General features: G+C 44.3%; 1 protein-coding gene across 1 annotated transcript; it reads right to left on the reverse strand.

Moving 5' to 3' along the window:
* Window positions 1-11,123: 11,123 nt before the first annotated feature.
* LOC122643482 (serine carboxypeptidase-like 35) lies at window positions 11,124-47,589 on the reverse strand. The gene is made up of 7 exons (XM_043837100.1): window positions 47,240-47,589; window positions 15,598-15,705; window positions 14,160-14,437; window positions 13,784-14,059; window positions 13,595-13,634; window positions 11,417-11,490; window positions 11,124-11,264 (listed from the first exon to the last, which is right to left on the reverse strand). Exons 1-7 carry the CDS (start codon window positions 47,526-47,528, stop codon window positions 11,124-11,126), a joined length of 1,206 nt encoding a protein of 401 aa, XP_043693035.1. The 5' UTR covers window positions 47,529-47,589.
* Window positions 47,590-72,089: the final 24,500 nt, after the last annotated feature.

Here is a 72,089-nt window from a genome sequence, read left to right on the forward strand (position 1 = left end):
TGATTAACAGACTGTTGTTCTGCCCCTGGCTTGAACTTTCTTGCTTCTAGTAGATCCTGGATGGCATGCCCGAGTGCAATGCATTCATCAGTAGGATGCCCCTTTTGGGTGTGACAGTCACAGTAGTGATCTGGGTCATACCAAGAAGGTGGAAGATCTCTGATTGGTGGTGGTTGAACCATGCCCAAAAGCCCTAGTTTCTTCAAACTAGTGTATGCCATGGACCTCAAATCAGTGAACTCACATTGACTTGAATTTACCATATTCACCTCCGGATTTTGGTTCTGATTTTGCATCGTGTGATTGTCCTGGCCATTTGCATCTCTAAACGATTTGTCTTCAATGCACTTCCATATGGGTATGAGTGCTTCGAAAGTCGTGAGGTGTTGACAGTAGAGACAATCATGATATTCTCCATACAGATTCTCTAAGATCATCTCCACCTATTTTGCTTCTGTCAGGCGGCTCCATATCTTTGCGGCCTTTTCTCTAAACCCCATAATGAAATCGGAGAACCCTTCATTTGGCCCTTACCTTAGTGTCTCCAACTCTCGTCGTGTGATATCTACCTCAGTGTTGTAAGAATACTACTTGGTGAACTCCACCACTACCGACCAGTTTTGAGTTTGAGTCTGGTCTAACTAGGTGAGCCACCTCAGAGCTGATCCATTTAATGAGTAAAGGAAAGCTTCACCCATTTGATTTTCAGTAAGATCCCATGACTTGGCCACAGTAATGAAGATTTTCAGGTGGGCTTTCGGGTCCCCGTCTCGTCGAACTTGTCAAGCTTCCATTTGATGTCTTCCGGTATCCTTCCCATCGGGAAGAAGACTAAATCATCTTCTGATTTTGCTACTACTTTCCCTTGCAGAGCAATCTCCAGTTTTTCAACTTTCTCCCTCATCTGTTTCTCTCTTTCAGTCTCAAGGGGATTCTGTGGGGGTGTTGAGGACCACAACTTCTTCTTCCTCTATCGCCACCTTGGGTTATACTTTGGGTATTGGCGTCACCCTAGGTTCTCTAGGGATTTGTGCATTGTCTCCTCGAGATTGACTCTGCATCTCCTGAACCATCTGTGTGACTAGCTGCCTCATCTCAGTCATTTCTTTTCGCATGTTGACCATTTCTTGATTCAGTACTTCAATTGACAGGCTAACATTTGACAGATCCATGGTGCCCACACTGGGTGATGACCTTACTAGACTCTGTCTGAGTGGAGGGATGGAAGTACTTAAGACCTCTGTAGATCAAATTGGACCAACTCGAGTTAACCCATTATCATGATAGACCCACACGAGTAACAGGAATATTTCTTGTCTTAGATTGTGCCTGTAAGGGCAAAAGATTGTTTTAGGATTTCGTGTGACAAACAAATTATCAATTTTTTTTATTTTTTTCTTTATGTATATATATACATATCCATGTTCTGATTTACACAGCAAATATGCAAACATATACATACAAACAGTGGTTGGGTGGCGTGACGATCCATTCCTGACCTCTTCGCTCCATTTCTGGCCATATATCCTCTCTTGTTCGAAGTCTCCAGAGATCGTATTAGGATCGTCAAGAAGGGGGCTTTTCTGAGGATCTCCCGACAGTCTATCTTCAGTTATTGTAGAGTACCTTCCATTTTGTGATAACCAGAGCTCCATTATTGACATAATGTACTAGGTGGTGTACCATTTTTCGAGGGACTATCGAGACTACATTTTTTTGATACACCATTCTGGATGATTGCATCACTTTCATCGAGGGACTATCGAGGGACAAATGGAGCCCTTCCCCATGACAAGTAAAATACATTAAGGAGGATATACTGCCAGGAACCTTGTTTTCGGCCCCAAAGGGTTGCTACGTTAGTTTGTGGCGTATCCTAATCATATATGGTCTAATTTTCTCTACATGATGCATGCAATGGGTGGGCTGATAGGATAGCAAAAGGTCACCCTTGACAGCACCTATATACCTATCGCTCGTGGTCGCGAATCATCAATACGTGGTGCTTTTAAAATACGTAGAGAGTAGGTCACACAATCTTAGACTAATCAAACTAGTGCCCCTTTTGGGTAGCAAAGTACCCCATGGCACACTAGTGAACACCCTTGTCAGTACGATCTCAGAGTAATCAAACTAGTGCCCTTTTTGAGTAGCGAAGTACCCCACGGCACACTAGCGAATACCCTTATCAATGATTCTAAACTCGTGCAGTAAATATCAATGGCTGTGGCTTTGCCGCGAACTACCCATATCTACATATGGGGTCCAACGACTAACCAAGGGGCTGTGTGTTTCTATGTAGTATTGTGTGTGCATGATAGTGGTGGCGGAAGCGGGTATCATCCAATCTCAGAGTACTTAGTATGATGTGCCCCACCTCCCTGGGGGTAGAGGCACAATAGGGAGTACCCTTGTCGTTTGACTTCACTTCGAACACGCATGATGCAGTTAGTACACAAAATGGGTTAGCCAAACATGTCATCGAACAATAATGCAGAAGGAAGAATATTCTTGCGTTCAACGATAGCATCTAGTATTGAAAGCTTGACCATCTCTTCCCCAGCAGAGTCGCCACTGTGAGGATCTGTTCCTTTCCAGGAACCACGCGTGAAGGGGGTTTAGTGTCCCCCCCCCCCCCGCGCACTTGGCTCGGAATGGGTTTAGGGTTATGCTCCTCAGTTGGAGAGAGAGAAGGAATGCATCTTCTCAAATGCTTATGATTTATCAGGGGATGGGGGTCATATAATTAAATGAAATGAAGTCGCCACCTAGGATTAAGGCCTAGGATCCATTGGTGTAACCCTGTGAAGGGCTATGGGACTTTGTTTGGTCTGGTCAGAGATTTGGGGTAAGTGGTCAGGTTACGAGAGTGGGAAGGTGTTAGGCACCCACCTCGCCCGGCAAAACCGATCTTTCTACTAGATGCTAGTTTTTGAATATTCTTCATTCATAAATGTCCTATTCCCACATGCACGGCTAGAATGATGCGAAAACTGTTTAATTAAATTAATTACTGTACACTATGCAGTTATAATTTAAAAGTCTACATTGCTACGGAATTAAAGTGCGATGAAAGAATTAAATACATGTACGTGTTTAAACCAATGCAGTTATACGGGATGAATCGCGTCCCCCAACTCAGGTGGAGGCAAAAGACTGGCTTTGTCCTTTGTCGAACAGAGTAACGACGTCAGACAGTAGTTACCTGGATATCAGGAAGAATAACGGCATTAGAAAATTATTTGGGGAGTCCTTACCCGGATGTCGGGCAGCGTAACGGCGTACAGGTGTCGGGTGCTGAGACCTCGGACAGAAAAACGATGTCGGAGAGCTTCGGAAACCAAGTGTCTTCAAATATCGGGCAGAGTAATGGCGCACGTGCGTCGGATACTAAGACCTCGGACAAAATAGCGACGTCGAAAAATGCTTCAAAAACTGGGGACTAGGACATTGGGCAAGGTGACTAGGCCATGGGAGGCTTCGGGGTTTTGGACAGAACCGGGTTAGGAAAGGTGGGTCCGGAGGACCTGGACTCCAAACAGAGGGATGAGGCTCAAAGGCTCGAAATCAGATAGGGGTAGGGCCCCGAAACTAGGAAAAAGGAAAAAAATTGGAAAACTGGAACTCTGGGGGTCCCCACTCTCCTCAACTTGAGACCTTATTGAAATAAGGGGTGGGGGCTATTTATAGGCAAAAATCCGTCTAGTGGCACCGCAGGGGGTTTTGGAGGTGGCGTTGGACGAAAAAAACTCATTTTGGGTACCCTGGCGGCACCACGGCTCGAGGCGCGGTGCTGTCGCACGGCATCGCGGAGGGGGAGATTTCCCTGGCTGTGCTGCTACCACATGGCGCTACGATCGGGCAGCATTGCGGTCGAGCGCGGTGCTGCCGAGCGGTGCCACGATTGGGCGGCGCCCTGGCCGAGTGCAGTGCTGTCGGGAGGTGTCGCGGTCGGGCCCGAAGCCATTGGGTCAAGGCTTTAAGCGTGGGCGTCATGGGGGGTCATTCCGAGGAGACCACGGGTGGTAACAAAATGGAACAGGGGGTGTCTGAGTTACCCCGAAGGAAAGGAGTATTTAAAGGGCATTGCTACTCATTCACATTTGTTTGTCGTCATCGTTGGGGGTGGCAAAATTCGACGTCTATAATTACCAAGGTCAAGTGCTATAACTATCAGAAGATAGGACACTTCGCTCATGATTGCGTTGAAGCTAAGAAGGTATCATTTCTATCCCTCTTTCCATGTACTTTTGTCTGTACACATGTTTTGGTTGCCCAAACCCAATCTGACGAGATTGTGGATACAGGAGAAACAAGAGACATAGTGCGTGATCGAGGGGGTTCACAGATCATAGAAAGATTCTAGATGGCACCCAGAATATCTACATGGGGAATTGCATGAGTGAAGCAGCTCGAGGAGTTGGTACCTATTAGCTCGCGTTACACTGGGCGTATCTTGCTTCTTCATGATGTGCTATACGCACAAAAAATGCAGTATAATTTATTTTCTGTTACTGCACTTTGACTTTTTAGGTTATTCATTTATTTTTTATGGTGATACATTTCAGATACGTTTGGATGGTAGTTATTTTGGACAATGTTTTTTTAAGGATAGTTTTATTAAAGTAGATTTGATAACTCTTGTGGTTGCTTCTTCATCTTTTGTGATTAATACTGATATTAGTTCGGAATCAATTGCATGTCATGCTAGTCTAGGACGCATAGATCGAAATAGGATGGGACGATTAATTAGAGAAGGCCTTCTTGGTCCACTCGCTAAAATCAACCTACCGACATGTGAGCCCTGTTTAGCTGGTAAGGCCCACCAGAAGCCTTTTAGAAAGGCGATCCGAGCAACCCAGACCCTAGAGCCTGTCCATTCGGACATCCGTGGACCAATTAATGTGAAGGCACGTCATGGTGCTTCTCATTTCCTTACCTTCATAGACGATTATTCGCGATATGGCTATGTCTTCTTGATCGTTCACCGCTATAAAGCATTAGATTGCTTCAAACACTTTGTAGCAGAGGTCGAAAATCAACAAGGTAAGAGTTTAAAAACTCTACACAATAACCGAGGATGCGAATATCTGTTAGATCAGTTTAAAGAACTATGTGAGAAAAAAGGAATCACCAGGCAATTAACTATTCCTTACACTCCATTGCAAAATGGTATAGCAGAGGAAAGGAATAGGACACTTCTAGACATGGTTAGATCGATGATGGTGCAAGCCAACCTCCCAATATCTTTCTGGGAGGATGCTCTTTTGACCGTTGCCTACATCCTTAATCGCGTGCCATCACAGTCGGTTTCTCTCACTCCCTATAAATTATGGAAATACGCAAAGCCCACTTTAGGGCATGTGCGACCATGGGGATGTGCAGGATGTGTTCACCGTACCTCCCATAAGTTTGGAAAACTTAGCCCTAGAGCTAAAAAGAATATCATTATAAGATATTCCGATAGCTCAAAAGGCTATGTAATGTACGGTGGGCATCAAGATGGAGGAATGACCAAGATTGAGTCCCGCGATGTTGATTTTCTTGAGACCGATTTCCCTAGTATTAGTGACACTAGCAGAGATCTTGATCTCTTTGAGATAGAGACTGATGAAAACGTCTCACCTACTCTTGGCGAAGGTGAGAAATTAATGACTCATCATGCGATTGCCAAAGAGGGAAAGAGTGATCATCAGCCCAGTGGGAGTGCACCACTTAATGACAGCGCACAACCCCAAGGTCAAGATCCCTTTACGTGCAGGAGTGCATGAGGATACATTCTCGTCGTCATTTTGAGATTGAAGGGGACGCCCTTATCTGTGTTCCCACGGATGAGGATGAGCCGGCCTTAATAAGTGAGACACTCTCCTCTCCAACTAAGGAAATGTGGCAAGCTGCTATAGAAGATGAGTTGAGTTCTATGAGTAAGAACCAAGTCTGGGAGTTAGTTAACCATCCGCCTGGACGCAAAGCCATTGGGAACAAATGGGTCCTAAAGGTCAAGCGCAAGGCAGATGGTTCAATTGACAAATATAAAATACGCCTTATGGCTAAGTGATATACCTAAAGAGAGGGTGCAGACTATGATGAGACATTCTCCCCTGTGGTGAGAATGGCCTCAATTTGCCTCATTCTAGCCATTGTCGCAAAATTGGATTTGGAACTCTATCAAATGGACGTTAAAACTGCTTTTCTCAATGTAGAATTGGACGAAAAGATCTTTATGGCTCAACCAGTGGGTTTTGAGATGAAGGGACAAGAGCGCAAAGTATGTCGTCTCAAACGTTCCATTTATGGCCTTAAGCAATCGTCCAGGTAGTCGTACATTAGATTTCATCATGTCATAACCTCTTTAGGTTTTGAAATGATTGAAGAGGACCATTGCGTGTATGTTAGATGGTCTAAGGAAGGTTTCCCCTTATCCTATCTTTATATGTTGATGACATCTTACTGGATGGGAATGACATTGAGTTGATTGTCACCACTAAAGAGTGGTTGTCCTCTACTTTTGAGATGAAGGACATGGGTGAGGCCAAATTTATGTTGAGCGTGAATGTGTTGGGCATGAAGATTGTGAGAGACCGCACTAGGAGACTTCTTAGTTTATCTCAAGAGACTTACATAAAGAAAGTCCTGGAGCAATTCCATATGAACAACTCAAAACTCCCAATGGACAAGGCATGCACTTTGAGCCTAGACCAGTGCCCTAAGACTAATGAAGAGAGAAACCAAATGTCAAAATACCCAATGCGGCAGCAGTATGTAGTCTAATGTATGCGATGATGTGCACGCATCCAGATATATGCTTTGATGTTGGCATGGTTAGCCGTTACCAGAGTAACCCAGGACCAGTTCACTGGTAGGCAGTAAAGAGAATCCTTCAATACCTACGTGGAACTACAAACCTCTTGCTCATCTTCAGTGGTTCAGGTTTGAGACTGAGAGGCTATAGTGATGCTGTTTGGCTAGTGATCGAGATGAGCGCAAATCCACTTCAAGGTATGCATTTGTCCTAGAAGGCAGATCTGTTACTTGGAGTAGGAAGAAACAGACCTGCATCGCCATACCTACGATGGAGTCGGAGTATGTCGCATGTTCAACAGCAGTTCAGGAGGTCGTTTGGCTTAGAAGGTTCTTGCAGAGACTTAGTGTTTCTGCTTACTCAAATGACGTTGTGCTTATACATTGTGACAGCACGACAACACTTGCATTTGTGAAGGACCCCAAGTTTCATGGTAGAGCCAAACACATTGATATACGGTATCACTACATTCAAGATATGGTCGCGTAAGGTGAAGTTATTCTGCAGCATATCTCCACTGGCAATATGTTGGCTGATCCTTTGACGAAGCCGATTGCCAGAGATGTTTTCCTAGTTCATGTTAGGAACCTGCTACTCAGGCAAATTTGATGTGTATTTTTCAAAACACTTTTTATCGATGGGCATTTATTTGTATTACTCTTACATTTATTAATGCGTATATATTTGTTTGAGTAATGTTCATTATTGTAAAGATGTCACCAGGCATTGAATTGACCTACTGACACGGGTGATTTACCTCGACACTTGAGGGTAGCAAGTGAGATGAACCCATGAGTATATGTGCTTGACGGCGCCTTAGTCAGAGCTAAGATGAGACCTTATTTGTTCCAACTTGGAAGATACCACACTTTTAAGTAGCCTGTAAAAAATTGGATGTGAGATTCCAGGCATGACCATGGGGGTGACTGTGCTAGGAACTCAGGTTAGGCGCTTGAAGTAGCGACTAGACTAATATCTGTATGGCGTTTATTTTTCTACGAGTGACATGCCCACCTCAGTGGGAGTTGCGTCATAGCATCTATATCATACTAAATGTGTTTATACCGACCGATTGTGAGAGTAATTGAATGGATCCCTACTTCGTCATTGTGTGAGCCACGTGGATTATATTAATCCCACAGTACCCTTATTACCTGAGACAATGTCATGAAGAGGACATCCAATGACGCTAGTTTGACGTTCTCCTAAGGATCATGGATGATGCGGTCTAGCAGGAAACGATTGGGGAAAGCTGGTTGAAAATAATTAGATTGACATGAGGGACTCGGGGAAAATCATCTGACATTACACCTTTGTTTTGTGACTCATTGCCCAGGCGACTTGTTGTATTTGTGATCGACGTAGTCATGAGTACATTGCATAGAAAGGGTTAGCACTGCTCATCATGAGGGATCGAGAGTGCTAGATCTGGTGTAATTAGATCGTTTGAGGTATTTCGAGATTGTTTGTGAGTGATGTACTATGTTGGTTAGATGGAAGCTTGATATAGTACTCCTACCCTGTATTATCTCAATAGGTCGCACGACCCATTTCCTGTATGAAGAGTTACACAGTTGAGAGAGAGACTTGGATGCATAGTTAACGAGTGGGAGATGTAAATCGAACATGGGCCAGGCCTAGTCCAAGCCGGCCACAAGGGGCAAGTTGGACCCGACCACCCGCAACACATGGAGAGAACCAACCATTTAAGTGGCTGGGTCTCTTCCCCCCCTCTTAGATCGATTCGCGATGGGAGTCTAAATAGGGGCACGGGTCTTAGGATTTTGGCTTTAAATAGAAATCTTGTAAGCCTAAGATCAAATCATCTGAGAAACCATATTCTTCCTCTCTCCAGTGTTTTGTGTTCTTTGTGGGATTCCATCTCTTCCTAGGGATTTGTGGTGTGGAGTTCTTTGTGAGAAGCCTATCATGATCGTGGAGATTCGCTCGTGTGCTCGTAACCATAATCTTGGTTTTTTATCCTTCTTCTGCTGCAATTTCGTACACATTCAAGTATGATCCAAAGTCGAGTTTATTTGGATCTAGTATATGTGATCTAACAAATAACTAAAATCATGTCTTAATAGGATTAGACATGATTTTAGGGTTTGGTTGGTGATTGGCTCAAATATGGAAAGCCATATCTCCTCTTATATCTTAAAATTTGTTTGATAACAAGATAATATTCATTTCATTCTCATTGTTTTCTCTCTCAGAGATTTTTGTCATCGAACTCTCATTCTCCCCTAGTGTGAGTGAGAAATACTAAGATTTTAGAAAAATCGTACTGAGAGATGGCAGCGACATTGATAGGAATGGGTTGCTACTGTGTTGGGAAGAACATTTCGTGGAAGGGCTAAAGTCACATGGAGGTCCTATGATAGTGGGGCTCAAGGTAACTTTTGTCTCCCCTTCTTGTTGATTAAATTGTTGAAAGGCCAACCCTACTGGTAAGATGGTCCACATCTGTTCCTAATAATGGTATCAAAGCCTCCCCTACTAGTAGGGCTGTAAATGGATAACCAAAAATCCAGATTCGATCCGCATCTGTATCCGTTGAGGGGCATCCGTATTCGATTAGAGATATCCGGAAAAAAATCCGAATACTACGATAAAAATCCGAATCCGAATACTTAATTATAAAAAATTAAGTAAATAACAATCTTGAGGGTTTTTGAAGATTCAACAAGTTCTAGAATATGAGGAAAGGAGAATCATGATCTAAAACTATGGATTGAGAGTGAATTGCATCCACTAAGGGGAGGAAGGTTCGGGTTACACAAGGCAGAGGTGTAAACAGATGCTCGAAAATCCAAATTCGATCCGCATCCGAATCCATCCGAATCCATTTAGAGGTATCCGTATTCGACTAGGAAATATCCGAATCCGATTAAATCTGATTCGTATCTGGGCCGAATCCAATCCGTTTATAGGCCTTACCGGTGGGAGCTTTCAATTTTTTTTTAATTGGTGTATGCATATATTTTGACCCTCATTTTCATAAAAAATCAAAAACTAATTTTTGGGTTCTTAGTTAGACATCACAGCACAATAGGCCAACCAAAGGCAACTTGTCATGCCTGGAGTAGGCCTCGTGCCAGACAGCTCACTCACAAGCCAGCCCGTGCATCACACCATGCTCCTACACTATCGCACACCTAGTGCATCCTTCTGTCACCATTCTTCATGACCTTGTAGGCCTACCCTCCCCTTCTCTTCTTCTCCTTTTCGGGTTTTGTAGCACCTGTGGCTCTAGGTGCTTTGCACCCGTGGCCCGTGGTGGGGCATCCTTGTCCATCACTGGCGCAAGCTTTCCTGTCGGTAGTAGGTCATCAGATGACCTAGAATTCAAAAAAATAAAGAAATAAAGAAATAAAAACCCAAAAGAGTTGCAGTTTGTTCATGGTGGTTAGTTGTTGAAGAAGAAAAAGATGCTAGGCTTTTAGAAACCTTAGTGAAAAGTCATTTTTGCCCTTAAGTTTGTTCTTTTTTACGCTTTTTGTTTAAACATGGTCCATGGACTTTGGCCCATTTTAAAACTAATTGTTTGATAACTTCTTGGGCTTCGAATGGTTTTATTAAACCAAATAGGATTTTTAACTTTAGGGGCGCTGCTCTCTGTGCCACAACGCAGGCGCAGGCTGTGCCCAGCACATGTGGGTGGGCGTAATGACCAGCCTACCCCTTGCACAGGCTGCCCATGTGCCTGGGCGCAGCCTGCGCTGCGGCACAGAGAACATTCTCCCTTAACTTTAACACATTGTTTTAAAATAGAGTTGGATTCTATCAAAATTGTTTTGGGACTAAAGTGCTTTGAGACCAATGGGGTTAAATGGTGATTTGGGAGTGTGTTGCTCTATGGGCCTTGAATGTTGTTTTGTACATAGAGCCTAAATGAGCTAGTAACTTAAATGTTAAGCAAACATTAGGGTATTGTTTGGGGCATAAGGAATTATATTCACATGATATATTCATATATTATGAGATAAATGTGTGAGTTAAAATAATATGTGTGTTTATAAATTTATTTTTCATAAATAAATGTGGGTTTATAAATTTTTTTTTCTCACATAAATAGAATTAAATGATCTATTTTATTCATTGTTTCATAGTTATGAGAAATAAAATGAACCATGTGGATGGCATATGTGTGAATTTTCTCTCTCTCTCTCTCTCTCTCTCTCTCGCCCCTATTCAAATAAAGAATATAATACAATAAAGGGTGTGACTAGGACGACACGTGTCATCCTAACCACTACCAGGATCACAGATGCAATGTCCCAATACATAGTCTCCAACTAATATTAACAACGAAGTAATATCAGAGTGCGAAAGATGAAATATTACATTTTAAAAGATCAGAAATACAGGCAGAAGCATTTGCCATAATAGTCACTTCATGTTCAACTATTGGGTGATAGACATAGTTCATAGTTTTTGTCTTAAGCTGACCATGAGGTAACTACACAAAATATAATATATAACAGACAAAGTTATTATAAGAGCACAAGGCCCCAAAACAAAACAAGATAAGAGGGGACCAAGTCCCAGCCATCAGTGTGCCCCAAAGGCACAATCATCACAAGAACATCCATCGCAGTGCTCCTCAGTCACCGCCTCTGGATCCTCAATACTGATATCATCATAATCCGAGGATTGAACATCAAGACCAGTAAAGTAACCATCACCTATAGCAACATCTAAAAAGAGGTGTGCACAAGGGATTAGCTCCATAGAGCTAGTGAGAGAGAAAAGGGGATGCACAAACACACACAGTCACAAATAGTCCATGATGCATATAAATGATAGTAAATGTTCCACCTAACATACAATGTATGTCAATAGGTATATGCTACTATAACAACTCGGGAGACACTGTGGGTCACTTAACACATCACCACAGGCAAGCCTCAATTGTTACCATGGGGCTAGCGCCGGTCATAGCCTCATACCACCCAGAGGTAGACCCCGATAACCAATGACTATCCCTGGCCTAGCCTCTCTCACACTCCACAGGTGGCAAGTGCCCTGATTACCCAACACCCAGTAGCATAGGGAACGAAAACCTAATCCCAATTATACTACATGCAGTCCTATCGCCTCAAGAGGTATTCCGGGTGCATCAACGTCCCATACCATCTAGCACCCGGGTACCAGCAAGACACGACACATATAATTTTACGTCATGGCATGTAATAGAAATTTACATAATTCTGAGGTTTAGATGTCGGTACTTCCCGGCATTGTAACTCGATACTAGCATGGATACAATTTTACATCAACATCACGTCAACCAAGTAAGAGATAAAATGAAATTATGAATCATGCTTGATATGATGCAAATAGAATGAATATTATACGTTTAATAATATAAACAGGTCCAAACAATCACTCAAAAGCCACTCAACTTGTCAAATTCCTGATTGTTTTTCGATTTTTCGGGTCGCAATCGAACCTTGATACTACTCTTCGCACCTGGGGCTATAACCTATGTTAATGGAACCATTAGAATATGTTAAATACTGTTTTAGAAGGGTTTAGAGTCCTATGGTTACCTTGGTATAGGTTGGATTCAGATCTAAACACAAAGATGTGTTGTCAGCATCTCTGGGCCTTACATTAGGCCTTTGGGGAAACACCTAGTGAATCACCCAGAGAGCAAAATACAGCAACAAAGGGGGGTTTCTTTCTGGGATCTCTTTGTTCTATATCACAACAACCTTGGGGAGCAATGACAATGGTTTTACCCATGGTTGACTCATGCTTTGGTCCCATGTTCCTTCCTTGGATCATGGCCATTGGGTCTCATTGGTGCTCCCATGGTAAGGATGAAAGCAAGGTTTCATGGGGGTAGGGTTCATGATGGTTTTCATGTTTAAATACTTTTTTGGGGCCTTTGGTGAAGTTCCATCAGGATTGGATTGAATTTGGTCACAAAACAGCTACTGGGCCTTTCATTGGGCATTTGGTGAATCGCCCAGTGCATCTCCTAGCTTGTACAACACTTTCAATAATTTCAAATATTTCTCTACAAAATATTGGGATGATGCTCAGTGGTTAGTAATGGATATATTTAGGTCTCTAGGATGGGTTTACATGATTTCAATCATGGTGTCCCATTTTGGGTAATGGTTTTGATTAAAGCAACTATGGTTCATTCTCTGTAAGGCTATAATCTGCTTCATAGCATTCTTAATCATATAAATCAATGTGTTATTAGTTAATCCAAACCAATATAGGCTGATAAGTTAACAGCATTGGGGGAACCAGGAGAAGAGAGACTTGAAAGAAGTCCATAACAAAGAAAACAAGTCTACTTAAAGAAGCTGAATATGAAGACCCCAAGACGATACAATGTGTTGATTCTTTTCACAATCCCCTAGATATGATCTCAAAGTCAGTAGAAGTCCAAATTTGGTTGAAGGAGCTGAAAGGAACCAGATTTATCAAACAAGTTGAGATTGGTCTAATGGGTTATCTAAACCTAACCAGAAGCAAATCTTTAACAATAACAACAAACTCAGTCTTATCCCAACTTAATGGGGTCGGGTACATGGATCCAAACAACACAACTAAGGGAAACTGAGTTCTACCCAAGAAAAGGGAAAGAAAAGATGGGAAAAATGCCAAATGAAAGATGGAAATAGAATAGAAAAAGAAAGATGAAAGAGATACAACCCAACACGAAACATAGGGTTTAAGTTAGCACTTATCAAGCCAGACAATACATGAGAGGGCTATGGGTTGGGCTGAAATTGTGTTTTTTTTTAGTTGCTACTCTTCATGATCTACCTTTGCCACCCCTTAGGTTGAGCTTTGCCACAGTAGAATTCTAACATATGCAAAACAGAGTTATAGCCTCATTTAGTCATCTTAGTTAAACAATCTAAAAAGAATTATTAGGGAACTCATTTTTTTTTCAAATTGATCTTTGAACACCCCCCCCCCCCAAAAAAAAAAGTTCCCAAGTAATAAACTCACATTTTTACTGAATAATCGAGCACCAGCCACCAACTTTCGGGTGATTTCGCCGGACCAGAGGCAAACTGGTGTGTAGAGGCTGTAAATGTCAATATCTGAGTAAGCTTGAAAGAAGCTCCTGATGTATGTATTGCAAAGGCTACTTCCTTTATTACTCTTGAAGTCACATTCCTTGAGTATGTTATGATATAGCTGATCTGAAATAATTGCATGACTCCAAGCAAATTCGATGAAGCCTATTTGATCTGTTTCATCATTAATTACAGCATTCCCTATCTGAAATTTCCATGCAACAATTAAGTGATATTATCCATCTGATAATTATAAAGAAATTAATGTCACTAATTAGGATTTTTTTAATTTTTTTTTAACTTACCATGAAACCCTTTAGGTTAATTACTGAGTCTTTGCTTGCTTTCTTGTTACTTTCATAAATGAGTTCTGCAAGTTGGGGAACATAATGGCCAGCATAGCTTTCTCCAGCTATGTAGAATTCATGGGATTTGAAACTTGGGAATCTCTTGAACCATCCCAGTAGGAAGGCATATGAATCCTTAACTGTAACTCCATCTCCTAATGCCTCTAAATCTTCAGTTTTGTTTGTGTATGAGAAACCAACACCTACTGGAGCCTTTACAGACAGAAGATTTGCAACTGACAAATTACACCAAGAGTAATATGTATTAATAATAAACAAAAAAAAAAAAAAAGGGAATGCCTTTTCATATTACTTTGGATCTTTGAAATCAAAATTGCTGTGAACTGAATCAGATTTAGTTGAAACAGTTCACATGGATAATTAAGAGACCAACTCTTTCACATCAAGTTCTTGCAACCATTAAGATCTCCATTACATGCATGATACTAGTAACCAATTATCATTTGGAATGCAATAAAAAGAAAAGGACGTACCCAGTGCGTGAGGATCCTGCCACTGCGAGGAGGGTCATAATGTTCACAGCATTAATGGTATACAAAAAAAAAAGGGTGTACCAGTGCATGAGGCTTCCGCCACTGCTGGGAGGGTCATAATGTATGCAATCTTATTTGGCATACAAAAAAAGGGCATACCAGTGCACGAGGCTCCTACCATTACGGGGAAGGTCATAATGTACACAGACTTACCCCCGCTTCGCAGAGAGGTTGTTTCCCAACTCGAACCCCCAACGACCCCTAGGTCGTAGTGGAGCAACCTTACTGTTGTGACGAGGTCATTTGGTATATAAAATACCACCTAAAACAAAACCTAATTCTAATCTATTAATACTCATGTATTGCTTGTAGTATCTCTAAGAGGGTTTTGAGCTGGGTAAGGAGGCCTTTTGGGTTGGGGATTTTTATAAATAATATCAATTTTATTGCAAAGAAAATGAGAAGAAATGGCTTTCTGCAAAGCTTTGGCTTGATCCTTGGCATCCTGTTGGGATTTTGATTCTTTAATTTGGGTCTGACAGGTTGCTCTTGGGTAGACTATTATATGTGATGGTAGTTGGCACTCTAGTCATCATCTCCAAGTAGGTACTTTTCTATGTTATATAGTCTTTAGTTCTTGTTTGATAAATTTCTGACCTACCCAAGAGAAATAAATTACTAAATTAGACTAAAATTTACAATTTACTGTTTGGAGCAAAAATGGTGCTACTAGAACCCCTATTCTTTGCTCATAATATTGCACTCCACCTTTGACACTTGGAAACCAAGCAAAAAGGCAAAAAAAAAGAGCTCTACCCAAAGAAATTATTAATCTGATATCTAAAAAGAATAGTTAAAGCAAGGCAGTAAAGGAAAAGAAAATGTTGAAAGTTAGGTTTTACCTTTGTTCCAGGAAAACTTATTGAGTACAAGGTCAGATTGATTTTTTCGTATCAAGAATGGTCCCAACTCCTGAGCAGCACCATAAGCAACAGATGAACAACCCGGTCCTGCATTCCCATCTCATGTCATTTTCAAAAGCCCACTTCTTTTTATTAATTTCAAATATGAAAGAGAAATAACAAATAATTTTCTACACCCATAAAGAAAATTTGAATTAATTGATAATTTGTTTACCCCTATACCTCAGTTAGAAGCCTTTTTATCTACCTTTGCCTCATTTGTTAGCTAGGTGGGTTTATAATTTGATTATTTGATGACTATATGGAAAGGGGAATTTTTTTTTAACTCATCTCAACCCTATAGTCCATCATGTATAGAGTTTTTTCTTTCAGTTTTTAATAATCGTGTCCATTAAATATAGTTGACAATTTGAACAATTTTTCAAAACATCATTTTGATATGTGGTTATGTCAGATAGGATTGATATTCTATGTGAATGATGATTTAGACAACAGGTCCACAAAGTTCAAATACCAACAAATTAATACTATGATATGTTAGAAAAACCAAGACAAAAAAAAAGGTTTTATCCCTACCATTAAGTATTTTATTTTAATTTCCAAAAAGTATTTATTGATTATGAAGATTTAAATTAATTTTTGTCATTATCTAATTTTAAACATATTATTAGATAATGAAAAATCTAATGGTTCATGTACTCACACCATTCTACAAGTCTAAGGCCCCTATAACTTCCTTTATGTTATGTGTTTGAAAGGATCAAGACTCACTATTTTGTGGATCCCATCTAAGAAATTAGATTAAAAACAAGAAGCCTTAACTTAGACCCTTTTTCCTTTTTCAATTTTTTTTTTTTTTTTTTTTTTTTTTTGCGGGGTGGGGGTGGGGGAGGGGGGTGTTAAGGGTTCTATTTACTTCCAAGTAAAAACTACATAAAAGGAAAATTATTAGGTAAAATCAGTATAAACTACTACTTTTCTAACTATTTTGCACCACTTACTTTAAATGGCAGCCATGAAAACACTTCATTCCAAACTCAGTACCCTAAAAACTATACTTGGTTGTCCATAAATATAAAGTTGAGACACTTTCAAATCAAACACAAAAAGAAGGTAACCCACAACTGGCCAACTCAAAAATCAATCTTCTATTCATGAAACTCACTTTTCTTGTGTTTTCCATAAAAAAATCTATCAACTTCAGAACAACCCAACATAGCCTCCTCACCAATAAATAGAACAGAAAATTAGGAGGAGATGTTTGGATAGGAAGAAAGCTCTGCCCTTGTTTAAGATATGAACCTTATTTTCTTAGGTTTTTTATGATAAAGCCAAACAAGCTAAGCTGGAAAGAGAAACAAAAAGTTACATGCATGGATTTCAGACATGTGAAATGGTGGATCCCATACTCCCATGCATCTTTTGAGTGGTAAGGCCATCCTTGTGTTTGCTATTTCTTTGGTTGGTTGTCTACCCAAACAGACAAATTGGAGAAAAAGTCGTCAACAACCGACAAAGGAGGATAAGCTTTTCCCACCTCATTTTCTTTTCGGAAAGTGATCCTTTCCCTCTCTTTTTTCTTTTGTTTTCCAATTTTTCCCTTTTGTCTTATCGAAAATTTAAATTTTCAATGGACCCAATTGATATTTCATGGAAGGATGATATTCTTAAAACTATCTTCTTGAAATAAGCATATACATCTTTGAAAACAAATAAGATTAGATATTGAAGATAATTAGTAAATTTAGATTTGGTAAGAATTTTTTTCGACCAAAAAAAAAATATTTGGTAAGAATTTTGGATAACAAGGGGTTTTGTTCTTGCAAGTTTTATGAACGTACAAGTAAATAGAAGAAAAATATAATTTATTTAAAAAAAGAGAGAAAAGACAGATGAAAAACTTTTTTAGTTAGAAATTAGAGAAAATAAAATAATAATAATAATAAAAAAATGTGGACCTCGGCACAATAGTAAGGTTGTTACTGATAAAGCTGCGTACATTATGACCCTCCCCAAACCCAAAAATAGAAAATACTAATGACAATAAGAGGGAAAATCAATATAAAATATTATTATTATTAAGGAAAGAGAACGCCAACCAGCCGTGCAGAGTGCACCGCCCCCACACCTTGACACAAAGGCACACAAAATGACTGCTACATCCCTTGGAACCCCAGAAATGATCAGGGGTGTGGCGATCATTTAGCACACCCCTGTGTCAAGGAGCAGAGACGGCGTGTGAGGTGCAACTAGGTGGCGTTCATTCTCTTTTATTATAATTATTATTAGAATTTATTACTCAGACCTTCCCTATGCTATGCCTTAATTATAGTCTACACCCCTTGATTCACAACAATTACACTTATCCCTATTCTGTGTGATTAAATTACTCAAACCGCCTCCTAGATTTTACCCTATTTTTAATCACCTCTCCTGTATTTTCAACAATTATAGGAAAGTGATTGATAGTTAAGGGAGGGGAATATAATTGTTGTAAATTTAGGGGTATTAAATGTAATTAAAGCATAATATAAGGGAGGTCTAAATAATTTACTCTTATTATTATTATTTTATCATAAAAAAAAGAGCAATAGTAGAAGGAATGCAGTTTTACCTTATCTAAAACCCACCCCTTCTTGTGAGTCTTGTGACTTCTTCACTTTGTTTGTTTGGATATGGGGTTAACCATTTTGCCAGCAAATACTTTACAAGGAGGAAAAAAAAAATTAAAAAAACAAAGAATCAAAGTGGGTGGCCAATTAGCTAGATAGAGCCTCGAGGGTCCTCCAGATGTTTTTCATATAATAAATGAAGTGAGGCGCAGATGGCCATTGGAAGATGATATCTTCTCTCCATAATGATCTCAAGACCCAAGCAGGGAAAGACCAATTGGTCCCCCCACCCCCACTACTTTACAGAAAAATACAGAAAAAAAGAGAAAAGGATAGGGAGAGTGAGAGATACCTTGATTTGTCGCTTCTTCCAACACTGCATTTTCATAAAAGACACCTCTGCCCCTGGAAGTGCTAGCGTAGACCACATTCTTCGATAGAAAAACTAGGGAATGTTTTCTAGGTGGAACGCAGAGGTCACGCCACGCATGCCAACCAATGAGAGCTCCATGCGGTGACACAAAAGGAGGCAAAATTTCCGCCATATATATGGGGGGCATGGCGATCATTCCGGCCCCTGTTGTGCGTGGGCATGGCCTGTCCGTCCCACCCAAAAAACATTCTCCTGAAAAACTATTTCCTATTTTCTATTTTCCTATTTCTAAAATCCTTTTTTTTTTCTTACACAAATATGGTACGTAAACATTTTGTGTTCTTTTTTGTTTTTTTATAAAAAAATGTATTGATCGATGAATGAAACATGATCAATACATCAAGACTTAAACTTACTAGGACAACCAACTAGCCCAGTTGGTTTAAGGAATTGGTATCGGATCAGCAGGTTAGATGATCAATTTGTATTGGTATCAATAGAGGTCAATATCGATTCTTAATCAGTCTCATATCAATGGATCAATACGGACCAAGGGTAAAAAAATCTAATTTTAAGAATGTTGCGGGTGAAAACCTCCGATGCCCGGTTCTCCCACGGATGAGCCTGCAAAAATCAAGCGATGAGCACAAGAGAGCCGGTGTGGCTCCGGCCTAAGACTCTCCGATGCTCAAGTCAGGTCTCCAATGCAACAGCGTAACTGCGTAGTAAAAGCAAGATGAGGAATGGTGCTTCGTACCTGGGTATTTATAGAGTGAGGATGAGATGAGGCGGTTGGGAGAGTCCTAGTATGGTAGGAGTCCTTCTTTCGGAAGGTTCTCTCGCGTAGAGCGGAGTAGAGAGTTATTTTCGGGGTCGGACTCTTATTAAGGTAAGAGTCCATGTAGAGTGTGATTCCGTGTTGCCCTGGGATCGTGGCTCGATCCTTATCCCGTGATTCTCGGGATGCGCTGACGTGGCCCGGAGATCCCGGGTGGGGCGCTATGGCAGCTTCAGTGGAGGAGGGCTCGGCCTCGAAGGTCGGCTTAGGAGGTCGGCCCGAGAGGTTGGTCTCGGCCGTAAGCTCGGCCAGGAGTCTATGGCTGACCTATATGAGCTCGGCCTCAGCCATCGGCTAGCTTGCGCGAGTCTGCCTCTGTCAAATGACTTATCGGAGATGGGGTCGGCCAGGTTTCCTGCTCGGCCCAATTCGGTTCTCGGATTGAGGTCGGGTCGGCCATGTGGCAGCCTTGGATAGGTGGGGTGTTTTATGTCTCATCACAGGCCCCCCACTCATCAGGGGTCGGCTTGGCACTGATGAGTAAAGTTTTCAGGTCTGCTCGTCTGGAAGATTTTTGCAGTCGAGCCGAGCTTATTTTTTGTCGTGGATTTGACGTTGCACGGTCTGACGGTTGGGTGTCAGTGCCACATCAGCAGAGTCATTATGGCAGGCTCGGGAATTCGAAAAGTCCTTTGATCTGGGCCGTTGAATTATGCTAAGCTCTGCTCGGCCGTTGGATCAGTACAACCCAAGAATTATAAATAGGCGACTCCTAACTATTCATTCTTCACTGCTCTAAGTTATTGACTTCTCGGCAAGCTCGGATTCTTCAGCTCTGTAGCGCTCGGTGTTTACTGGTTCGTGATCAGCTCGGCCTTTGCTTCATTCGTGCTCAGCTCATCCTTAGCTCTTCTTCAACCAGTAAGTCTTCTCCCCCCAGTATGTCAGTTGGTAGTAGTCCTATGGGTGAGCTGTTCGCCGGGGCGGCAGAGGGCACGAGTCCGAGCCGAGAGCTCCCCGCTCGTTCTCCCACCATAGACTTGTTGGGCTCGACCTTGGATGAGCCCGATGTAGTGGAGCTTCGTCAGGCCGAGGTGGCCGAGCCTCCGTTACTCCTGGAGTTCGACCACGCGGCCCAACCAATCGTCGCAGATAGAACCGAGAACTTTGGGTCGTCCTCATCTGATGAGGGATCAAGTGAGGGAGATTCGTCCGAAGTGGGAGTTGGCTCGGTCAGCTCGTCCGCTGACGTCCCTGAGCTCGAGGAAGGGAATGTCGGCACCATTCCGAGCACGATCAAGGAGGCCGACCTCGCCTATCTGAGGACGACCTATGCCATCCCCAAGGACATTCAGCTCCGAGCTCCTAACCCCGGGGAGATGGCCTGTTTCATCAGGCCCGACGAAGTGGCTTTGTACGAGACGCCTTTCAAGTACGCGTTCAGGCTCCCTGTCCTCGGCTTGGTGGACCAAATCTTGGACCACTTCCACCTGTCCCCTGGTCAGCTGGTGCCGAACTCTTAGCTGGCCGTGTACGACTTCTATGCCCTATTTTACGAGATGGGCCGAGGTGCAAGCGTGGCGCTTTTCTCTCGGCTCTTCTTCTTGAAGAAGTCTCCCGAGAAGGGGTGGTACTATTTTTGCCGCCGATCTGGGAAGAGTGCGGCCCTGGGCAGCCACAAATTTCTGGTCGGCACGCCGACCTTCAATAAGTATTAGAAGCCTCGTTTTTTCTTTGCTTCCATTCCAAACAGCCCTTTCCGAACCGAGTGGAAGGAGATGAACTTGAACTACATCAATAGGGTACTGCCCCTAATCGAGAATGAGCTGACCTCTCTTGACTTAATCCCCCAGATCCTACCCTTTGACGTCCTTCGGCTTCAGGACGAGGGGTTTCTTCAAAGGTGGCACATGACCCCTAGTAGGAGCCCGAGCCGAGCCCTTTTCTGTTCCCGAGCTGACCTCTTCATCTAGTCTTCATTTCTTTTTTAATTTGTTTTTGACGTTTGGTTTCTCATGCAGTGGTCGGCCATATCCCCCCTATGGATACAGCTTGGCTAAGGGCCGAGACCCTTGCGGACCGAAGGAAGAAAAATGTTGAGAAGAAGTCCCGGGGTGAGTCTTCCAAGGCCCCCAAGGGCAAGGCCATTTTGTCGAGCCCGCCAGACGCTGTGGTTGGCCTTGAGGCCGAGAAGAGTATGGGCCCAGCGGGGTCTCCGAGGAAAGGGAAAGGCTGAAAAGGTGAGAGGAGCCTGCCAAAAGATACCAAGCGTCAGAGGGTCTCGGTCAATCTGACGAGTGGTGGCCTTCTGCCCGTGGCTTCACCCCCCAACATCTCCTGATATGTCTTGGGGAGGGCCTCGGCCAGCAATGTTCCTGTGAGGCCGACCTGGCGCCTCTTCCCCGGGGATTCGGCATTGACGTCGGCCGCACACGCCAAGGAATGGCTGGATGCAGGTCGGCTTCCGACCAACAGGGAGAAGCTCGAGGCGCTGTCTGACCCTGAGCTCCTCTCCACCCTGTTTCAGGATTTCAACATGGTAAGTTTCCTGGTCGGCACTTGTGATTAGGTCCGACCTGTGTAGTCGGCCCTGACTTTTGTTCTCATGCTTTTTTATAGGGCTTCGCCAAAGCAGTGGAGACCATGCTTCGCTTTCAGCAGCTCTTGACCGAGAACCACTCCTTGGGCGTCCAGTGCAAGAAGGCCTACCAGGATGCCCAGGATGCCGTTCAGAGGCGTCGGGAGACCCAAGAGAAGCTTACTGCCATCGAGGCCGAAGTGGAGACCTCTCGGGCCAAGGTGATCAGGCAGAAAGAGAAGGTCCAGACTCTACAGGCTCAACTTGCCGAGACGAGGGAGAAGGCCAAGGAGGACCTGGCCATGGCTCGGGACGAGGCGATCAGCGACTATCTCCAATCGAAGGAGTACGCTGATGTGTGCCACGAGATCAGGAAACCTCCCTTCGCCGAAGGCTTTGAGGCAGGCCGGGCTGATCTCTTGGCCGAGATCAAGGCGGTTTATCCCGAGCTCAATCTCTCACGTTTTGATGACGACGTGACTACCTTTGCCAGGGAGTTGGGAGATGAGGAGGGAGCAGAGGTCACCCAGGCTCTGCCCCTTGACGAACTTGCACAGGCTGACGTCTTCCCTCTTGATGCTGAACCCCAAGACCCCCTGGCCGAGCCTACCGCCATGGATACCACCGAGGTTGCCTCCAAGTCCAACGCCGAGGAGATTGAGATGTAAAATTTTGTTCGCTGTTTTTTTTTTTTTTTTTTTTTTTGAGGGGCCGAACTGCCCACCTTGTAACCATGCCGAGCAGTCTGCCTATAATGAATGAAAAAATCTATTTTTGTCAGAATTTGTCCAAGTGTTTTAGCTCAGCACTCTTAACCTTCTCTTCCTTGTGTACGTTGTTCCATTTGAGGTTGTGGCCGAACCGCCGAGTTGTTCCGCTAGCTGAGCTTAGGGACTTATCTGTTTTTTACCCATGCTTCACGTGGTCTGCGGCTCGGCCATGCCATGCCTGAGGTCCATGTGATTCTCACTTTAGTTGGTTAATTCGCCATTCCCATCGGTCCGATTGGACAGGCTATCATATAAGCAGACGCGTGGCCGAGCAGCCTTCCTGGCCGAGCGTAATGCCTTAGCTTAGTTTCAAACTTTGTTAGGCTCGGCCAAAGGGGGAGTTTGCTCTTGAGAGGTCGGCCAGGTCTATGAGGACCGGTCTTACGACCTTGCTGCCGACCTATAAGGGTCGGTCTTCAGGGTCGGCCAGGTCTATGAGGACCGGTCTTACGACTTAGTTGCCGACCTATGAGGGTCGGTCTTCGAGGTCGGCCAGGTCTATGAGGACCGATCTTACGACTTGGTTGCCGACCTATGAGGGTCGGTCTTCGAGGTCAGCCAGGTCTATGAGGATCGATCTTACGAGTTGCCGACCTATGAGGGTCGATCTTCGAGGTCGACCAGGTCTATGAGGACCGGTCTTACGACTTTGATTTAGGAGCTTGCAAATACGTTAAGTGGTGGAGAAAGACTTTATTTAATTGAATCAAACGTCGGGGCTGAAGCCGAATACAAGCATGCTCAGTTATTGAAAAAACTTCATCAAATTTTCTAAGTTCTAAGGTCTCGGTACCTTCTTGCCCCCCGGAGTCTGAAAGCGATATGTCCGGGGGTGAATTTGCTTGGAGATTATGTACGGGCCTTCCCAGTTTGGTGCTAAATTTCCTTGCTGCCTTGGCTGGGATGCGCTAAGCTTTTTGAGGACAAGGTCCCCTTGACGGAAGTGCCGCTCTTTTACTCTTGAGTCGCAATACTTTGCCGTCCTCTGTTGGTATGCCGCGTTCCGGAGTAGGGCATTTTCTCAAACTTCGTCGAGGAAGTCAAGGTTGGCTCTCAGTCCATCTTCATAGGTCTTTTCATCGAAGTTGAGCACTCGGTACGACGATGCCATAATTTCGACCGGGGCGAGGGCTTCGGTCCCATAAGTGAGGCGAAAAGGACTCTCCCCGGTTGGTGTTCTTACTGTCGTCCTATATGCCCATAGGACACTTGGGAGCTCTTCCACCCATCTTCCTTTGGCCTCATCTAACCTTCTCTTAATGCCGGCGAGCAATGTTCGGTTGGACACTTCTACTTGTCCATTTGCTTGCGGATGAGCTACTGAGACGGGTCGAAAGTCAATGTAGAAGTGTTCGTAGAACTCTCGGAAGGCTGGGTTGTTGAATTGCGTGCCATTATCTGTGATGAGCACTTTCGGTAGCCCGAACCGGTAGATGACCTTATCTCGGAAGAATTTCTCCATGTTCTTCTCGGTGATGGTTGCTCGACCTCGACCCACTTGGTGAAGTAATCGATCGCCACTACCACGTACTTCCTGTTTCCCAATGCTGGGGTGAAATCTCCGAGAATATCCATTCCCCACATAGCGAAAGGGATTGGGCTCAGCATTGAGGTCAGCTTTGTTGCTGGTCGGCTTGGGATTGGTGCAAACAGTTGACACTTCTCGCACGTCTTCACATACCTCATGGCCTCTTCTTGCATTCTTGGCCAATAGAATCCTTGCCAAAGTATCTTGTATGCAAGAGCTCGGCCACCCATGTGACTCCCGCATATTCCCTCATGCACCTCGGCCAAGGCATACTCGGCTCCCTTTGATCCAAGGCATCAGAGGAGAGGGGCCGAGATTGCTCTTTTGTAGAGCACTCCATCGATCATGGTGTACTTGGCAGCTCGGATCTTGACCTTTCTTGCTTCGTCTTAGTTCTCCGGGAGCAGGTCATTCTCCAAGTAGTTGACAATGGGTTCCAACCAGGTCGGCCCGTCCTCTTCAATGTGCTTTACGCTTTCTTCTTGTAAGGAGGGCTTCTCCAAGATTTCTATGTATACTGATCGGCTCAGATATTGGAGGTCGGCCTCGGCCAACCTTGACAAGGAGTCAGCCGCGGCATTCTCTTTTCTCGGTATTCGAGTCATCTCAAAGTGCTCGAGTTCAGAAATCAGATCTCGTGCTCGACTCAGGTAAGCTATCATCCTTTCATCTTTCGCCTCATAGTCTCCATTGACCTGGTTGACCACGAGTTGGGAGTCTCCTCGCACCTTCAACCGCTTTACGCCCATTGCTTTGTTGACTCGAAGTCCAGCTAGGAGGGCTTCATACTCGGCCTCGTTGTTCGAGGCGGGAAACTTGAACCTCAGGGCATATTGGATCAGAAACCCTTCGGGGCTTACCAGTATCAGGCTGGCCTCGCTTCCTCTGGAGTTGCTTGAGCCATCGACATTCATGGTCCAAGTCGGGTCGGCCATAGCCCCGACCTTTTCTACTATCTTTTCTTCCCCGACTTCAAGGTCGGGCCCTATGCATTCGGTGATGAAGTCGGCAAGGGCTTGTCCTTTTATCGCCGTCCTCGGATGATAGCTTACTCAGCTCAACTGCCCAGGTGATCAGCCGTCCCGAAACGTCGGGTTTGTGCAATATCTTCTTGAGTGGCTGGTCGGTCAGTACCGCGATCGGATGAGCTTGGAAGTACGGCCTTAGTTTCCTTGCGGCCGTAAAAGAGCGAATGCTACTTTCTCGAACCCGGAGTATCTTGTCTCGGCATCGACAAGAACGTGGCTGATGTAATATATGGGTCTTTGAGTTCGACTTTCTTCCCTAATTAACACCGCGCTGACCGCTACAGGGGTAGCGGCTAAGTAAACTTGAAGCTCCTCTTTTGGCTTGGGTCGACTGAGAAGAGGCGGGTTCTCCAAATATTTCTTCAGCCCTTCAAAAGGTTCTTGGCATTCGTCCAACCAGATAAAGTCCTTTAGGTTCCGGATATTCTTGAGGGCCTTAAAGAACGGTAGGCACTTGTCGCCCGATCTCGACATGAATCGTGCCAACACCGCTACTCGTCCGTTTAGCCTCTGTACTTCTCGGATCGTCCTGGGAGGGGTCATCTCTTGGATGGCCCTGATTTTTGCCGGATTGGCTTCGATGCCTCTAACAGAGACCATGAAGTCGAGGAACTTTCCCGAGGTCACGCCGAATGCACACTTGGCGGGGTTCAGCTTCATTTGGTTCTTCCTCAATACGCCAAAGGCTTCTTCCAGGTCGGCCAAGTGGTGTTCGGCCTTCAAACTTTTCACCAACATGTCGTCCACGTAGACTTCCATGTTTCTTCCGATCTGCTCGCGGAATATATAGTTCACGAGCCGCTGGTATGTCGCTCTGAAGTTTTTCAATCCGAACGGCATAACCTTGTAGCAAAAATTTTCTTGGTCAGTTCGAAATGCCGTGTATGACTCGTCCTCCTCATGCATCATGATTTGGTTGTACCTGAAATACGCGTCCATGAAACTCAGCATATCGTGACCTGCCGTGGTGTCGATCAAGAGGTCGATTCGAGGTAGCGGGTACTCATCTTTTGGACAAGCCTTGTTGAGGTCGGTGTAGTCGACACACATTCTCCACTTCTCGTTCGATTTAGGGACCATGACGATGTTAGCCAACCAGGTTGGGAATTTTTCTTCTCGGATGAACCCTGATCGGTGAAGCTTCTCCACCTCTTCTTTGATCGCAGTTTGTCGATCAAGTGCATAGTTCCTTCTCTTCTGTCGAATTGGTTTTTGACCTGGATCTACGTGGAGCCGGTGTTCAGCTATATGCCTGGGTATGCCCATCATGTCGACAGCCGACCAGGCAAAGACATCGGCGTTCGCCTTTAAGAAAGCTCCGAGCTGATTCCTTTGATCTTCATTCAGTAATGATCCAAGCTAGACCACCTTTGCTGGGTCATCTTCGCTGAGATGAAATGGGGTCAGGTCTTCCATGGGTCGTCCTCTCCTCTCGATAAGCTGATCCCGCTGATCCTCGGGGAGGTGTTCGACGCACATTGCCATTCCTCGGACATTACCTTTGTTTTGATTGACAAAAGTAGCATAGCACTCCCGCGCCTTCTTCTGGTCGCCTCGGACCTCGCCGATACCGTTCTCGGTGGGGAACTTCATCTTCAAGTGTGTCGGGGAGATGATGGCTTGGAGAGCGGTCAATGAAGGACTGCCGAGTATGGCGTTGAAAGCCACTACCAACCGTACTACTATGAATTTGACTTGGATCGTCGCCTGGCATGGAGCTTGCCCAATCGTAACCAGCAGGTCGATTGAGCCCTTGATGGTCGCGGTAGCTCTCGAGAACCCGTGAAGTGAGGTGCCTTCCGGCTTGAGCGCTTCGTCGCCGAAGCCAAATTGTCGGTACCCTTCTAGTGACATAAGGTCCACGGATGCGCCGGTATCGACCAATACACAGTGGACGAGTCTCTTCGTAATTTCTACCTACACCACTAAAGCATCATCATGAGGTAACCTTATACCTTCGAGGTCGGCCTCGGTGAAGGAGATCGTCGCCGCTGGCTTGAGCTTCTTGGTGGGCATCTCGGCAACTCCGATGAACCGTGCGTTTGCCTTAGCCTTTCGAGTAGTCTCTTGCCCGGGCCCTCCGAGGATAGTGTATATGGGAGCTCCCTTATCACTGCTAGGCCCGGACCCATCCTCTTTCTTCTCAGCTCGGACTTTATCTTCATCTCGTTTGACTAGCCTATTTTCGAGGCGAGGCTGTTCTTTGATCCCGCTCTTCAGGCCGCCGACCCCCATGCTCTTCTCGGCCTCCTTTGACATATCGCTTCAAATGGCCCGCTTTTATCAGCTCTTCGATTTCTCTTTTCAGCTGATAACAATCCTCGGTGTCGTGGCCGGTGTCCTTATGGAACTGACAATATTTGTTGGGATTCTGAGATGACCCCGCTTGCATCGATCGGGGTCGACGGATGTACCCCCCGTCCTGTATTTGCATCAAAATCTCCTTGCGCGAGGTATTCAGTGGGGTGTAATTGGGGCTTCGAGCTCGATCCGACCTGTCGGCTCGGTGATCCATCCTGGGCCGTTTGTCTTCCCTACGGTCATCTATTGTCGGCCTTTTCTTGTCAGGTCGGCCTTCTTTTCCCTTCCGGGCCTGGAGGACCTCGGCCATATTTACAAATTCATTGCATCTCTCCAAGAGCTCGGCTAGGTTTCTGGTCGGCTTCCGGGCCAAGTCCTTGATGAGGTCCATGTCGGCCAGTCCGTTGCTCATAGCCGTATGGGTCGTGGCCTCATCCAAATCCTTGATGTCTAATGATTCCTTATTGAAGCGGGAGACGAAAGCTCGGATCGACTCGTCGGGCCTTTGCTTCACGCTGAGGAGGTTAACTGTTGTCTTCTTGTGTTTCATACTACTCTGGAAGCGCGTGACGAAGGCTCGACAGAGTTGAGCGAAGCTTGTTATAGAGTTCGGCAGCAACCAGGAGAACCATGAGGTCGCCGCGCCCTTCAGGGATGCAGGGAAGGCTCGACAAGAAACGATCTTGGTTCCTCCGTAGATGGTCATCATCGCATTAAAGTAGTTGATGTGATCCGTCGGGTCGGTCGTCCCGTCATATCGATCGAACATGGGAGGTTTGAACCCAGTCGGTAGCGGCGCGGTCATGATCTCAGGAGGATATGGGTGATGCCCGACCAACGAATAGGCGTCCGGGGTCGCTTGTTTCTTCAACCCCTCCACTTGCTCTGCCATGTCTCGTAGCCACCTCTCCAGCTCGGTTTCAGGTGCCCGGCCAACCTGCTCCTCCGTCCGAGGTCGGTAGGGTCGATCATCCCGTTATGGTCGGCCATTCTGGTCAGCTCGGTCCGCACCATCCTTCCTTGTTCTTCTTTCCTCCTGAAAGTTGGACCCACGGGGGCTCCCCTATTGTTCTTCTCCGGGAGGCGAGCTTTGACGCCGGGGGTTACGACGAGATCCTTCTCCTTGTCTCGCAGCGCGCCTTTCATTCGGCTCTTTCCCTTGTTCTCGGACTCTCCTCGGCTGTCCGTCCTCTCCTAGCCGTCCAAAAAATACCGACCTCCTCGCTACCGAGCCGGCTGGTTCGATTTCCTACCCTGTTCCCGGGCTTCGGCGATGCTCTTGCTCATCCCGCCGAGCGCCTCTACTAGGGCGCGGAGGTGGAGTCTTCTGACGAGACGGGTGTGAGGACGTGGCTCGGCTAGGCTCGGCCCTACGCCGGCCATAATTTTGCTGTAAGTTTCTCTCTGCACGGACCGGGGCTAGAGGGGGCGCGACCAGTGGTTGGCCCATCAGCCCGCCTCGGGCCATCTGGTTCATGAAGGTGCGTAGCATCTCGTCGGTGTGGAGCATCTGCAACTGCAAGTCCATAACTTGTCGATTATTTGCCGGGGCTTCAGGGTCCAAACTCTCCGGCAAGGGCGACGACGCTGGTAGGCCCATCCCGTCCAAGCTTGGCTCGGCTTGTACTCAGTCAGCCGCGGCCGTGGTTAGCACGCCTCCCCCATTCCCACCCTCCGGTGGGGGAATGGGACTGATCATGGTGCCCGTGATGGGCTGTGCACCCCCTGCCCGAGGGGGTTTTCTGTTTATCCCCTGCCGAGAGGCTTCGGGGGGCTCGTCCGTGCGGGAAGTCGAGCCATGCTGCCCTGATCTCGTGTGCACCATTATTGTTGCTCTTGAAGTTGGTAGAAACGACGATGCTTGCTGATGTCGTTCCCACAGACGGCGCCAAATTTGTTGCGGGTGAAAACCTCCGATGCCCTGTTCGCCCACGGATGAGCCTGCAAAAACCAAGCGATGAGCACAAGAGAGCCGATGTGGCTCCGGCCTAGGACTCTCTGATGCTCAAGTCAGGTCTCTAATGCAACAGCGTAACTGCGTAGTAAAAGCAAGATGAGGAATGGTGCTCCGTACCTGGGTATTTATAGAGTGAGGATGAGATGAGGCGGTTGGGAGAGTCCTAGTATGGTAGGAGTCCTTCTTTCGGAAGGTTCTCTCGCGTAGAGCGGAGTGGAGAGCTATTTTCGGGGTCGGGCTCTTATTAAGGTAAGAGTCCATGTAGAGTGTGATTCCGTGTTGTGCTAGGATCGTGGCTCGATCCTTATCCCGTGATTCTCAGGATGTGCTGACGTGGCCCGGAGATCCCTGATGGGGCGCTATGGCAGCTTCAGTGGAGGAGGGCTCGGCCTCGGAGGTCGGCTTAGGAGGTCGGCCTGGGAGGTCGGCCTGGGAGGTCGGCCCTAGAGGTTGGTCTCGGCCGTAAGCTCGGCCAGGAGTCTATGGTTGACCTGTATGAGCTCGGCCTCAGCCACCGGCTAGCTTGCGCGAGTCTGGCTCTGTCAGATGACTTATCGGAGATGGGGTCGGCCCGATTTCCTGCTCGGCCCAATTCGGTTCTTGGACTGAGGTCGGGTCGGCCATGTGGCAGCCTTGGATAGGTGGGGTGTTTTATGTCTCATCAAAGAAGTACAAAGGTAAATTCGTCCGATATGAACTGGTACTAGTTATAAAAAAAAATCCAATTATAAGAAATACAAGGATAAATTCATCCAATCCAAACCAATACCAACCAATTTTGATCATTATCGACCTAGACCGATACCAATTGCTAAATACTTGGATGTCTCGGGTTCGAGGCTCCTAGTAAAAAAATTAGTTCACACATTAATACCACTTGCCATCGCTTATTTAGATTTGTTAATGGGAAATTATTAACGTAACAAGGGTCTGTTATTTATCCAAACATAACAAGACACCAACTATCCCTTAAACTATTGTTAGGTGATAGAGTTGGAATAAACTAATGAGGACAAATGAGTCAAATCACATTAATGACTGGAAAATCAAGGAAATCCAAGAATTTTAACTTAATTTTTTAATAAGGGACTAAAACGTAATTCTGCACTACCCATCTTTCCGAAAAATCATCTACCCGACGATGAACCAACCCAACCTCTTTCTCTCTCATTTCCGGCGAGTTAAAGGTCCCTGAAAAAGTTGCTTACTGAATTTCTCCCAAACCCATCGCCCTCTTCGCCAGTCTCTCGTTCCTACATTCTTAATTCCTCATTTCCTCATTCTCTCCACATCGCGTTACTGTTGGAGTTGTCGAACTCTGCAATTGAGGCAGTGGCGCACCACCGTGTAATCTACCCAGCATCTCTCGTAACCTCTGGTTGTGGAAGCTCCAGAACGTAATGTCTCCTTTCCCTCCCCTCTCTTTGGTTTTCATCAACATTACCCTCTGTGTGAATTTGTTAGTTACCTTTCCATTGATGATGAATCCTGTCTACGAAGTGTTCGACAGAAGGTTCTTTGGAGGTCGGTATTGTGTGGCAGAGATTTTCTCTGTGTCTGGAACTTCGTCTTCTCTGTTGGAGATTTTCTGTGTCTGGAACTTGGTCTTTCTTATTTTTCTCTTCATTTCCTGTTAATCCCAAATAAAGTACGCTCTGTAAATCAATTTTTTTCCGTATTCTTCAATAATGGATCTCAAAAAGGCCAGGGGAGGGGGAGGAGGGAAAAAAAAGCTGACTTAAGTCGAAGTCAATTTTTTTTGTAGCCCAATCGAAGTAAGCTCTGCAAATCAATTTTTTTTTTCTTCTCTCTCCAAGTCACCAACCATTGCTGCTGCTGAAGCTCAATAATTGCTCAAACTTTGGTTGCAGAATGCCCCGAGTTTGGAAACAGAGGTGTGTATACTTTTATACTATATATTGTACTTAAGAGAGTGTTGGTCAGTGTGTTTGTGTACATTCCGAGCCCTTCAACCCATTCGTAACACTACACTACACTTCTTTGTCTTTCTCCTTTCCCTTGGAATAGTAATAGTTGGAGGAGGGACATAAGCTAAATAGAATTTTGACAGAATCTGTTTAGTGTCTCTGTTGCTAGAAAATATCTTATTGGTTTCAATATGTCTGGGGCGAAGTAAGCCATATGAATATCTTGATTGAGTGTGCACTTGGATACTTGGTTTTGACTTGCTTAAAGTTTGCCTTGCCTGTGGAGTTCAGATGTTATGAAAGCCTAACAGTCTAAATTACTTACCCAAATGTTATGATCACCTAAAAGTAAATTACTTTATCTAATTGAGTGATTAAATCCGAACTAAACATTACATATATGTTTAGGTAATAGTCTATTCTTATTTAGTTTTCTTGCTGTAACTAGTTTCTTTTTACCATTAATCATCTACAAAGGCGCCTTTTAAAAACTTACAAACCTAAACTAGAGTATATTGAACTAGTATAATCTAATAAGCTAACCTTGTAAATATTGCATTCAAGTTTTTTATAACGTAGTTGAATTTCCTCTTTGTGAAACTTAAGGGTAAGGAAGTCAGCCCTCTGCTCTCTTAAATTGAAAAACACTAAAATAATGGCAAAAAAATATTCCTGATAAATTAAATAAAATTCCTGAATATTGGTTGTAAGGAAAACATACGGGCCAGCAGCAAATTTTGAATTTTAAGTTCAGCAACAAGTCACAAAGCAACAAAGCTCTAATACTACTTGTAGTATTTGGAAGTAGATACAGTCCCAAAAAATTAGAACAAAAGGAGTGATTTGGAGTGGGTTTGTGGGCTTCAGGCTAGGAACCAGGTATTGTCCTTTAAAGAAACCTCAGACCTGAGATTGTACTTGCAAAAGAACCCTTCCACAAGTACAACCCCAGTTTCTAATCAAACCAGTAACTAGAAAATCTCTGAACTTGTAGAATATATGAACTAAGGGTTGAAATTTGAATGAGGTAGTAGAAGATGAAACAAAAGAAAAAAAATTCTGTTCATCATAAACAAAATTCTGGTTACCCCATCAAACTATTGGAGAACCCTTTTCTCTATTCCATGAAACCATAACAATAATCCACTATGAAAGCAAGAGTCGACTACAACCAATATATGGAGATGCTAGCTTGACTACTGTAATACTGAATGCTACCAAACTACTGATTACTGATTGCTAACCCTTACTTTGGGTGTCTTTTGTATTTTAACAGTGAGATTATATTTAGTTGCATAGAGTCCGAGAGTCTGGCCTAGAAATTTCTCAACAAAGAAGCTTCACAGGTGCTTGAAATCATTGGTTTGAATGGCTTTCAACATTTGACTCTCTTTCTCCAATGTCACAAGTGAATTTTACGAATGTGGTAGGTGATAGCCTTGGTTGGTGATTCTAGTGTAGCCTTCTAATTGCTCTCATTTGCTTTCTTGTATGCTTTAGCTCAAACTAGTAGAGCACTTGGGGATTCCCCAATAGATGGTGGTTCGAATCCATCAAGATTCATTGTATCTTCTTATGTCTAATTTTATGAATTATAATGGCATGAATGCAAATTTTAATTGTCATGTAACACTATAGAACTGAAAATATGGACAAAAATGTTGAAAAGTTGTTGGTGGTGTTCTTGTTGTATTTGTTGTTGGTGGTGGTGATCTTGTTGTATTTGTCGTTGTTGCTGGTGTCTTTCATGTGCTGAAATCTGAAATTTTTTTTGGGTGCATTAAATATTTGAAGATGTAGATCCTGAGTTCATCTTGGCTTCATGTGTCTTGCACAAGCATGCCTGTAGATGTGTGTGTAATTGTTTTTTTCTATGAGCAAAGTGAAGTTGCATAAAGAAAATGTACGTCATTTTTTTTTATGTAGAATTAAAGGTTTGTGAAGGCATGTCTCATTCAACATAAGTTGTAAGGAGGAGCTACAAAGAGGATCCTGAAGCACTATAACAAAGGAAAGATTCGAATGAAAATGAGAGTGCTTACAAATCAACTTTTGCTGGCAGGAGATTCCCACTCTTGCTGAAAATCTAGTTTTTGATGAGTTTGGTAGTAGATTAAGTAGTATTTCAAGTTTCAACTTGCAATGGGTCTTGGTGGCTCTCAAGAAGTATTTTCTTCAAACTATAGGAAACAAATCCATTGCCCAACTATTTCACTCATAAAGAGAGGTGGTAAGTGGATGAAGATGCCATGATCAATGCAAATCAAGATTCCCTTTTTCCTTTTACCTTCCTCTCTCTCCAATAATTCAACAATATTGAATCCTTGAGGAAAACAAAAAAAAAAATAAAAAATTCCTAGAACCTTCTATATAAGGAGAAGCTAGTTCTCATAACAACTTAAGTTGTGAACTTGTGATCAGTTGGAGTAGTACAAGCAGTGAGGGGACTTTTCATTATTTAGCTACTATTTGTAGCTTTTCAAGCTCTTTTTCCTGTAGAAACTTGGGAAAAAATGGTATGTGTTAGCTGTTACACTATTCTCTCCAGCTTATTTAATTGGGTCAGTGGCAGGTTCATAACTTGTACTTCTTTTGTTGTTTTCTTTAAAAAAAAATTTGTGTCTCTATCTCTTAGGATGACAAGATGAGTAATACGGTTGCAGATGCAGTAGACTATAAGGGATTTCCAGTTGAAAGGTCTAAAACTAGATGTTGGGTGCCTGATGCTCTTATCTTAGGTTTGTTATCCTCATGTTGATACTCAAGCTCTAATCTGGTGAGAGCTCACCGTTATACTTGTTATTCTCTTCTTCTACATTATTCTTTGTAAAATTCTCTGCAACTCTGTTCATTAGATCCTTGCTATTTATGCAGCTCTATCACCACCCTATCATCAAATTCAGATATCTGATTCCTTGAATTTTATGTTTCTTTCAATAGAGTTCAAGTCCAGAAAGCTTGAAATGGGAAACCCTTGTTGTTTCCCTAAATAAGGAACAGTTAGAGAACCTATTGCTTTTTGTAAGAATCTAAGGGGCAATTGGGTGTTTTCTCTCTTGTTGAAATAGGGAAAAGTGGAAGAAGTGAGAAGAAACATATTGAACTCATGCTTTGATGGTAGATATGACTGCATAACTAGAATGTTTTTTTGTGCAGAATCTTTTATGACTGGTCTTGAATGGGTTGTTATTAGCTGGTTGTAGCTAGTCCTCTCCTTATTTGCATAAATTGGACTTGCTCTGGACATGAATACATGAAGTCCCTTAGCTGCTCTGCTCTGTATTCTAGTTAATTATTCTGTGGGAAGTGGAGCCGCTGGAGATGTGTCAACATTTATTCCTACTAATGTAAATTTCTAGAAAATAGAAGTGCACATCACACCTTTCTTCTAGGAATTCGTGGACTGAATTTAGGTTTTATGGTGAATTGATTTGATGGTTTAAGTTGTTTAGGTTAAATCAGGAGTTGCTTTGTTATTTTTTGAGGTTTTCCTTCATCTAACTAAAATGGTAACTGGTAGGGATTACTGTGGGAGTTGCTAATTGTTTTCCTAGTTGAAGGAGTGGCTAGACGACTATGCATGTGTTCTTAGGGACTTGCATTAATTATATTGAGCTATTGATTTATTAAGGAATTACTAATGGGTAATTCTTCTATGTCTGAGAACTAGCTTTAATGCAATTAGCTGTTAGTGTGAAAGCTTTAATTGTTTCTTCATGTTGTTGCGATTATTCCACCAGGCAGAGTTCAGGATGAATTTCAAGCTCTATGCTTCAGTTCTATTGATGAGGCAATACCTGCACTGCTGCCAATGGGCTTTCTGTTAATATATTGTTTTAAAATATCTCTGTTGAATTTATTTTTAAGTGCCTTCTGACACACTCGTCGGTCTTTATATTTTTAGGAAAATCTGTGCAGAAGTAGGCAAAACCTGCAACAGAAAAGGCTAATGCAGCAAAGTCTGATTCTTTAGCAGATAAGTCAAAGGTGAAGATTGTTGAACCAGAAACAGTGACAAATCCTCATTCAGCAACGTCTTATAGATTCACGAGTCTCAAGTTGAACTGGAGTGTGCTTGATTGTATTCCTGTTGTGATAGCCTTGGTTGGTGATTCTAGTGTAGCCTTCTAATTGCTCTCATATGCTTTTTTGTATGAGTCTTTAGTTCAAACTGGTAGAGCACTTGGGGATTCCCCAAGAGATGGTGGTTCGAATCCATCAAGCTTCATTGAATTTTCTTATTTCTAAGTCTATGAATTATAATGGCATGAGTGCAAATGACAATTGTCATGTAACACTATAGAACTGAAAATACGGACAAAAATGTTGAAAAGTCGTTGGTACTTATTTTAGTTTTTTTTTTTTACTATAAAAGAGGGCATGTCATAGGATCCACTTAGGTTGGCATTTCGATTGTTCCCTTAGGCTACACCTCGATGCATGAGACAAGAGACTCTTGATTTTGGACTATTTGATTGGTAGAAGTACTGCACTACATTTTGCATACTTAATGTGAGCATAACATTTGAGTGATTTGGATTTTTAGTACAAATATCTTTATCTTCTTTATTTTAACTATGAATTCGAATTTGTGTCTGATGTTGGCATCTTCGGCAAGTGGTCTGGCTCTATTTGGGAGCTCAACGAGATTTGCAAACTATGTGATTGGTCTTGACTTTAAAGATGTTGGCTTATTTGATTTTTTTTTTGTGCCAATGAAATACAATTTTTTTTTTTTACTTTTTATTTCATGGGATTGCAGGGGAAAGAGAAAGAGAGAGGACAAAGGTGGGTGTAATCCAGGGAACTTGGACCAGCCTTGGCTCTTAAGGATCAGCAACTGTTGGGGTTTGAGAACACTAATACTGAAGTCAAAAGAATTTCTTTAGAGCATTCATTAGGCAAAGTTTCCCTGCAACCTCATCAATATCCTAGAAGAACAATATCACAAAGTTCTAACAGTCCTTGTTTACTCCTATACCTTCAAGCAGCACAAATCTACATAATCTGAAATCTTTTACACAAACTAGAACTACTCTTGCTATGCATTTTGAGCACTTAGGAGTGTCATTGCTGGAAACCTGACGAAATAAATCCTTGAACTCAGATGCACAAACCTGTTTTATAACAAAATGGTTGTGGTAGTTCACTAATGTTTTTTTGTTTTTTTGTTTTCCTTTTCTTGTGTAATCTCATTCATGTAATGATTGTTGTCAAGCTGTTGGGGTATTAGTTGTTGCAATTTAATGTTTTTCTATATCTTGGTACTCATCTTATGTAATGTGATTGGGTTTGCTTGTGATCAAAAGAGAAAGATCATTTTGGGATATGCTTGTTATTTCTAAACAGGGTCAGATTGCTAGATTCTATTTGAAATGAGTGATCTGTGGTCAAAAGCTTATCTCATTTTTTTTTCTTGGGGTGGATAGTGAGTTCTCTGTCTCTATAGGTGGTCTTACAAGGTTAATGTTCCCCATTAGATTGTAATTTTTTATGTAGCCATTAGATTGTAATAGATATGATTCCTTTTTTTGCAGAATATTTTGATACAGGGAGAGCAACTGCAAAAGGATATTTTTACAGCTTTGGAGTTGTTCTACTCGAGCTTTTAACTGGTAAGAGACCTATGGATGAAGCATTTATCCGTAAGGCACTAAGCTAGTCACATGGGTAAGAGTTACACTGCATGCAAGAGAACTTCCAGTTTAGGGTCTAAGAGGTTATTATAGTTACCTTTTACAAATGATAATACTTGGAGTGATACCAATTTACCAGTGTAAGAGAGTAATACGGAATCACTTAAGTAGTATCCAAATTCGGTTGTGTTCTTTTTGCTGCTTAATGTTGAAGATGAGTCACCTCTACACTCTATGATAATTGATATGGTTGCAGGTAATCTTAGTAGTTGGAATAAAGCTTCAATCAATTATAATACATCAATGGATTTTGAAATCCAAGAAAGACATGCTGTGGTTCAGGGAATTCCTCGTCAAAGTCAGTGACAAGCACTTTTGGTTTAGCTGACTTTTCATTTCCACTGTGGATCTCTGAAAATTGCTCCTTATTCTATCTAATTCCTACATTGTGTCTTTATAATTCAAATAAATTAGAAAGCAGAACAAAATTAGAACTTCCTAACAAAGAGTGTTTGACCAAAAGCTCATAGGAAAGTGTTATTAAGTCTTAAAAGAAGCCACAAATTTTGGACCAGTCAAAGAAAAAGTGTTAGTCCTAACAGAAGCCACAAGAACCTTTTTGGACCAGTCAAAGCAGGCTTTAGGGCTGCAGGTCTCACCCAATGGTTCTACCTGGTTTTACCAAATACCAACATGGATAGATCATTGGTTGACTGTAATATGCTAGTACTTAAATGCTCATAGCTCGTAGACTGAGTACCTTGGGTTATTCAAAATAAATAGATCCTAGGATTTCTAGGGTAATTTCCAAAAGGGTAAGCAGTATCCAAATTCGTTTCCTAGCATTGTTCCTGTGTCTTGGAGACATACTTTGCTGCCATCCCAGCTTCTCCTTCACAAGAAATATGGTTCCACGTGACAAATTTAACAGTTCCAAACATCAGCCACTAATAATACCCAACTTCATTTTGCTCAGTCACCCAATGTAGATACCACAAAAAGCATCACTAACTCTTGCAATTCTTCCAGTTTATTGCATCTGAACAAGTAACATTCCATGTTCGTCACTGACTTATTTCATCACCACTAACAATTCAGTTCAGGTTTTGTTTACCCAAGATTCATAATAGAAATTGAAGCACTGGTTGAATACCAGCAATTGGATTTAATAGTGTACTCATTATAGCATTGATGTGCCTTGAACCAGATCCCTCCAAGAGACCAACCATGATTGAGATTCTCCAAATGCTTGAGCAAATGAAATCCAGTAATATTGTATTGGATTCTTGATCTTTGTTTATGTATTCTTCTCTTTCCTGATTGGAAAAAACCAATGCCTGTAAAATGCTCTTTTCTAAGATGATAATAACCAACCAATATTCTCTCTTCCAAGATGATAGAACTGTTAGATTTGTCACGTGGAACCATAGAAACTAGGAAAATGCAAATGTGGTGTTTCGTATGATGTGCTGACCTATTCATGACCTCCTGGCTGAACTTAACTCAGATGCGACCTCACAGGAAAATGCAAATGCCTTCATTTTTCTTTAAAAAAAAAATCAAGTATTTTTTAACCAAAACCAATGTATTAATCCTTGATGGATTCGAACCATCATACCCTGGATAATCCCCAGGTGCTCTCCCATTTTGAGCTAAGGATTCACCTTAAAAGAAAAAACATGTTTGATTGAAACACTATTTGTTCCCGGGGAATTTGGTGCAAAATGATCTGTGGAACCATTCTACAAACATGCGTGCTCATCTATTTCAATTACAGAACCAATTGGAATAAAGAGGTAAGAAGAGTCGAGTTTTCCCCCATCAATTTTATCAATATTTGTTCTATTCTATTATCAAAACACTAAAATGGCTCTGATTTTTCCCAAAAGGCATCAATAGCTGAGGAGAGGATACGGCAGTGGGTAGGACACTACGATGAGATACCTAATGACATAGAGAACTAATTAAATTCAGATATAAGGGAAGGGAGGATTAAGCTTCTCTTCCAAGTTGATATCGTTCTTTCAAGAACAAAGATTCACATTGTTTAGCTTCTCTTCCATTGTTTGGGGAGATGCTACAACTTTGGATTCAAAACTAAATCTCAGAGTCTCTCCTTCGTTTATGTCATTGCAGTGCATGAAATAGGTCTTTAGATAACATGTTCTGAGGTTGAAGATAATACCTGTGGAGATGTATAGGGTTTCTACCGCAACGCACTGCAAGATTCACGAACTGCGGAGGATGAGATATCTTCGCAAAATAGGGTTTCTACGGCAACGCAATCCCGGTCCAAGATTCACGAAGGAGAACTGGTTTCGTTGAGAAGTCAAGAGAGGGAAGAGGGAAGACAATGTCTTTGGGTAAAAGCTCTAACACGATTTCATTTCAGTCGTCGGACGGGAAAAGCTCAACCCAGTCGCCGTGGTCGTGAACACACCCCGTCTCCTTTGTCGCCAACGCCGGTCCCAGTGAGGATTCGTGAAAGGATGAGTAACGCGAGACGGGTCTCTGGTTTGGGATTGGTTAGGGTTAAGTGGTTAACCAAGGTTAACCTTGAAAATTCAAAGAGGGCCGTTCGATTGCCTCATGACACGTGTCGTATTCTCAAGTGTATGTTATGAACTGACATAAATACCATGTAATATGTTAATTTACAATATAAGCATGAGATTCTAATAAAGAAAATGAAATATCCAAATTGTCCTACCTAATTGATAGTTAAATGTTTTATTCTTTATTGTTTACTGGTCTTTTCACCTCTTTGTTAATTTAACAAATGTAACTCACCCTTGTTACATGAATAACAACCCTTTGTTAATATACCAATATAAATTTACATAAAAAATATACTGTAATATTTTCCTTAGGCTTAAAGGTGAAATGAACCCTTGAAACTACACTAAATTCAAGCTTGTGAAAAATAATTAATTATTCAACAACAAATACCAATATATTAAATATGAAAGAAAGAATGCCACTTGGTTGCCCCAGACACGTCGTCCCTGTGCCTAACAAAGGGGTGTGTGAAATGACCACCACACCCCTGGTCATATCTAGGGTTAAGTGGGAGTGACGATCATTTCACACGCCTTTGTGTCAATATGCAGCTAATAATGCAAACCATGCCATATCTAACCAATGTGGCTCAAAGAAATGGAATCTCCACGTTCACTTCCCCCATGTAGCCACGAAAGGAACACTTTTACTGATAAGAATAAAAGATTAACCCCTTATAACTAGGTAAAATAAATTTTCCGTGAGAAAAGAAAAGAAAAAAAAAGAGTGATAATATTTAGGGAAAATTTCCTAGATCTACTAGATTAAAAAAAGAATTACAAAATAAGTATATTATAAATTTGTTTTACATCCATAAAGTTATATTTTGAAAAGATTTACCCAATCCCCAAATCAGTTAGTTATCGTCCCGCCCAAACTATAAACTTTCTAATATACCCTTTGATTCAATTTTTTTCCTTAAAACAAACACTAAAGATAATGCTTTAACCGTTTGCATTATCCCCCCCAAAAAAAAAAAAAAAAAATAGTGTAACCGTTTGCACTTTGCACAACTCATTGAGTCCTCTCTTATTTCTATTTGACGGGAAACTTGCAGAAACTAGCAAAAGTTGTCCTCGCTAAGTGCTTCCCTCATCTTCACTCCCTGTTTTAATCCCTTAGTGCAAACCTGGTAAGTATTGGCTCTCTTTCTATACCCCAGTTGTAGCTTTTTTTTTTTTCTTTTTTTTTTCTTTTTTACCATTTTGACTGGCTCCGTTTAGAGTTGCGAGTGATGTGTTGAATCAGGTTTTTATTGGTGGTATAATTGGTTTGTCCCTATGTGCGATCTTGTTGCAATTGATATCTCGTTGGCTTCATTGTTTCAAGATCAGTTTTGCATTAGTGGCAGTAGTCTTTTCTAATAAAGGGTATAGATAAATGATCTTAATGGAAGTGAAAATACAGACAGGTAGTGCTTATGAGTGAAATGCAAGGCAGGAAAATTCATGTACTATTTGAGGTTTATCGGGTAGATAGATTAGTTTCTCTTCTTTTTTGTTTTAGGCCATTAATGTCTTCTGCTGAAGGTCTGTTGTAGGAATTGTAGGCAGGTTTTGGTTCTTAAAATCATTGGCTGAGAGTCTTGACTTAGGACTAGTAGGCATCGATTTGTAACAATGTAAATAGGGACGTTTCCTCTTCATTACTTGAGAGAAATTCTAGACCATGTTTGATTTCTGAAATCGTTCAATGAAAATTGGTCATCAATTGCAGCTTCAAAAAAAAAAAAAAAAAAAAAAAAAAAACTGTGTTGTTGAAAAACAGTACTTTAGAGGGTGTCCAGGATGCTGATAAAGCAAAATTCAAGCTTGCTCCACATGACTCACATTCAATCTTATTGGCATCCACATTTATCCAGCCTCTATGGGCACAGGCAAAGCCAATGAACTCGCGACCTTTGGTTTTCCAAACCAATTTGGTTTCCATAAACAAAGAGTGGGAGGGGGGAGGTATTTGTTAGAAGTAGCAAATAATGATTCGGTTTCCTGTTATTATGATGGGCATTTTATGTTAATGTTGTTAAATGGTTCCATATTGATATTCCCAATTAAAAAGTGAATGTTGTCTACCTTGCTTTGGACGATTGGATGTGAAACCTCATATTCAGTTAATAAGCTTTAATTGTTAGGTTAGTAGTGCTTACAATATTATCTTTCTGAAAATTTATTTAGTATATTTTTTCTTCTTCTTTAACTTTCTTCAAATTTTTAGTGCTACAGAAGAACTTTATATGCGTTCTCCATACGCAATGGAAACTGGTAGTAGTGTTCTTGTGTTATGTACGGCTAGAAGAAATGTAGAATCTGATTTGGGTATCATGGAATATTCTGGAGGTGATTCATTTGCTTTGAGAATTGATCAAAGTTTCACATATGATCGCGCTTGATGAACACAGACCATCACTCTTTTAGGCTAAAGTATACTCTTTCTTGTGCCACACCAATGATGCTCACCCTATCACAAAATGAGGACATACAGAACCTCATTGATTATCCGTTTGAGTCTAAGATTGCGTAGGTATTCATTTTCAAGGAAAATGCAGTTATGCATGGGTCCTCACAAGTGGCAAAGTAAGTTAAATGCACTTTCGTTTTTTCGTTGTGATATAGACAATTCATTATTGTTTATTGGTTAAGATGAATTCCTTAACATAGGACCAATATTTTTGTTTTGTAAATACAGTACATCATCACAGGAATTGGGTCAAAGAGATGGAATCATGCAAAGATCATCGATTATGGCGACACCTGATCAAGTCCATAGAATGGCTACATTTTGGTCCAATGTGCTTGAAGGTGATGGTCAGATTTTTGACAGTGCAGCTGATTTCAAGAAAACCATTGCTAAGTATGCTATTGCCCATAAATTTGGGTATCATATGAAGCGGACTGACCCAAACATGGTCAAGGCAGTGTGTGACTTACGTAGTTGTGACTGGTACATTTGTGCAAGTATTATTCACGATACAGGCTGTTTTCGGGTGTACAAATCCAACTTGCAACATTTTCATCCATGTGGTTATAGCACCCAACACAAGACAAAGGTTTCAAAGATAGTTATCGCTGATGTAATACTCGATAAATTACGTGATTGTCCAAAATATCGTCCTATAGAGATCGTTCGAGACATAAGCAGGGAGTATGGTGTTAGATTATCATACCAACAAGTGTGGAGATGTAGAGAGTTGGCCACAAGTTTGTTAGTTGGCTCACAAGAGGACTCATACAAGACCATTCCATGGCTTTGTCGTAAGATTAAGGAGTCCAATCCTGGAAGTGTAGCCAAGTATACTTTGGAACCGGATGGAAGTTTCAGTAAGCTCTTTATAGCATTTTCTGCATGTTTGCATGGATTCACTGAAGCTTGTAGACGCTTGCTTTTGCTTGATGGGACATTCATCACTTCGAAATACAAAGGTACATTGCTTGCTGCTTCCGCATATGATGCAGATGATGGTATGCTACCGATTGCATTTGGTGTTGTCCCGTCTGAATCAATTGATAATTGGGAATGGTATTTGATTAAATTGAGACATGCATTGCAATATGAGATTGGAGATGAGCTGGTTTTCATATCCGATCGACACACTGGTATTATACAAGGACTACACCATGTCTTTCCTAGTTGTCCTCATGCACATTGCCTACGCCACTTGAAGGAGAACTTTAAAAAGTACCTAAAGGGTCGCTACAATCAGTCATTTAAGGCAGCTATGGAAGCACAACTAGACAAGATTGCTTATTCACGCACAATGCATGATTATGAGAAAAATATGGAGGTCATGCATAAAATGAATCGTTCTGCTCATGAGTGGGTGATCCAAGCACAACCGGAAAATTGGGTAATTGCCTTATTCAAAGGAAACCGATATGATAAGCTAAATTCAAATTTGACTGAAATTTATAATGCATGGATAAAGGATGCCCGTGAGTTGCCTATATGTCACCTTATTGACACAATTCGGTTGCAAACAATGAAAGTCATGAATGATAGGAGGACTGAGTGCTCCAAACGGCAAGATGTTGTCGGCCCTAGGATTGCGAAGAAGTTGAAGGAATTGGTAAGCGCTTCTCATAAGTTTTTAGCCTTTCGATAAGGTGAAATGTTGTTTGAAGTTCATGAGAATGATCAATATTGGCATGTTGACCTTGGACATCGGACGTGCTCATGTAAAGCATGGAGCACGAGTTCGATAGTATGTGTACATGCTTGTGCTTGTATTAGGACCTTTGGGCTGGACGTGTATATGTTTGTTGATGATCACCATAAGACTTTTGCGTATAAAATCATATATAGTCAAGGAATTAACCCAATGGACACAAGTGATCGACCCACGATACAAGAGTTGGTTAGTCATGGTGATGACAACAGTGATTTGCATGCAAATGAAGTTAGGGAGGGGCATATTAATCCACCTCATACTAGGCGACCTCCCGGCAGACCCCGCAAGAAACGTATAGAGTCTCAAGAGGTCCCTAGACGTACCACCCACTATAGTCGGTGTCTTGAGATTGGTCATAACCAGCAACGGTGCACTGCACCAATATAAATTCCCGATGGTATGTTTTTAAATACTTTTTTTTGTTCATTCCTTATTAGTTTATTAAAGTTTCTTACCAAAAAAAATTAGTTTATTAAAGTACTAATGAATTTGTAATTTTTTATTGACAGGTGACATGTTTTATCACCCAAGTTGTTGATGAATCCTGGGTCCAATGGAGTTTAGTTTTGTATTTTGTTTAATTATTTCCCTTACTTATATGAACTTTGGTGATGCTTGATCGTTGAACATTTTGATTTTTTAGTATTTTATTTGTATTAAAATACCTGCATTGTTTTGCCCTCCTTACAATGTTATTTCAAGTTCGTTTTGCTTGAGTCTCGCTTTTGTTTACATACAATCACCAATCGTCATTGTTAATCTAGACTTAGTGGGTTATTGATCTCTCTCTCTACCGAGGTGAAATTAAGACTAGAAACTCTATATATGTAATACTATTGATTGGTCTCACTGGAAGGAATCCATCGCGTCTTCCATATCTTCCCTTCCATTTGTATTTTCCCATCTTTATCACATGTGATATAGAATCCTATTCATATGGGAACTTTATATCACATGGGAGACACTTTATCTCCTTCTTTTATCTCATTGTATTCTTTGTATAAATATCCCTTTGAATATTAATGGAAAACACAGTAATATTGCATCCAATCAAAGCGAATTACCGTGAAACCTTTGGCTCTTGTCGAAACCTTCAATAAAGAAAAAACAATTTCAACAAATTATCTTTGAGATTGGGAATCATACATTATATGATGTTTATCATTAATTTTTACTATCGAAAGTGAAGAGTTCAGGTGTGGTCTCATTTTAAGTTTTAACTTTCAAGCATTTCTTATTAAATTATGGAATATGGGTTCAAGTGTTAAACAAGGTTTACTGTTTCATAAAACCCTCTTGGGACAGCCAAGCATGTAGAACTGAGACCAGCACCCTAGTTGTTACGTGGGGTGGCGTAAGACCATAAACCCACTCAATCATTAAAATTCATTTATACACTCTATCATTGGGTGTTACTTAGACAGGTAGACCTAGCTAGCTAGAGTCCTTTAGAAGCTTCAATGACAGTGATTAAGGTTTACTATTGAGGTTAGAGAAAAACAGACCAAGCCCATCTTAGCCCAGCCTACCTTGTGGGGCCTACTCCCCACCCCTTCATTATCCAATCTCTTTCTTTTGAAAGAGTGCCTTGCTAGGACCGGTAGGGGTGGGGGGGAGTCCGTGAAGTGTTGGGTGGGGTCAGTTTTTTCTCGTGCTATTTAATGGTCATGCCATGTGGCAAATATGTGTCTGGTGTCAGGTGTGCGGCGTGTTCTTCATGGACACCTCCTCTTCTTATCTCTAGTTGTGTTCTTCATGGACTCCTCTTCTTCTTATCTCTAGTTGTCTATATATGACTCCATCCCTCTCCCCCAAAACCTCTACAAGGAAGAAAAAAATAAAAAATAAAACTGCAACAAGGACAAAGAAAGTGAGAGAGAGCCAATACTCACCAGGACTAGTGAAGATGATTAACGAGTAGAAGAAAGATAACGAGATAGACATAAGTGATGATGATTAACGAGTGAAAGAGGGATAACAAGATAGAGATAAAGGGAAGCACCTAACCGACTTCTATTAATCTTGCAAGTTTCCCTATAAAAAAGGGAATTCAATAAGTTGTGCAAATGGTGGTTGTTTTTTTTTTTTTTTTTTGAAAGTGCAAACGATTACACTAGTAAGGCATTATCTTTAGCGGTTTTTTTTTGGGGGGGGGGGGGAAAGTGAGTCAAAGGGTACATTAGAAAGTTTAATTATATTTTTTTGTTGGGCGGGAAGGAAACTAACTAATTTGGGGATTGGGTAAATCTTTTTAAAATATAACTTTATGGATGTAAAACAAATTTAAAATATACTTATTTTGTAATTCTTTTTTTAATCTAGTAGATCTAGAAAATTTGGGAATTTGTTTTACATCCATACAGTTATATTTTGAAAAGATTTACCCAATCCCCAAATCAGTTAGTTACCGTCCCGGCCAAACTATAAACTTCCTAATATATCCTCTGACTCAATTTTTTTCCTTGAAAAAAACACTCAAGATAATGCTTTAACCGTTTGCATTACCCAAAAAAAATAAAAAAAAATAGTGTAACTGTTTGCACTTTGCACAACTCATTGAATTCTCTCTTATTTCTATTTGGCGGGAAACTTGCAGAAACTAACAAAAGTGGTGCTCGCTAAGTGCTTCCCTCTTCTTCACTCCCTGTTTTAATCCTTTAGTGCAAACCTAATAAGGCATTATCTTTAGCTTTTTTTTTGGGGGGAAAAAGTGAGTTAAAGGGTATATTAGAAAGTTTAATTATATTTTTTTGTTGGGCGGGAAGGAAACTAACTAATTTGGGGATTGGGTAAATCTTTTTAAAATATAACTTTATGGATGTAAAACAAATTTAAAATATACTTATTTTATAATTCTTTTTTTAATCTAGTAGATCTAAGAAATTTTCTCTAATATTTAATGGTTTCTGTTCCTGTTGATCAAACGGTTAGAATTATCTAATCTTTTTACAGATCAAACGGCTAAGATTTATCGCTTGTGGCCAATCGGATACCACATTGAACAAACTCATCGAATTACGCTTTTTGTTTTTGAAATTCGAAGGCTCAAAATTTCGGGAAAAAAAATTTAATCGTCAAAGTTAACGGAGATCACGTAAACTACATCTATGATCTATCATTGTTTTGTAACATTTGTGACGGCGAAGTTTGGTTCTGCCGTCAAAGATAACGGAGATAAACCAGCAACTCTTCCGAAGCAGTAACCGTTATCAAGACGGAGAAAAAAGCACTTCAGTTCTCTTCTCTTCTCCATTTTTAGTGGAAGAGAAGAACAATTCTGATTCTGCTTCAAACAATGAAATTCCATTTTCTCGGAAAGAATAAGAAATTTAAAAGAAAAGGAAAAACATTTCCATGGAATAAGATTCAACGACAGAGAGAATGGGAGAGAGAGAGAAAGAGGCTGACCTCCATTGAGCCAGAGCACTAGAGGCTTTTCTGCAACTCCTTCTTCAGCTTCGAAGAACCAATAGAACAAAGCTTTCTCATCTTGTGGTCGGACATTGACATATCCGGCGAAATGACGGAAATTCACCGGCGATTGTCCGGGTAAACCCTCCACTCTATCTGCTTCTTGTTGCTGCAAATCTTCGCCGGCATTCTCTCCCTCACCTTGAACTACTACTACTCCAACCGTCGATAAAACCGACAAACCACAAACCAGATACCGGAATATCCAAATCCCACTACCCTTCATTATTACCAACACACACACTCTCTCTCTCTCTCTCTCTCTCTCTCTCTCACGGCGATAGACAAGTCTGGTAAGAGTTTTATATTTTTTTAATGCAAAAAAATATATATACATAAAACAAAAGAGGGGTGGTAGTTTTTTTTGTCATGGTGAAGGGACAACTTTTAGAGTTTTAGTCTACTTTTGATTCTCTTTTTAGGTAACGGTAAAATTGGATTTTGATAAGAATTTGAAAGTGACTTTATCATTATATTATGTGGGGAGGAATAAGCACACTGTCGGTGTGCGGTAAATTAGCGTGTGGTATCAATGGAGGCATGGGATGGGATATCATACAAGAGGTACAAGGGTCATTTTCTAAGTGGGGAGGAGATAGACAATGGGAGGTCTAGTAGCTTACAATACACTAGCATTTTGCCAACTTTTCCCTTATGTTTTACCAAAAAGTGTTATTGTCTTATACATTTTTTTTATACATGTGAAATGACAAGACTTACCCTCATTGGAAAAATATATTATTGTTACAACAAGATTTTTCCCAAAAAAGAGAATCCGATTAGGTACTGTTGCGTGTGGAAATCTCAGACGCTTGGTTCGCCCACGGATGAGCCTGCAAGGACCAAGGGATGAGCACAAGAGAGCCGGTGTGGCTCTGGCCTAGGACTCTCCGATGCTCAAGTTAGATCACCAGTGCAACAGCGTAACAGCCAGTAAAAAGCGAGATGAGGAATGGTGCTCCATACTTGGGTATTTATAGAGTGAGGATGAGATGAGGCGGTTGGGAGAGTCCTAGTATGGTAGGAGTCCTTCTTTCGGAAGGCTCTCTAGCGTAGAGCGGAGTGGAGAGCTATTTTCGGGGTCGGGCTCTTATTAAGGTGAGAGTCCATGTATAGTACGATTTCGTATTGCGCTGGGATCGTGGCTTGATCCACATCCCGTGATTCTCAGGATGTGTTGACGTGGCCCCGCGATCCCCGGTGGGGCACTATGGTAGCTTCTGTGGAGGAGGGCTCGGCCTCGGAGGTCGGCCTAGTAGGTCGGTCTTGGCAGTCACCTCGGCCTGGAAGGTCGGCCTGAGAGGTAGGCTTGTTAGGTTGGTCTCGGCCAAGAGTTTATGGTTGACTTGTGTGGGCTCGGCTCAGAGCTCGGCCTCAGCCCTGGCGACTTGTGTGAGCTCGGCTCTGTTAGGTGACCTATCGGAGACCGGGTCGGCCCGGTTTCCTGCTCAGCTTAGTTCGGCTCTTGGATTGACCTCAGGTCGACCACGCGGTAGCCACTGATTGGTGGGGTGTTTTATGCCTCATCACAGGCCCCCCCCACTCATCAGGGGTCGTCTCGGCACTGATGAGTGAAGTTTTCAGGTCTGCTTGTCTGAAATATTTTTGCGGCCGAGCCGAGCTTATTCTTTGCCGTGGATTTGATGTTGCACGGTCTGACGGTTGGGTATCAGTGCCACGTCAGCAGAGTCATTATGGCAGGCTCGGGAATTCAAAACGTCTTTTGATCTGGACTGTTGAATTATGCTGATCTCTCCTCGGCCGTTGGATCAATTCAACCCAAGAGCTATAAATAGGCGACTCCTAACTGTTCATTCTTCACTGCTCCAAGTTATTGACTTCTCGGCAAGCTCGAATTTCTCAGCTCTGCAGCGCTCGGTGCTTTCTGGTTCGTGATCAGCTCGGCCTTTGCTTTGCTCGCGTTCAGCCCGTCCTCAACTCTTCTTCAACCAGTAAGTCCTCTCCGCCCCATATGTCAGTTGGTAGTAGTCCCATGGGCGAGCTGTTCGCCGGGGAGGCAGAGGGCGCGAGTTCGAGCAAAGAGCTCCCAGCTCGTTCTCCCACCATAGACTTGTTGGGCTCGACTTCGGACGAGCCCGATGTAGTGGAGCCTCGTCAGGCCGAGGTAGCCGAGCCTCCGTTGCTCCTGGAGTTCGGCCACGTGGCCCAACCAATTACCGCGGACCGAGCAGAGAATTATGGGTCGTTCTCGTTCGATGAGGAGTCAAGTGAGGGAGATTCTTCCGAAGTAGGGGTTGGTTCGGTCAGCTCGTCCGCTGACGCCCCTGAGCTCGAAGAAGGGAGTGTTGGCACCGTCCCGAGCACGATCACGGATGCCGACCTCGACTATCTTAGGATGACCTATGCCATCCCCGAGAACATCCACTCCGAGCTCCCCACCCCAGGGAGATGGCCTGCTTCATCAGGCCCGGTGAGGTGGCTTTGTACGAGCTGCCTTTCAAGTATGCGTTCCAGCTCCCCGTCCTCGGCCTGGTGGACTAGATCTTGGACTACTTCCACCTGTCCCCAGGTCAGCTGGTGCCGAACTCTTGGCTGGCTGTGTACGGCTTCTTCGCCCTGTTCTGCGAGATGGGCCGAGGTGCAAGCGCGGCGCTTTTATCTCAGCTTTTTTTCTTGAAGAAGTCTCTTGAGAAGCGGTGGTACTATTTCAGCCGCCAATCTGGGAAGAGTGCGGCCCTGGGCGGCCACAAGTTTTTGGTTGGCACGCTGAGCTTCAATAAGTTTTGGAAGCCTCGTTTTTTCTTTGCTTCCATTCCAAACAGCCCTCTCCGAACCGAGTGGAAGGAGATCAACTTGAACTACGTTAACAAGGTATTGCCCCTGACCGAGAACGAGCTGACCTCGCTTGACCTGATCCCCCAACATCTGCCCTTCGATGTCCTTCAGCTTCAGGACGAGGGGTTTCTTCAAAGGTGGCACATGACCCCTGGTAGGAGCCTGAGCCGAGCCCGTCTCTGTCGCCCGAGCTGACCTCTTCACTTAGTCTTCTTTTCTTTTTTAATTTGTTTTTTACGTTTGGTTTCTCTTGCAGTGGTCTACCATATTCCCCCTATGGATACAGCTCGGCTAAGGGCCGAGACCCTTGTGGACCGGAGGAAGAAAAATGCTGAGAAGAAGTCCTGGGGTGAGTCCTCCAAGGCCCCCAAGGGCAAGGCCGTGTTGCCGAGCCCCCCAGACGCTGTGGTCGGCCTTGAGGCCGAGAAGACTATGGGCCCAGCAGGTCTCCGAGGAAAGGGAAGGGCCGAAAAGGCAAGAGGAGCCCGCCAAAAGATACCAAGCGTCAGAAGCTCTCGGTCAATTTGACGAGTGGTGGCCTTCCGCCCGTGGCTTCACCCCCCAACATCTCCCGATATGTCTTGGGGAGGGCCTCGCCCAGCAACGTTCCGGTGAGGCCGACCTGGCGCCTCTTCCCGGGGGACTCAGCATTGACGTCGGCCGTGCATGCCATGGAATGGTTGGATGCAGGTCGGCTCCCGGCCAACAGGGAGAAGCTCGAGGCGCTATCTGACCCCGAGCTCCTCTCCACCCTGTTTCAGGATTTCAACATGGTAAGTTTCCTGCTCGGCTCTTGTGATTAGGTCCGACCTGTGTAACCTGACCTAACTTTTGTTCTAATGCTTTCTTGCAGGGGTTCGCCAAGGCAGTGGAGATCATGCTTCTTTTTGAGCGGCTCTTGACCGAGAACTACTCCTTGGGCGTCCAGTGCAAAAAGGCCTACCAGGATGCCCAGGATGCCGTTCAGAGACGTCGGGAGACTCAAGAGAAGCTTATTGCCGTCGAGGCCGAAGTGGAGAGCTCTACGGCCGAGGTGATTAGGCAGAAGGAGAAGGTCCGGGCTCTGCAGGCTCAGCTCGTCGAGGTGAGGGAGAAGGCTAAGGAGGACCTGGCCCTAGCTCGGGACGAGGCGATCAGCGACTACCTCCAATCGAAGGAGTACGCTGATGTGTGTCATGAGATCAGGAAGCCTCCTTACACCGAGGGTTTTGAGGTAGGCCGGGCTGATCTCTTAGCCAAGATCAAGGCGGCCTATCCCGATCTCAATCTCTCACGTTTTGACGACGATGCGACTACTTTTGCCGAGGAGTTGGGAGATGAGGAGGGAGCCAAGGTCACCCAGGCTCTGCCCATTAAGGAACCTACGCAGGTCGACCGCTTCACCCTTGACACTGAGCCCCAAAACCTCCTTGCTGAGCATACCGTCGTGGATGTTACCGAGGTCGCCTCCAAGTCTACTGCCGAGGAGATTGAGATGTAATAATTTTTTTTTTTTTTTTTTTTTTTTTGTGGGCCGAACTGCTCTCCTTGTAACCATGCCGAGCAGTCCGCCTATACTGAATAAAATATCTATTTTTGCCAGAATTTGTCCAAGTGTTTTAGCTCGGCATTCTTAGCCTTCTTTTCCTTGTGTATGTTGTTCCATTTGAAGTTGTGGCCGAACTGACGACCCGTTCCGCTAGCCGAGCTTAGGGACTTGGCTGTTTTTTACCCATGCTTCACGGGGTCGTCGGTTCGGCCATGCCATGTCCGAGGTCAGGGTGATTTTTGCCTTGGTTAATTAATTCGTCGTTCCCATCGGTCAGATCAGACCGGCTACCATATAAGCGGATGCGTGGCCGAGCAACCTTCCTGGCCGAGCGTAATGCCTTAGCTTAGTTTCAAAATTTGCTCAGCTCAGCCAAGGGGAGAGTTTGCTCTTGTTGGTTCAGACGTCGGCCAGCCTTTGTAGGCTGGTCTTCTGACTTGATTGCCGACCCATGAGGGTCGGTCCTTGAGGCCGGCCAGGTCTATGAGGACCGATCTTACGACTTGGTTGTCGACCTATGAGGGTCGGTCTTCGAGGTCGGCCAAGTCTATAAGGACCGATCTTACGACTTGGTTGCCGACTTATGAGGGTCGGTCTTCGAGGTCGGCTAGGTCTATAAGGACCGGTCTTACGACTTGGTTGCCGACCTATGAGGGCCGGTCTTTAAGGTCGGCCAAGTCTATGAGGGCCGATCTTACGACTCGGTTGCCGACCTATGAGGGTCGGTCTTTGAGGTCGGCCAGGTCTATGAGGACCGGTCTTATGACTTGGTTGCCGACCTATGAGGATCGGTCTCCGAGGTCGGCCAGGTCTATGAGGACCGGTCTTATGACTTTGATTTAGGAGCTTGCAAACACGTTAAGTGGTAGAGAAAGACTTTGTTTAATTGAATCAAACGTCGGCGCTGAAGCCGAATACAAACATGCTCGTCAAAAAACCTTGCCGAGCAGAATACTTATGGAAGTTACTGAAAAAATTTCTTCAAATTTTCCGAGTTCCAAGGTCTCGATACCTTCTTACCCCGCGGAGTCTGCAAGCGATACGTCCCGGGGTGAATTTTCTTGGAGACTATGTACGGGCCTTCCCAATTTGGTGCTAACTTTCTTTGCTACCTTGGCTGGGATGCGCTGAGCTTTTTGAGGACAAGGTCCCCTTGACGGAAGTGCCGCTTTTTTACTCTTGAGTCATAGTACTTTGTCGTTCTCTGTTGGTATGCCGTGTTCCGGAGTAGGGCATTTTCTCGAACTTCGTCGAGGAAGTCAAGGTTAGCTCTCAGCCCATCTTCATAGGCCTTCTCATCGAAGTTGAGCACTCGGTACGATGATGCCATAATTTCGACCGAGGCGAGGGCTTCGGTCCCATAAGCGAGGCGAAAAGGGCTCTCCTCGGTCGGTGTTCTTACCGTCGTCATATATGCCCATAGGACACTTGGGAGCTCTTCCACCCATCTTCCCTTGGCCTCATCTAACCTTCTCTTAATGCCGACGAGTAATGTTCGGTTGGAGGCTTCTACTTGTCCATTTGCTTATGGATGAGCTACTGAGACGGGTCGGAAGTCAATGTAGAAGTGTTCGCAGAACTCTCGGAAGGCCGGGTTGTTGAATTACGTGCCATTATCTGTGATGAGCACTTTCGATAGTCTGAACCGGTAGATGACCTTATCTCGAAAGAATTTCTCCATGTTCTTCTCGGTGATGGTTGTAAGGGGCTCAGCCTCGACCCATTTAGTGAAGTAATCGATCACCACTACCACGTACTTTCTGTTTCCCGATGCCAGGGTGAAATCTCCGAGAATATCCATTCCCCACATAGCAAAAGGGATTGGGCTCAGCACTGAGATCAGCTTTGTTGCTGGTCGGCTCAGGATTGGTGCAAATAGCTGGCACTTCTCGCACGTCTTCACATACCTCATGGCCTCTTTTTGCATTCTTGGCCAATAGAATCCTTGCCGAAGTATCTTGTATGCGAGAGCTCGGCCACCCATGTGACTCCCGCATATTCCCTCATTTACCTCGGCCAAGGCGTACTCTGCTCTCTTTGGTCAAAGGCATCGAAGAAGAGGGGCCGAGATTGCTCTTTTGTAGAGCACTCCGTCAATCATGGTGTACTTGGCAGCTCGGATCTTGACCTTTCTTGCTTCGTCTTGGTTCTCCAAGAGCAGGTCATTCTCCAAGTAGTTGACAATGGGGTCCAACCAGGTAGGCCCATCCTCTTCAATGTGCTTTACACTTTCTTCTTGTAAGGATGGCTTCTCCAAGATCTCTATGTACACTGATCGGCTCAGATATTGGAGGTCGGCCTCGGCCAACTTTGACAGGGAGTCAGCCGCGGCGTTCTCTTTTCTCGGTATTTGGGTCATCTCAAAGTGCTCGAGTTCGAAGATCAGATCTCGTGCTCGGCTCAGGTAAGCTATCATCCTTTCGTCTTTTGCCTCATAGTCTCCGTTGACTTGGTTGACCACGAGTTGGGAGTCTCCTCGCACCTTCAACCGCTTTACGCCCATTGCCTTGCTGACTCGAAGTCCGGCTAGGAGGGCTTTATACTCGGCCTTATTGTTCGAGGCGGGGAACTTGAACCTCAAGGCATATTAGATCAGAAACCCCTCGGGGCTCACCAGGATCAGGCTGGCCCCGCTTCCTCCTGAGTTGCTTGAGCCGTTGACATTCATGGTCCAGGTCGGGTCGGCCGTAGCCCCAACCTCTTTTGTTGTCTTTTCTTCCCCAACTTTGAGGTCGGGCCCTGTGCATTCGGCGATGAAGTCGACAAGGGCTTGTCCTTTAATTGTCGTCCTTGGATGATAGCTTATATCGTACTCACTCAGCTCAACCGCCCAAGTGATCAGTCGTCCCAAAATGTCGGGTTTGTGTAATATCTTCTTGAGTGGCTGGTCTGTTAGTTCTACGATCGGATGAGCTTGGAAGTACGCCTTAGCTTCCTTGCGGCCGTAACAAGAGCAAATGCTACTTTCTCGAACCCGGAGTATCTTGTCTCGGCGTCGGCAAGAACGTGGCTGATTTAGTATATGGGTTTTTTAGTGCGACTTTCTTCCCTAACCAACACCGCGTTTACCGCTATCAGGGTAGCGGCTAAGTAAACTTGAAGCTCCTCTTTTGGCTCGGGTCGGCTGAGAAGAGGTGGGTTCTCCAAGTATTTCTTCAGCTCTTCAAAAGCTTGCTGGCATTCGTCCGACCAAATAAAGTCCTTCGGGTTTCGGATGTTCTTGAGGGCCTTAAAGAACGGCAGACACTTGTCGCCTGACCTCGACATGAATCGTGCCAACGCCGCCACTCGCCCATTTAGCCTCTGTACTTCTCGGATCGTCCTTGGAGGGCTCATCTCTTGGATGGCCCTGATTTTTGTTGGATTGGCTTCGATGCCTCTGACAGAGACCATGAAGCCGAGGAACTTTCCCGAGGTCACGCCGAATACACACTTGGCGGGGTTCAGCTTCATTTGGTTCTTCCTCAATACGCCAAAGGCTTCTTCCAGGTCGGCCAGGTGGTGTTCGGCCTTCAAGCTCTTCACCAACATGTCGTCCACATAGACTTCCATGTTTCTTTCGATCTGTTTACAGAATATATAGTTCACGAGCCGCTGGTATGTCGCTCCGGCGTTTTTCAATCCGAACAGCATGACCTTGTAGCAAAATTTTTCTTAGTCAGTTCGGAATGCCGTGTATGGCTCGTCCTCCTCATGTATCATGATTTGGTTGTAGCCGAAATATTCGTCCATGAAACTCAGCACCTCGTGACCGGCCGTGGCGTCGATCAAGAGGTCGATCCGAGGTAGCGGGTACTCATCTTTTGGGCAAGCCTTGTTGAGGTCGGTGTAGTCGACACACATTCTCCACTTCTCATTCGGCTTGGGGACCATGACCACGTTAGCCAGCCAGGTCAGGAATTTTTCTTCTCGGATGAACCCTAATCGGTGGAGCTTCTCCACCTCTTCTTTGATCGCGGTTTTCCGATCAAGGGCGTAGTTCCTTCTCTTCTGTCGGATTGGTTTTCGACTTGGATCTATGTGGAGTTGGTGTTCAGCTATATGCCTGGGTATGCCCGACATGTCGGCAGCCGACCAAACAAAGACATCAGCGTTCGCCCTTAAGAAAATTTCGAGCTGATTCCTTTGATCTTCATTCAGCAATGATCTAAGCTGGACCACCTTTGCTGGGTCCTCTTCGCTGAGGGGGAATGGGGTCAGGTCTTCCATGGGTCGTCCTCTCCTCTCGATGAGCTCATCCCGCTGATCCTCGGGGAGGTATTCGACGCACATTTCCATTCCTCGGACATTGCCTTTGTTTTGCTTGACAAAAGTAGCATAGCACTCCCGTGCCTTCTTCTGGTCGCCTCAGACTTCGTCGATACCGTTCTCAGTGGGGAACTTCATCTTCAAGTGCGTCGAGGAGATGATGGCTTAGAGAGTGGTCAATGAAGGGCGGCCGAGTATGGCTTTGAAAGCCACTACCGACCGTACTACCATGAATTTGACCTAGATCATCGCCTGGCATGGAGCTTGCCCGATCGTGACCAGCAGGTCGATTGAGCCCTTGATGGTCGCGGTAGCTCCCGAGAACCCGTGAAGTGAGGTACCTTCTGGCTTGAGCGCTTCATCGCCGAAGCCAAATTATCGGTACACGTCTAGCGACATAAGGTCCACGGATGCGTCGGTATCGACCAATACTCGATGGACGGGTCTCTTCGCAATTACTACCTACACCACTAAAGCATCATCATGAGGAAAACTTATACCTTCGAGATCGGCCTCGGTGAAGGAGATCATCGCCGCTGACTTGAGCTTCTTGGCGGGCATCTCGACGACTCCGACGAACCGTGCATTTGCCTTAGCCTTTCGAGTAGTCTCTTATCCGGGCCCTCCGAGGATAGTGTATATGGGAGTTCCCTTGTCATTGCTCAGCCCGGACTCGTCCTCTTTCTTCTCAGCTCGAACTTTATCTTCGTTTTGCTCAATTCACCTATTTTCAGGTCTGGGCTCGGTTCTTCTTTGATTGCACTCTTCAAGTCACCGACCCCCACGCTCTTCATGGCCTCCCTTGACATATCGCTTCAAGTGGCCCACTTTTATCAGCTCTTCGATTTCTCTTTTCAGCTGATAACAATCCTCGGTGTAGTGACCGGTGTCCTTGTAGAATTGACAATACTTGTTGGGATTCCGAGATGACCCCGCTTGCATAGGTCGGGGCCGGCGGATGTACCCACCGTCCTATATTTGCATCAAAATCTCCTTGTGCGAGGTATTCAGTGGGGTGTAATCGGGGCTCTGAGCTCGATCCGATCTCTCGACTCGATGATCCATCCTGGGCCGTTTGTCTTCCTTGCGGTCATCGATTGTCGGCCTTCTCTTATCGGCTCGACCTTTATTTCCCTTCCGGGCCTGGAGAACCTCGGCCATATTTTCAAATTCATTACACATCTCCAAGAGCTCGGCAAGGTTTCTGGTCGACTTTTGGGCCAAGTCCTTGATGAGGTCCATGTCGGCGAGCCCGTTGCTCATAGCCGTATGGGCCGTGGCCTCATCCAAATCCTTGATGTCTAAGGATTCCTTGTTGAAGCGGGAGATGAATGCTCGGATCGACTCGTCGAACCTTTGCTTCATGCTGAGGAGGTTGACCGTTGTCTTTTTATGTTTCATACTACTTTGGAATCGCGTGACAAAGGCTCGACAGATTTGAGCGAAGCTTGTTATAGAGTTTGGCGGCAACTAGGAGAATCATGAGGTCACCGCGCGCTTGAGGGATGCAGGGAAAGCTCGACAAGAAACAATCTTGGTTCCCCCGTACATGGTCATCATCGCATTAAAGTAGATGATGTGATCCGTCGGGTCGGTCATCCCGTCATAGCAGTCAAAGGGGGGAGGTTTGAACCCGGTCGGCAGTGGCCCGACCAGCGAATAGGCATCCGGGGTCGCTTGTTTTTTCAATCCCTCCAGTTGCTCCGCTAAGTCTCGTAGCCGCCTCTCTAGCTCGGTTTCAGGTGCTCGACCGCTCGGCTCATCCACCTGGTACAATATGTTTTGGTCGCTTGGCCTAGGTCGACCATTTGGCTCCTTAGCCCGAGGTCGGTAGGCTTGGTCATCCCATTGTGGTTGGCCATTCTGGTCAGCTCGGTCAGCACCATCCCTCCTTGTTCTCCTTCCCACCTTGAAGTTGGACCCACGGGGGCTCCCCTGTTATTCTTCTCAGGGAGGCGAGCTTTGACGCCGGGGGTTATGATGAGATCCTTCTCCTTGTCTCACAACACGTCTCCCATTTGGCTCGCTCCCCTGTTCTCGGACTCCCCTCGGCTGCCCGTCCTCTCCGAGCCATCCAAAAAATACTGACCTCCTCATTACAGAGCCTGCTGATTCAATTTCCTGCCCTATTCCCAGGCTTCGGTGATGCTCTTGCTCATCCCGTCGAGCGCCTCTGCTAAGGCGTGGAGGAGGAGTCTTCTGATGAGACGGGTGTGAGGACGCGGCCCAGCTAGGCTTGGCCCTACGTCGGCTACCATTTTGCTGTAAATTTTTCTCTACGTGGACTGGGGCTGGAGGGGGCGCGACCAGTGGTTGGCCCATCAACCCACCCCGGGCCATCTGGTTCATGAAGGTCCGCAACATCTCATTGGTGTGGAGCATCTGTAGCTGCAAGTCCATAAATTGCCGATTATTTGCCGGGGCTTCGGGGTCCAAACTTTTCGGTAAGGGCAGCGGCGCTGGTAGGCCTAGCCCGCTCAAGTTTGGCTCGGCCCGTACCCGATCAGCAGCGACTGTGGCTAATACACCTCCCCCATTCCCACCCTCTGGTGGGGGAATGGGATTGATCGTGGTGCCCGTGATGGGCTGCGTACCCCCTGCCCGAGGGGGTCTTTTGTTCACACCCTGCCGCGAGGTTTCAGGGGGCGATGATCGCCTCGCCTACACAACGGGCTGGGGCTCGTCCACATGAGAAGTCGAGCCATGCTACCTTGATCTCGTATGCACCATTATTGTTGCTCTTGAAGTTGGTAGTAACGACGATGACTTGCTGATGTCGTTCCCACAGACGGCGCCAAATCTGTTGCGTGTGGAAATCTTCGACGCTTGGTTCGCCCACGGATGAGCCTGTAAGGACCAAGGGATGAGCACAAGAGGGCCGGTGTGGCTTCGGCCTAGGACTCTCCAATGCTCAAGTTAGATCACTAGTGCAACAGCGTAACAGCTAGTAAAAAGCGAGATGAGGAATGGTGCTCCATACCTGGGTATTTATAGAGTGAGGATGAGATGAGGCGGTTGGGAGAGTCCTAGTATGGTAGGAGTCCTTCTTTCGGAAGGCTCTCTCGCGTAGAGCGGAGTGGAGAGCTATTTTTGGGGTCGGGCTCTTATTAAGGTAAGAGTCCATGTAGAGTTCAATTTCGTATTGCGCTGGGATCGTGGTTTGATCCTCATCCTGTGATTCTCGGGATGTGCTGACGTGGCCCCGCAATCCCCGGTGGGGTGCTATGGTAGCTTCTGTGGAGGAGGGCTCGGCCTCGGAGGTCGGCCTAGGAGGTCGGCCTGGTAGGTCGGTCTTGGCAGTCACCTCGGCCTGGAAGGTCAGCCTGAGAGGTCGGCTTGTTAGGTTGGTCTCGGCCAGGTATTTATGGCTGACTTGTGTGGGCTCGGCTCAGAGCTCGGCCTCAGCCCCGGCTGACTTGTGTGAGCTCGGCTCTGCCAGGTGACCTATCGGAGATCGGGTTGGCCCGATTTCCTGCTCAGCTCAGTTTGGTTCTTGGATTGACCTCAGGTCGGCCACGCAGCAGCCTCTGATTGGTGGGGTGTTTTATGCCTCATCAGGTACACACTGAACATACGTGTTCGTTTTACTGCTAGGAATGCCCCCTATGCACTCTAAATGGCATAGTAAAACAACTGTCAAGCACAATCCAAATTGTAGCATAAACATACGTGCAACAAAGCTAATCTTTAGACAAAGATGGACGAATCTATTTTATATGGGAAAAACTTCCCCACAATGTCATAGTGTAGTTTCCCTTTCACATGATTTTTTTCTGAATGTTTTCTCTCGTGAATTCTGAATATATGGGTCCCATGTGGATAATACCTTTTGAAGATAATCATTGGCATGTCGTGCAAATTTGTACCCACACTGGCGGCTTGGAGAACCCTCTCTCATTTTATATTTAAGGACTTGGAGCACCTTTTGATCTTGAACCCCTACTGTCACTCCATTAAAAATTCATCACGTAGGTTGTTTAAAACCCAAACTTGGGGAATATGTTGTTCACATTATCATTTATACCAAGTAAAAAATTTGATCATTTTAATATTCCTTTGTAGTTAGAGATGTTGAAACAAAAGTTTATAAAGTTTATAAAGTAATTAATTTTGAGAATTTGTTAGATGGACAACATTTTCTAATAGATGCAAGTAGATTGCTGACAACGGACGAAACAGAGGCAGAACTTTTTGGGATCATTCAAGGATGGAGAGCAGCTCAATAGGAAAATATTAATCTAACAAAAATATGGTTTTGCAACTAGGGACTGTGAAATGTTTAATCCTCTTTCTTCGATTCCCATCCCTTGGAGCTCTATACACAATTAATATGAATTGGCTAACGCTACTAAGAACTTTACTAGCATAGGTTTTAAATGGTAAGATATTTCCTCTATGTACAAAACTTTGTAAGTCTTTTTGCCTTCTGTATAACTAGTTTTTTCCGTCAAAAAAGAAAAAAGGAATTAATTTGGAGAAGAATCTTTGAAAACTCCAAAGGGAAACCCATCCAATCTCCATGTGACTTAGATTTAGTCTCTTGATCAGTACAAAGCCTTACCTCTTAGTAACAAAGTTGTTATCATCTTTGATGGCTATGTTGATGCAGATTTTGTCACATCTAGCTGGATTACAATCTTGTTTTCCAATTCCAAATTTCATTTGGTCTCTTTGAGTTGTGGTGTTCCAGGGGATTGTTTAACATCAAAGGCCCGAGGTGTCTTGCGGGGTTTGCTCCATTTCTTGGAAGCAGGAATCCATCCATCATAAAAGTTTGGACTGATAGCACGAACCTTTGTGTGTAGCTTTCAATGTCACTTGAAGGAATGGTTGCTTCATTTATTTGATCTTCTCTTGTATATTTAAGATTGTTGTTGCAATCTTAATGTTACATTTGTTTGTATAACTTAGTCCTAAACTATCCAATAGTTACCTTGACAAATCATCAATCCATGTTCCTAAAAAATATAGATATGATGCGGAAGGTTATGAGTCAAGACACGATTGATGGAAGCATTTTTCTTTGTACTAAAATTAGGGGAAAAGGACTATGTCCAGGAGTGTAGCTCCTGTGCCAGTAGAGTTAATCCCCCATGAAATGACCACCTTACCCCCATGAAAAGCAGAAATCTCACCCCTTTTGATGCTTCCACATGCGTTCCCATTGATCTCCATGCTAGCACAAGAGTCGCATTCATAGAAAGAAAAAAAAAAAAAACTCTCCCTTAAAATTAATAGCATTTGAGAAGGCTTCGTAGATGGCTGTCATGAGAAGCTCATCTTAGATATCCAAATATTTGCAACATAGAAATTCTCTTGATTGTTAATTAAATTTTGTGGGCAAGTTTCCCACATCAAATATAGCAACATCATAACTTTTGGCCTGAATTTTTTCATAATGGAGAGATGTAAATGTTGTTGAAACTAAACTTTTGAGAGTTTGTTAACTAACAATTAAAATTCAAGACCAAAGCTGAATATACGACGAGTCATATAATTGAGATGATACCTTAAATTTGATGAGTAAATTTACTTGATGTACACAACAATTGAATTTTCTTAAGAGAATTTTTCTTGTATTTTTTGGACCATTGATTAACATATAATCAATAGGCCAAAAGCTATGGAGCTGATGAAACATGCAAAGTTAGGCCCTATAACCTATCATATACCAGGTTGACCCACTATAGTGTCAGTCACAAAATTGGGCACCACCGTGCTTCCACAGCCACCATCCTCAGTGGCTCCACCATGTATTCAGGTTTAGTAGCCTTTTCCTAGCTGATCCATTTTGCTCTAGTTAGTCTTTATTGATAGTTCTCGCTCTACTCTATGTAATCCTCTCTCCTAAATAGTTGTTTCCATGACACAAACCTTTAACATGGTGGTCAAATCTAATACCAAACATTAGATATGTTACCAATACTCCAAAAGCTCCTTATGTGGAATTTGTTAGATCACCCCTCCAAGTGGTAGAAAGGGCAGCCCACTTAGAAAACCTCACAAGCGAACCAATCTAGAAAAACTTGCCATGGGCTCTATTCTTTAGTTGACTGACCTTGTTGAGGGAAAGGGTTCTCCAAGTGGGCTGCTCTAAAGAGTTTTCTTCAAGCAAGCCTTGTCATTGGCTTTATTCCTTAGTTGACTGATCTTGTTGAGAGCTAGTCTATATAGGCAAAAAGATAAGTAGATTTCATTAATCAAAAGATCAATTTTTCCTTCACCCACAGTGAAGAGAGAATATCTTAATTCACGAGGCATGATGGCTGGATATTACTCTTGAAATAATGTCAAGAGCACTTTGGTCATCGTATAAAAGGTTAAAGGGAGCAATGACATCCTAATGGTTGGATTTGTTAGGGTTTAGGGTTTAAGCACAAGGTTGCTTAAAGCATTACAGCCTGAGTATCTAGTTTGGAATACCCAGACTGCTGCCTCCAGCTAGTATTTATAGGAAACTAGGGTTTAGGTCAAATGGGCTAATCACTAGATTGCCCTTCACAACCTGAGTATTAATATAAGTAGGATTATATTAGAACATATGAAGGGATATTACATAAATACCCTTATAATCTCCTCCTATGTTCTACATATATCCATCACACATGTATAGAAACCATTGTTCAATCAGTAATTGAATCAATAAAAAATGAATAAATTGAATATCAATAATCCAAAAAATCAAATAAGTAAACTTCAAGAAATAAAACTAGGGTTTTAGATCAAAACTAAACCCAACAATAAATCCGAAGTTCCACATGCAAGTGGCTAAACCAAAAGAAATAATCAAAAGGAAAAGTCCTTGCAATCCATGTGACTTTACTCATCAAGTAAGTCATCCTCATCGAGATCCAGGTTCAACCGTTCTCCTCCATCTTCACCATTCTCTGTAATTTGTCAAATATGAATTTCATAAGATAATATGAATTCAATCATTTGCTCAATAGTATCTAGTTCAACATTAAGAACTTAGTACATTCGATATATGGCTGAAGGTAAATCAAAAACAATAAGCATCATCATCAAGTTTCTTAACAAGAACTCGATCCTATATAGTCTCTATCATAAGGACCATACCATGTTTTCATTTGGAATACTGTGTTCGTCATATCAGTCATAGATTTATATTGTATCATCAAATTTGGAATGGTACACCATACTATGAAAGACATGTCATCAAATTTGGAATGACATAAAGACTAGCACAATATCATTAAAACATATCAGACATTTTCCATATTCCTTTGTGGAATAACAAAGTAAGGAAACTTCACATGAAGAATTTGCTACACCATCAAATTTAGAATGGTTTCACAAACCCCCATACTTAGTAACCTAACTAAGTTATCTGAAACATGTAAACTGTCCTGAATGCTTACCAAGGCTAGATGAGATTCAAATAATTCAAAATAATACTGGGTTAGGTTAAGACCTGACTACATGGTCTTTAACCCCATTTTCCCCGTAGTTTTGAATGTTCGATCTTTATTCAATCCTTTTGTAAGGGCATCTTCCGTATTATCCTTCGATCTCACATCAATCAAAGTGATAATCCCTTGTTCTGTTCTATAATTCAGCATGGTCTGTTTCAGCCTAATGTGTCTCCTCTTACCATTAAAGATTGAGTTATTCACTATCGTCTTTGTTGCTTGATTATCACAAAATGTAGATATGGAGTTTAACTTAAAACTCCTCAATGGAATATCCATGATCAGATCCTTTATCCACTCTGCTTCATCTCCCGTAGAAGCTAGAGCATAAAGTTCTAATTCCATAGATGACAGAGCAATACTAGTCTATCACAGCTGCTCCTTCTAGTGTAAATACATAACCACTGGTGGATCTGCTGTCTCCCAAATCTGAGCACCAAGATGCATCAGAATATCCTTCCAAAGTTGGAGGATGTCCAGTATAACATAGAGCATAACCTAGAGTACCCTTAAGGTATCTCATCAACCTCGTCAAGGCATCCCAATGCTCTTTTCCAGGATTAGTAGTGAAACGACTCAGCATGCCTACCGTAAAGGCAATGTCTGGCTTAGTGCAACTCATTGCATGCATGAGATTACCAATCAGTTTAGAATATTCTAACTGATTCACGGTGTCGCCTGTGTTAGGTTTCAACCGTTTGTTATAGTCATAGGGTATCTTAATCAATTTACAATCACAGTATCCCCAACTAGAAAGTAGCCTCTCAATGTAATGAGACTGACTAAGGGTGATCCCTTGTTCATCGAAGCTTACTCTCATTCCAAGAATGGTGTCTACCACACCAAGATCTTTTATGTCGAATTCTTTGGACAAAGTTTCTTTAATGTCACTCACTACAGAGAGATCAGAACCTAGAATCGACATGTCGTCTACATACAAGCAAATAATCGCGACCTTGTTTGACTTAGACAAAAAATAAAAGCACTTATCCGAATTGCTGGTCCAAAAACCAAGGTTCTTTACTGTCTTGTCAAACTTCTCATTCCATAATTTAGGTGCTTGTTTAAGACTATAGAGAGATTTGTTTAATTTACAAACTCTTTTTTCATAACCTTCCATGACAAACCCTTCAGGTTGGTTCATGTAGATTTCTTCTGTTAGGTCTCTATTAAGGAAAGCCATTTTTACATCCATTTGATGCATAATATAGTGTTCAATAGATGCTATGACAAGAAGAATCATTATCGTTGCCAAATGGCAAACCGGGGAGTAGATGTCAAAATAATCTATCCCTTTCACCTGGGTATAGCTCTTAGCTACTAACGGTGCTTTATACCTGGCTATAGACCCATCTGGATTAAGTTTCTTCTTCAGTTACACCCTATTGTCTTGGCCCCTCTAGGCAGATCAACAAGGTGCCAGGTCTCATTCTGCATTAAAAATCTCATTTTCTCGTCAATGGCTTCTTTCCATAGCAGTGAGTCCCTAGATCTCATCGCTTCCTTATAGGTGGATGGATCTACCTCTAGATGGTAGGTCACAAAATCCTCACCAAAATCTTTGGGGACTCTATCTCTAGTAGATACTCTTCTAGGTTCTGATTCAGGGAGCTTTGTGGGAGTAGTGTCAGAAATAATTGGTTCAGATTCCAAAGGTGATTCTATAACAATTTCAGTCAAACCAGGCAAGGTGGGCCTTTATCTCTGAGGAATTTATCTTCAAAGAATATGGCATCCCTAGATTCTATCACCACATTGGTTGATAGATCCAAAAATAGGTCTGCAGCACTGTCTTCTGCACAACCTAGATGCACACAAGTGTTTGTTCTAGGTCCCATCTTAGGTCTCCTAGGGTCTTGTATCCTAACATAACCTATACAGCCCCAAACTTTAAGAGTGTCATATCTACAAGGATGGTTATGCCATAGTTCATAAGGTGTAGAAGTCAGTTTTGAATGCGATAGTCTATTTAGAATGTGATTTGCTATCAGCACTGCTTCTCCCTAATAGCAAGAGGGCATGCCAGCTGTCAATAACATGGAGTTTAACATCTCTGTTAATGTCCTATTCTTTCTTTCAGCTATGCCATTTGATTGAGGTGAGTAAGGAGCAGTAGTTTCAAGGATTATGCCTGCAGAGGCACACAATTCCTTGAACTCTGTCAGTTTGTATTCTCCTCCCCTATCACTTCTAAATCTAGGTATTCCAAACTAGATACTCAGTGTGTAATGCTTTAAGCAACCTTGTGCTTAAACCCTAAACCCTAATAGGATTCTCTTCACACATGCTGGAAAAAAAAATTCTCAATCAAAATGGAGAAAGTTTTCTTCAGCATGGGTGAAGATAATCCAACCATTATGAAGGTCTAAGATACCCTTGACATCGCTCGAGGCACCCATCCAACCACCAAAAGTGGTAGATGAAGAATCTCTTCACTTTGGGTGAAGAAAAACTTGGACTAATCAAAATAGTATCTACAATCTGATGTTTGTGTAATTTAAAAAAAAAAAAATTTGGTGGAGTGTGCAGTGATTCATTGATGTCAGGGTTTGGGATCCAGGAGGTTGGCGGGGGGTGGGGTGGGGTCGGGCTGTAGAAAGGGGGAGTTACTGGGGCGTCAATTTGCTAGGGGAGAGAACGAGATGGGGTAGGATTAGTAAGGAAAATTTACAGAGCGATGGTGGGAATATTGCAAAGGAGGTGAGCAAGGGAGAGAGAGGATAGTGAGGTGAGGCTAGGGTTGTGTTGCAGGGATTGGGATTGCAGAGAGCGTCAAGGAATGGAAAGTTGAAGGGGTTGGAGAAGTAGAGGAAGGGATAGAGAGCTAGGAAGTGGGGTGTGTTGCAGTGGGCGGCGTGTTACAGTTGGGGGGGGGGACTAGAGGGGTGGGATACAGGGTGGATAGGGGAGGGGAGTTGCTGTGATGGTGGAGTGGGAGTTGAAGATGGGGATGGGGGGCAAGCTGGCAACGAATGTGGGAGGAAGGGCGACGAGGTGGATGGTGAGTTGTAGTGGAGGGGCTAAGGCTGGACTGTGGGGGTTGGGCAGGGACAAGAGGGTAGGGGTAGGGGTAGCGGTAACAGTGCTAAACGGTCTGGTTTTGGTGTAAACGGTGTCGATTTTAAATAGTTTGAATGGTTTCAAAAGGTTTTTTAATTATTTATTCCAACATCTTCTTTCTTTTTATTTTGGGCAAGAGATCTCTACTTAGTCGCATGGTCTCTACACAAGCATCTAGGTCAATGAGTGAGCACGACTAGGTATCTACCCAGAGGGTAGAAGTCATCTCATAGTGCCTTGTGAGAAGGCATAGGAAACACCACCAAGTAGAGATCTTTTTCCCTAAAATAAGTACAATGATTAGCGGTGATAATTTCTACCAAAAAAAAAAAAAAAAGATTAGTGGTGATAATTTTTTTTTTAAAGATTAATGGTAATAATTACAGCAACTAAATATGCACTTTATAGTGGCGTTAAAATTTGGGAAATTTACACATACCACCCCTAAGGTTTGATGAAAGGATATTTTCACCCCCAAGTTTTGAAAAATTCTGCGTACCCCCCTGAGGTTTGCAAACGGTAATGAATAAGCCAATTCCGTCAGTTCATAACTAACACTGTTAAAAATTAGACTTGAACTGAAGGAATTGCCCTTACAAGGGAGAAAAAAAAACACCTGCAACTCATCTTCCCCAATCGATTTTGGGAAAGATGAGTTGCAGGTACACACAACTGTACAAGGGGAGTATTGCGTCAAAAAATCGTCGGGCTGTCCTGCGAGTGCCGTCACCTGTAATAGGACCAAGAAGTCACCAGAGAGAACCGGTGTGGTTCCGGCCTAGGGCTCTCCGATGCCAAAGTCAGATCTCCTGAGCAAACAGATAAATAGTGATTATTCAAGATGGGTTGAGGGTATGAGATACCTCTTCTTTTATAGTGGTCTGTGGTGGAGTGGAGAGTCCCTAGTTGATGTGGAGTCTTCTTCGTGGGTGTAGGAGTCCTTAGTAGCAGGGCTCCTCCTTGGTTGGTTGCCTTCCCGTGATACTTATTATCCCAGTAGGGTTGTCCTTCTTAGTGGATAGATCCTTCTACGTGGTAGATAAGGTCCCTGGTGCTTGAGTCCATCTAGGTTACGTAAGTGGTAGGAGATGGCCTGGAGTCCTCGCGGTGGTGTATATCTTGTTGTCGACGTGGTGGTGGTGTCGTCCAGCTTGTACCTGCACCCTGTCGAGGTCTCAACACCTCAATGGATGAGGCCTGAAAGGGAAAGATGTCCAGGTGGTCCTTGGCCCAAGGTGGGTGGTGCCCAAGGCAGCTGGCGCCCTGGTGGATGGCGCCCAAGTGCGGGTGATGGCGCCCAAGGTGTAGCTGGTGTCTGGGTGGATCTCCTGCTGTTAGTGTCTGGGTGGATCTCCTACTGTTAGTGTCCAGGTGGATCTCCTACTGTTGGTGTCCGGGTATATCTCCTGCTGTTCAGGGACACGTGGCATCTTCTGATAGGTTGGGATGATTTGTGGTTCATCATTTGTCCCCCACTCTCTTGGAACAATGTGCTCAAGAGAGTTCTCTATACACTTGTATGTTACCCATGGGGGGTGGTGGCAAATAATCTCTCTCAGGGGGTGAGTCTGCAAATTGTTGGGTGAGGGAGAGGTTGTGGGTTCAAACCCCTCCTCACACATCTTTTTACCTTTTTCTTTTCTTTTTTCTTTTTTGTAGAGATATGTCTTCTTCTTTTTCTCATTCACTTTCCATTTCCTCTCATTTCCTCTCCTTCTCTTGAATTTTTCCTTCCACTTCTTTGTTTTTTGGCTCTTCTCCCCTACCTTATTTTTTGTCCCTCTCTTGGTGTGCCCCCCAAGTGTTTGTCACATGTACTCTCTCATGTCCTCCCTTGCCCATTAGCCTTGGGACTTGGTGTCTTGTGGGTTGCCTTGAGCTTACCTTTATGGTGTCTTCTCTGCTGGAGGTGTGCCTACGGTCTTGTCCCTGGGCTCGTGCTCTGACCACCACCCGTGCTTGGGCCTTGGCTTTGGCCTGCTCCGTCTATTCTTGGCCACGGCCACGTTGGATTCGTCGTGCCCGACGGTCGTCATCGAGCCACATCTGCTTGCCGTCGTTGCGCCTACCTTGCTGCATCACACCCGCCCAGGTCGTCATGCCCGACTTGGTGCATCACGCCCACCTGCCTGTCGCGCCCGCCTGTTAGTCACGCCCTCATGTCGTGCCAGCCTATTCGTCACCCCCGACCTAATGCGCCCACCTGTTAGTCACGCCCGACCCGTCGGGCCTGCCTGTCGTCGCACCCATCTTCTCTCTGTTGCGGTCACCGTCGCATCGCGCCCGGCCACCTTCTCTTGGTCATGTCCCTGTCTTGGTGTTTGGCGCCTGCGGTCTTCGGTCCGCATCTGTGTAGTGGTTAGTGCTTGGCCTTGTTTCGATCAGTGCCTTTGCGGCGGTTAACGCCTGGTAAGAGCCTATACATTTTTTATTTTTTTTTAGATGACTTTCCCTAATCAGTTCACATGTCGGTGGTTGCAGGTGGACATCCCTCTTCGGGCGTTGGAGATTGTCGCTTCGAGTAAGTAGCTTGATCCTTACTTCTTTATTCATGTCATCTCCCAACGACTCTGATCCGGCCACGACCCCGGCTGAGTATCCTGGGGAGTCTTTGTCTGGGTCGTCCTCCCCGGCGGGTACCACCTCGTCATTACCCTCTCCCCCTGCTAGTGATGGGGAGGAGGAGGTTCCTAGAGGCTCCGCCTCTGGTGTCAGTAGGGGTCGCAGGGTTCCACGGGCCTTGATTGGGGATCCTTGCAGTACGTTGGCCCAGACTGCTAGTGTCCTGACCGCCTCGGACTTAGTTTCTATCTGTCGCGAGTTTCATATCCCTCCTGAGATCGTTCTTCATGTCCCCGATCCTGACGACCATGCCTACTCCCATCGAGCGGACGAGGTCTGCCTCTACGGCGTTTTCTTCACCTAAGGTCTTTGTCTTCCCGTCTCCCGCTTTATGGAGTTGGTATTGGAGCATTGGTGCCTTACCCCTGAGCAGGTGTCGCCCAACTCTTGGCAGATTATTTTAGGAGTATATGTGTTTTTTCCCAAGGCGGGGGGTGCAGCCACTGTTCCCCTATTTTCGTACTTCTACGTTATGAGGAAGGGGGACGACGGGTGCCACCACTTCGCCCATCGTGCTCCCAAAGGGGCTCTTGCTACATTTGATCCTATTATGGGGATTACCGGCTCTGTGAAGCGCTGGAGGGATCGCTTCTTCTTTGCCATGGTCCCTCGATGTGCATTGCGGTCTACCTGAGAGGCCATTGATCTCAAGAGGGTGAAATGCCCTCTTGCGCTGAGTGACTCTGAATTCGACACCCTCCGGCAGTGTCAGGGACACGACCCATTTGACATTCATTAGTTTGAGGCCTTCTCGTGCCTTTGGAAGTTGAGTCCTGGTAAGATTTTTCCTTTTTTGCTTGCACCCATATTTATCTTCGACTTTACTAGCTGCCTGACTTGTCCTGTGGTCTTGATTTGATGTTGTTATATAGTGAGTATACGGCCGGACCTTAACGTTTACCGGTTCAGAATGCGGAGGAAGGGCCCTTCGATCGCTCCTCCTGCGAGTGGTTCTAGTTTTGGAGCTGCTGGTGTCGACCTTCCCCCGGTCCCTACCCCTTCTTCTCTTACAGTCGCTGCGACCAAGCGGAAGGGTGGTCCGAATTCTTCTAGTGTGACGAGGTCCGATGTGCGTGTCATCCTCCCACGCTCTTCTCCCCCCGTCGTTGCTGCTTCAGGGTCTCCTACTCCGGCTCCCACTGTTGCCCCCCTGGGGCCTTCTACTTTGCCCCCTCTACAGGGAAGGGGGTGAGTTCTTCTTCGGTCGGCATGGCTGTCGATCCGGCAGTCCCTTCGTCGCTAGTGCTTTCCTTGGATCTTGAGGAGGGTGCGACACTATCTGGGCATGGCGTGCCATGGGAGTGGTTGGATAAGGAGAGGCCCCCTGCTGAGAGTTTAGCCCTGCAGGAGCTTAGTGACGCGTCCCTAGCACAGACCCTTTGTCATGACATGGCCTCTGTAAGTCCTACCTCTTCTTTCCCTTGATCTTTCGTGCTTGTAGTTTTCCCTGTATACTTAATGGTTGTGTTGCTTGCAGGTTCAGCACCGTGCTACAGAGGCGGCACTCCTTCTTGAGAGACACACTTTTCGGGAGGTTTAGTTGTCCCGCCGACTGTAGGGTCTGGAGAGGGAGCTTCAGGGGCAGAAGGCTGCTCGGGAGGAGGGTGTGGCTCGTGAGAGGAGCATGGCTGAGGAGCTTAGGGTGGCATCCGAGGAACTCAGGGTGGTGTCCGAGGAGCTCCGAGTGTCATTTACTGCGGCGGCTGAGAGTTCGACCAGAGTCCGCGCCTTGGAGGAGGAGGTCCGTGCGCTGAGGGAGAGTCGTGAGGTCGAGTTGTCCGCTGCTGGGGAGCGAGCTGTGGCTGAGTTCCAGGAGTCTCGGGCGATGTTAGACTTGTTCCACGAGAGTACCCAGGAGGTATATGAGGGAGGTGTCCGAGATTTGGCGGTTCGTGTCTTGGAGGAGACCCCTGGTTAAGATTTCTTGAGATTCTCTGAGTTCACCTCGGTGTTGTCTGCGTTGGTTCGAGTTCCTACTGGGGATGGTTTTATGGCTTCCGGGGTGAGTGCGGTCTTGCCTGAGGAGAGCGCGGTCTTGCCCGTGGGGAGCGCAGCCTTGCCTGTGGAGAGCGCGGTCCTACTTAAGGAGAGTGTGGCTCATCCCCCTGAGGGTGACATAATGTCTCCTACAGGGTCTGAGGTAACTCCTCCCGTCAACGCCCCATGATTTTATATGTATTCTTAACAGTGAACCTTGGGATGCTGAACTTGGTTGTAGTTGTGACCTCGATCATTTGTACTTGATGTGTTTTCCTTCTATTTTTCTCCTTACTACGTAGGACCTTGATGATCTTCGGTCCCTGGCTGTCTGGGGATCCGGGTGGCGTTGTGCCTTATTGGTCATTGGACCTTGGTGGCCTATGGGCCTTGGTGGTCATTAGACCTGGGTGGCCTTGCGCCTTATTAGTCATTGGACCTTGGTGGCCTACGGGCTTTGGTGGTCATTAGACCTGGGTGGCCTTGCGCCTTATTGGTCATCGGACCTTGGTAGCCTTGCGCTTTGGTGGCCTACGGGCCTTAGTGGTCATTGGACCTGGGTGCCCTTGCGCCTTGGTGGTCATCTGACCTTGGTGGCCTACGGGCCTTAGTGGTCATCGGACCTGGGTGGCTACGGGCCTTGATGGTCATCGGACCTGGGTGGCCTTGCGCCTTGGTGGTCATCGGACCTTGGTGGCCTACGGGCCTTCGTGGTCATCAGACCTAGGTGGCCTTACCCCTTGGTGGTCATCGGACCTTGGTGGCCTACGGGCCTTGGAGGTCATCGGACCCGGGTAGCCTACAGGCCTTGATGGTCATCGGACTTGGGTGGCCTTACGCTTTGGTGGTCATCGGACTTTGGTGGCCTACGGGCCTTCATGGTCATTGGACCTGGGTGACCTTGCGCCTTGGTGGTCATCGGACCTTGGTGGTAGTCGGCCAACAGGCAGGAGTAGACAAGCGTATCCTAATTTCCAAATATAAATTTCAAATTAAAATTTCAAATAACTCTAGAAAATCCAAATCTACTGTGTATCATGGCTGACTGTCGACTCTGCTACTGCTACTTGGCTAACTAGAGACTCTGTAATCCTACTTGGTTGACTGGCGACTCTGCTACTGCTGC

This window comes from Telopea speciosissima, chromosome 10, assembly GCF_018873765.1.
Source record: "Telopea speciosissima isolate NSW1024214 ecotype Mountain lineage chromosome 10, Tspe_v1, whole genome shotgun sequence".
Classification (NCBI taxonomy): Eukaryota; Viridiplantae; Streptophyta; class Magnoliopsida; order Proteales; family Proteaceae; genus Telopea; species Telopea speciosissima.

What these genes read in the sequence shown, in the direction of transcription:
- LOC122643482 (XM_043837100.1), bottom strand. Translation starts at nt 47,528, where the DNA reads ATGAAGGGTAGTGGGATTTGGATATTCCGGTATCTGGTTTGTGGTTTG. An exon ending in CTCGATTATTCAGTAAAAAT is followed by an intron (nt 13,635 to 13,783) that starts GTGAGTTTATTA and finishes TGCATATGTTAG; the next exon opens with AATTCTACTGTGGCAAAGCT. An exon ending in GTATTGAGGATCCAGAGGCG is followed by an intron (nt 11,265 to 11,416) that starts GTGACTGAGGAG and finishes TATTTTGTGTAG; the next exon opens with TTACCTCATGGTCAGCTTAA.